This window comes from Perognathus longimembris, chromosome 1 (genome assembly GCF_023159225.1).
Source record: "Perognathus longimembris pacificus isolate PPM17 chromosome 1, ASM2315922v1, whole genome shotgun sequence".
In the NCBI taxonomy this organism is placed as follows: Eukaryota; Metazoa; Chordata; class Mammalia; order Rodentia; family Heteromyidae; genus Perognathus; species Perognathus longimembris.
The window spans coordinates 70,216,723-70,288,333 of record NC_063161.1 but is presented as its reverse complement, the minus strand read 5'-3'; the positions used below and the strand labels follow the sequence as shown (position 1 = coordinate 70,288,333).

Sequence of the window (71,611 nt, the reverse complement as noted above, 5' to 3'; positions counted from 1 at the left end):
GGACCTAAGAAATGACATGGAAATCATCAGGAAAGACCAGTCAGAAGGAAAAGAGATTCGAAATCAAGTAGCTAGCCTACAGTCCCGACTAACTGAAGCAGAGGATCGAATCTCAGGAGCTGAAGATTCCTTAGATTCTATGGAGAAAGATCAAAAATCAATACAAATCCAGTCCAAGCAACAAAACAGATCGCTACAGGAGATTCAAGACACAATCAGGAAGCCCAATTTAAGGATAATAGGTATTGAGGAAAACTTGGAGAAAGAGGTTAATGGGATAGGCAACCTATTTAACAGAATATTAGCTGAGAACTTCCCAAACATCCAGAAGGAAAGGCCTATACAGATACAAGAAGCATTTAGAACCCCAAATCGACCAGACCAGAATAGGACTTCCCACCGACACATTGTGATCAAAACAGCTTCAGCAGAGTGCAAGGAAAAAATACTCAAAGCTGTTAGGGCAAAGAAAACAATCACATATAAAGGAAAAGCAATCAGAATTACCCCAGACTTCTCAGCAGAGACCATGAAAGCAAGGAGAGCCTGGAATGAAGTATACCAAACCCTAAATAAAAATAACTACCAACCAAGAATTCTGTACCCCGCCAAACTCTCCTTCATAGCCGAAGGTCAAATAAAAGTCTTCCACAATAAGGAAAAACTGAAACAATATATCTCCACCAAACCAGCTTTACACAAAATCCTTAAAGATGTACTATACAGGGAAAATAATCAAGATCCCAACACAGACAGAGAAATGAACCCTAATTAGCAAACACTAGATCAAGAAATGGGAAGACACAGCTTTAAACAAGACAGTGATAATGAAAGGAACAAACGATCACCTCTCAATCCTAACTGTCAACATTAATGGACTTAATTCTCCAATCAAACGACATAGGCTCATAACTTGGATCAAAAATCAAGATCCATCTTTCTGCTGCCTCCAAGAGACACATCTATCCAGCAAAAGTAAACATCTTCTAAAAGTGAAAGGCTGGAAACAAATCTATCAAGCAAATGGCCCCCATAAGCAGGCTGGAGTTGCAATCCTAGTATCAGACAAAATTGACTTCAAATTAAAAAAGGTAAGAAGAGACAAAGAAGGTTACTACATACTAGTAAAAGGATCTCTCCAACAGGAAGAAATAACCATCCTAAATATATACACGCCAAATTCAGGAGCACCCAACTTCATCAAACAAACACTACTGGCTCTAAAAACATTCATAGACCCAAACACAATGATAGTGGGGGACTTTAACACTCCACTATCACCTCTGGACAGATCAACACGCCAAAAACTGAACAAAGAAACCACAGAACTAAACAATTGCATTGACCAACTAGACTTAATCGACATCTACAGAATATTCCACCCAGCAAGGACAGAATACACATTCTTTTCGGCAGCACACGGAACATTCTCCAAAATAGATCACATCTTAGGGCACAAAGAAAATCTGTACAAATTCAGAAGTATCAAAATCATTCCCTGCATTCTTTCAGACCACAATGGAATAAAATTAGAGCTCAACTCATTCAGCCACCACAGAAAATCCCACAATTCATGGAGACTAAAGAACACACTGCTGAACCATCAGTGGATCATTGAAGAAATTAAAACAGAAATTCAAATGTTTATGGACTTCAACCAAGTTGAGGGCACAAAGTACCAGCTCCTTTGGGACACAGCAAAGGCAGTACTCAGAGGAAAATTTATATCTCTGAGTACATACATCAACAAACTGGAGAAACAGCAACTCAGTAATTTAAGGAAGCACCTTAATTTTCTGGAGAGAGAACAGCAAGCCAAACCCCAAGTCAATAAACGGAAGCAAATAATTAAAATCAAATCAGAATTAAATCAATTAGAGACGAAAAAAACCATCAAAAGAATCAACAAAACAAAGAGTTGGTTCTTTGAAAAAATCAACAAGATAGACAGACCCCTGGCAAACCTGACCAAAGAACGAAGGCAGCAGACTCAAATAAACAAGATAAGAGATGAAACAGGTAGCATCACCACAGAAATAACCGAAATTCAGAAAATAATAAGGGACTATTTTGCAAACCTTTATGCCAACAAATTCGAGAACTTGGAAGAAATGGATGATTTCCTAGAAAAAATTGATACCCCCAAACTCAACTATGAAGACTTAAACCTTCTAAACAGACCCATATCCAGTATTGAAATAGAAACAGCAATAAATGATCTCCCATCCAAGAAAAGCCCAGGTCCAGATGGATTCACCGCAGAATTCTACAAGGCCTTCAAAACAGAACTCACTCCAATATTTCTCAAACTCTTCAATGAAATTGAAAGAGAACGTTCACTGCCAGACTCATTTTATGAAGCATAACCCTCATCCCAAAACCAGGCAGAGACTCATCACGGAAAGAGGACTACAGACCAATCTCCCTGATGAACATAGATGCAAAAATTCTCAACAAAATTCTGGCCAATCGACTTCAACAGGTCATCAAAAAAATCATACACCACGATCAAACTGGATTCATCCCAGGGATGCAAAGCTGGTTTAATATACGCAAGTCAATTAATGTAATCCACCACATCAACCGGAGCAAGGTAAAGAACCACATGGTTTTATCGCTGGATGCGGAAAAAGCGTTCGATAAAATCCAGCACCCATTTATGCTAAAAGCCCTGGAAAAACTGGGATTCCAGGGAACATTCCTGAATATAATCAAGGCAGTTTATGACAAACCAACAGCAAGCATAACTCTAAATGGTGAAAAACTAAAGCCATTCCCTTTAAAATCAGGAACAAGGCAGGGATGTCCACTCTCTCCCCTGCTCTTCAACATAGTACTAGAATTCCTAGCCAGAGCAATTAGGCAAGAAGAGAATATAAAGGGGATCCAAATAGGAAAAGATGAAGTTAAACTTTCTCTCTTCGCAGATGACATGATCCTATACCTAAAGAATCCCATAGACTCTACCCCCAAGCTACTAGAGCTGATCCAAAACTTTGGCAAAGTTGCAGTATATAAAATAAACCTTCAAAAATCAACGGCCTTTCTCTATGCTAACAACCCGAAGACCGAGGCTGAAATCAGGAAAGCAACTCCTTTTGCAATAGCCCCCCAAAACATAAAATACCTAGGAATAACCTTAACCAAAGAAGTGAAAGACCTCTTTGAAGAGAACTTTAAAAGCTTGAAAAATGAAATTAAGTCAGAACTAAGAAAATGGAAAAACCTCCCATGCTCCTGGATTGGGAGGATTAATATAATCAAAATGGCAATATTGCCAAAGGCTATCTACAAATTCAATGCAATACCCATTAATATCCCAACACCATTTTTTAATGAAATAGAGGAAGCAATCCAGAAATTCATATGGAACAATAAAAGACCTAGAATAGCAAAAACACTCCTAAGCAGAAAGAACAGTGCTGGAGGAATTACAATACCCAACTTCAAGCTGTATTATAAAGCTATAGTAATAAAAACAGCTTGGTATTGGCACCGGAACAGGCCTGAAGACCAGTGGAACAGAATTGAAGACCCAGAATTAAACCCACAGAACTACGCCTACTTAATCTTTGATAAAGGAGCTAAAACAATAGTATGGAAGAAAGATAGCCTCTTTAACAAGTGGTGCTGGCAAAACTGGCTCAACACATGCAACAAACTAAAACTAGATCCTTATATATCACCCTGCACCAAAATCAATTCCAAATGGATTAAAGACCTTGAAATCAAAACAGGCACCCTGAAGATACTAAAGGAAGGAGTAGGAGAAACACTTGGGCTCCTTGGCACAGGACAGAACTTCCTTAACAAAGACCCTGAAAGGCTACAAATCAAAGAAAGGTTGGACAAATGGGACTGCATCAAACTCCAGAGCTTCTGCACGGCAAAGGACATAGCTCTCAAGATAAACAGAAAGCCCACAGACTGGGAGAAGATCTTTACCGGACATTCAACAGACAAAGGCCTCATCTCTAAAATATATGCAGAACTAAAAAAATTACCTTCTTCCAAAACAAAACTGCAAAGAACCAATAGCCCCCTCATCAAGTGGGCTAAAGACTTACAAAGAAACTTCTCTGATGAGGAAATGAGAATGGCCAATAGACATATGAAAAAATGCTCTCCATCACTGGCCATAAAGGAAATGCAAATCAAAACAACATTGAGATTCCATCTCACCCCAGCAAGAATGTCATATATCAAGAAAACTAATAATAACAATTGTTGGAGGGGATGTGGCCAAAAGGGAACCCTACTTCATTGTTGGTGGGAATGTAAACTGGTTCAGCCACTCTGGCAAGCAGTATGGAGATTCCTCAGAAGGCTCAATATAGAACTCCCCTATGACCCAGCAGCCCCACTGTTGGGTATCTATCCAAAAGCCCACAAACAAAATCACAGTAATGCCACCAGCACAACAATGTTCATCGCAGCAAAATTTGTCATAGCGAGAAGCTGGAACCAACCCAGATGCCCCTCCATAGATGAATGGATCAGGAAAATGTGGTACATTTACACAATGGAATTTTATGCCTCTATCAGAAAGAATGACATTGTTCCATTTGTAAGGAAATGGAAGGACTTGGAAAAAGTTATACTAAGTGAAGTGAGCCAGACCCAAAGAAACATGGACTCTATGGCCTCCCTTATTGGGAATAATTAGTACAGGTTTAGGCAAGCCATAGCAGAGCATCACAAGGCCCAATAGCTATACTCTTAGAAACACATAAGATGATGCTAATTGAAATGAACTCCATGTTATGGAAACAAGTGATATATCAGAGTTGTAACTACTTTCAACGTCCTATGTGTATGTGTAGTTTCTATTATTGATAATGTTTTGTATCACCTTCCTATGTTTGTACCTACACTATCTCTGTAATCTTATCTGAGTATATTGGAAACTGTGTTTACTGGTATTGGAAGTAGGAAATTCAAAGGGAATACCAAATGCGAGAGACACAGGGTAAAAAAAGAGAAATAACTACAAAAGCAGTACTTGCAAAACTGTTTGGTGTAAGTGAACTGAACACCTGGGGGGGGGAGGGAAAGGGAGGGAGGGAGGGGGGCATGAGGGGCAAGGCAACAAACAGTACAAGAAATGTATCCAATGCCCAACGTATGATACTGTAACCTTTCTGTACGTCAGTTTGATAATAAAAATTTGAGAAAAAAAATAAAAAAAAATAAAATATATGCTAAATTATAAAAAAAAAAAAGTCTGGTTCAGAGTGACCTTTCAAGTTTTGACAAAAAATAATAATTTAACTTCATTAGGTTTTTACAAAGAAAACAACTTTCCATGTTTCTAACATATGTGTGTTAAAATGTGCTTTAAATTTTAAAAGCTCAGACTATGACTTAAAATTTAAATCTATCAAGAAGATAAAATAACAATATTGTGTCAGGCCATACATACAGAGGGAATGTATTCAAGAAATATTATCTACATGAATAGCTAGAGATACAAGATTCATGTTGCTGTTAGTGGTAGTAGTGTCTGTCCTGGGGCTCAAAATAACTGCCTGAGTACTGTCTGTCCCTGAGGTTATTTTGCTCAAGTCTGATGCTCTATCTCTTGAGCCACAGCTCACTTTTTGGTTTTGGTGGTTCATTAGAGATAAGTCTCATGAACAGCGGAGGTGTGGCTCAAGCCATGGAAAACTTGTCTACCAAGCACAGAGCTCTGAGTTCAAATCCCTATACTGATAAAAAAATTTTTTTTAATCTTTCCTGGGTCGGCTAAAAGCCATGAACCTCAACCTTTTGAGTAGTTAGGATTGCAGGCCTGAGCCTCAGGTGACCAGCTGGAAAAAGGTTTTACTCGTCAATCCTTATAAAGTTAAAGTATAGGTACCAATATCCTTGTCCAAATCTTTCAGGTGCCTTTGGTATTGGCCAAGGAATTGTCTCTTCAGCCAGAAAAAACCCATCGTTCTAAAGGTTGTATCAAGGGATGGAGCCATAAATGGAGCCTGAATTCCCCTCAGGATTTTCCTGCTGTGTAATTTGAGGAGGCCGTTCCCAGGATCCCAGAGAATTCACATTGAGTAAAACCCAGATGAAGATATACTTCATCTATTGAATTTGATGAATCGTTGGAGGTTCGGTACATTCTCTGAGCCAGCTCAGGGTCTGTGCAGAGTGACCTCACTGTGGAATGTAAAGGCAGTCATTAACAAATATATAGATTGATCTGATCTGGTCTGGGCCTATATCCATTACATCTGTTGGGCTGTGATTAGAGTTAACATTTCTGTGTAGTTTTATCAAAAATTTCTCATGAAAACATGATAGCTCATGGTGACTCTAAGAATGACATCTAGATCTAATGTGTTCTTTTTAATGTGCTACAATAAGTATTGTATTAAGAACATAAAACAATTGCTTTCCAAAAGTATATGGTGTGTTTTTGTACATTAATGCAGAAACTGAAAACAGAACCAGGGAGAACCAGAAATTAACGTGGCAAGGAAGAGGGGCTGGTACTGGGCTTCATTCTTGCTCAGCTTGTTTGTTCAGCCAGTGCTCTACCACTTGACCATACCTCTGTTCTGGCATTTGCTAGTTAATTGTAGGTGGAGCCTGGTAGACTTCTTTTTTTTTATTTACCCAGGCTGATTTTGAATCATGATCTCCTAGAACTCACTTCCTGAGTATCTAAGTTGACAGGCACAAGCCACTGCAACCTGGCCAGTAATTAAGAGTTTTGACCACTGTGGTCACTCCTTGCCTGGGCCACTTCAGATCCGCATTTGACTCTTAGGGCAGATTATATTAACCAGCTTTGACTTTGCACAGTGATTGGAAAATGTATCACAATTTTAATTTTTATCACTTAAAGCACATATTTAGCATATTTTATTTCTTATTCTTAGTTTTTTTTTAATCCTTAACTCTGTTTTATATCTTTTTTTTTCTCAAATTTTATTATCAAACTGACGTACAGAGACGTTACACTATCATACGTTGGGCATTGGATACATTTCTTGTACTGTTTGTTGCCTTGTCCCTCATCTTATTCTTAGTTTTAATGTATCATCACCTCTCCTGACATTTCTGAAAGACTGTAAACATATTTTTGCATCTGTTTGTATTCCATCTTGTACCCTAAAGCCTCTTAGGACAGTGGAAATTAGATAATTATGTGAGACAGGCCAGGAGGGCATCTTGGGTTAAAGAGTTCCATTGATTTCTTCTAATATCAGAAACTGAGCAGGGTTCCTCCTTTTCCTCTTCACTTCATTCCTTTCCACTCCTGGGTCCTTTATTCTAAAGGTGTTAGGTGGAGTAAGCAAGGTGTCTCCACATTGGGGTGGAAGTCAAAGCTATGGTGACTCAATAGGAGGAAGTTGGGAGGGGAAGGCATCTTTATAGAGGTAAGTCTGGCCTGAGAGTGGGGGTCCAAGGAAGGTGATGAATGGTGTGAGGAAGGAGTGGGTAGCCTCTCAGAAGCAGCCTCTGCATAAACGGGGTGAGGAGAGGATGTGGCCATGAGAAGGAAGCGGTGGGTGGAAGTTTACTAACACATTGATCAAATCCCTGGGTACCATTGGCTCACACCTCAAATCCTAGTTACTCAGAAGCCTGAGACATGAGGACCATGGTTCAAAGCCAGGCTGAGCAAAAAAAGTCCTGTGAGACTCCTATTGCCAATTATCCAGCAAAAGGACAGAAGTGAAGCTGTGGCTCAAGTGGTAGAGCATTAGTCTTGAGGAAGAAAAGCTCAAGAACAGTGCCAAGGCCCCTATGTTCAAGCTCAAAGACAGACAGGCAGACAGGCACGAACACACACACACACACACACACACACACACACACACACACAGATAATAAAAAAAATGTCATAGATTTATGATGTTTCAAAGAATCAAGGAAGATTATGAAACACAAGATACTTTGAGAAATGCCAAGGTCCAGGGAAGCTCCAGAGGGGAGACACTGAGACGAGGCTTCTGCTCCACAGAACACTACTGAGACACTCGGGCCAGGGAGTGCAGTGAGCGCTAGAGGGCAGTGTTGCACTGGTGTTCCTTTCCTGCTCCTGGTATGTTGCTTAGTGGCTATCTAGCAGGATGGCGACATGGTTTCTAGGAAGATAATGTGTTCTTCCACTCAGGGGAGACAGTGTATTTCTGATTTCTCTTAGGGAAAGTCATTTCTTTGAGCAAAGTATTGTGTGGTTTTGTCATTCTTCTTGCAGGAAACTGGCCCATGGGTCTATTTTACTTATTTTTCAGGTTTATCTCATTAGTTAATTGGTTTGTTGTCTTGAAGTGGTTGGACAGGGGAGGTAGAACTCAACATGTCGGTTTGGGAATGTAAGACATCTTGATCAAGGTCACCCCTTCCATTACTTTCCACCATCTCCCCCAGTCCCAGCCATCCCCTAAATTTTCCTGTGTGCATTCTCATATACATTGGCATTGAATATTCTGAACGGCATTCATCCATCTTCTCTTCACGTATTTCCCCTTCTTCCTGTTCCCTCACCTCTGCTCCCTACAACACATATTCCATTTTATTGGAAATGACTGCTCTATTGTTTAAAGAACTTCTTCTACTGGAATCCTCCCTTGTATCTATACATGCATACGACCCCGTATATGGTTATATATGATTATATTTCAGTTCTCACTTCCACGTTTGAGAGAAAACATGAGTCCATTGTCCCTCAGAAGAGCCTGACTTATTTCATTCTGCATGATTTTTTTCCAGATCTACTCATTCCTCTGGCAATGACAGGCTGTCATTCTTCCTGACAGAGAAGTAAAACGGATATCTTTTCCTTCTCTCTGGCTCCCTGTCTCTCACCTTGGCCTTGCTGGTTCTCTTTAGGCCTCTATGGAAACAGCTGTACCAGCTACTGAAAATCTCATGGGCTTATGGGACAAATGGAATGAGAGAGAAAAGGCCAGTGGTGTTTACAGGAAGAATGGTGCTCTGTTACCAACGTGGACGCAATTAGATTTTCTCCTGTGGATTGTGGGAACCATTGGAACAACATAAACAAAAAAACAGAGTGGTGTGAGCAAAACAGTTGTGTGCTATTTTCAATTATGTTGGGTATAACCTAGAAGCTGTACAAATAAATATTAGTAATATGAATTTGTTGCTTGACAGGTGAGGCAGGTGGTCTGTTGATGATTAGAGCAAGCATGCGTAAGTACTCCTTGCTGTAATCTTAACCTCCTCCATCTTCTTACCCAGTCTGCCACGTTAGACTTTTGGCAAAAACAAAACTGCCTTTCCCCGAAATCCAGTGACATAGGGCTTTCTCTGAAAACAGGTAACACAGGTAGCTGCAATCACAAATGGCAGCTCCCATGCCCAAATGCAATTTCCTCCTCTTGTTTGTGCAGCTACAACTGTAACTGTTAATTCCTTCCACAATGCAGTTCCCCACTCTCCCATCCCACATGAACCCAACCCTATAAAACTGTGCTTATAGCCTGGCCCAGCTGCTACTCTATGCCAAGAGGTAGCCTGCCTCCCCTCCTTGTCCTGCCCTGCATACAAAGGTTTTCTCTGCTATAAGCCTCCCAAGCCATCAATCTCCTCTAAAATCTTTCCTAACCTTGTAGGAATACAATATCCTTCCCCCTCCCACCCCCACCCCTCGAAACTCTGCCTCTCCACCTGGGCCCTTGAGTATTGAGACAGGTGGGGTCCTAAGAACTCCCCCCCGCCCCCCGCACACACACACTAGGTTCCCTCTCAATGTTAGCCCTCCTGACTTAAATTCTCTTAGTAAAAACTGTCTGTCTCTGTCTCCTCGGGTACACCCACTCTCTGTTACTGTGTGACTCTGCCTTTCTGTTTGCTTGCCTCCTGTATTCTTTCTTGCTTGCCTGCTTACTTACTTAATAGAGCTCCATCATGGTCTCATACCACCCGGATTTGTTTTTTGCCATTTTGGCCATGTAATGGGTTTTCAGGTGCCCCCCACACTTATAGCAAATGTTTAAAGGTTCATTTGTATGCTGATGTGTCTTTTTTTTTTTTTTTTTTTGGCCAGTCCTGGGCCTTGGACTCAGGACCTGAGCACTGTCCCTGGCTTCTTCCCGCTCAAGGCTAGCACTCTGCCACTTGAGCCACAGCGCCGCTTCTGGCCGTTTTCTGTATATGTGGTGTTGGGGAATCGAACCTAGGGCCTCGTGTATCTGAGGCAGGCACTCTTGCCACTAGGCTATATCCCCAGCCCGCTGATGTGTCTTTTTACCAACATCAAAATGGAGAGACAAAGGATAAAAGGCAAACTAATGCAACAGCAATACTTAGAAAACTATATGATGTAATCCAAATGCACAATTCAAGGGGGAGGAAAATGGGGAGGGGAGAAGAGTTAACCATTTTGATAAGAAATGTACTCATTGCCTTATGTATGAAACTGTAACCCTGCTGTACATCACTTGGCAATAAGTAAATTAATTTTTTTTAAGTTTTCTGGTAACTGTCCTTCCAGGCCAAAACAATTAAAGCAGTTCATTTTATAAGAGTTTATCAGGCTGGAAATATGGCTTAGTGGCAAGAGTGCTTCCTCCTATACATGAAGCCCTGGGTTCGATTCCCCAGCACCACATATATACAAAAGGCCAGAAGTGGCCCTGTGGCTCAAGTGGCAGAGGGCTAGCCTTGAGCAAAAATAAGCCAGGCCCTGAGTCTAAGCCCCTGGACTGGAAAAAAAAAGATAGAGATTATCAGTAAAGTTAGTAAATTTGGTATGTAACTAAGTTGGCTATGATTTAAATGAGGTCAAAATTAACATACTAATATAAGATTAGAATATCATTGTTTATACCCATCTATAAAAGCAATTGTTTGTGCACTAAAAAGTTTGTCAAGTTTTTAATGTTTCCCAAGTACACCAGCTGCATTGGATACAGATCTGATATTCAGTAGAGCAATTCCTATTTTACAACCTGTATCATGTCCACTGAGTTTTTCTATTAGAGATTTTTACCCTCTTCAGCTTTTGCCAGACCCATAGGAAAATAACTCTAGCAAGTATTTGTTGGTCAAGTTATAACAAGTAACAGATAAACTCTACTTATTATTTTTATTGATCTTCTTGTTGTTTCAATTGGGAACAAAAGTTTCTGTGCCAAAGGCTCACTTTATCTGAGGATTGCAATTCAAAGCCAGCCTGGGCAAATAACAAAATCCCTCTGAAGGGCTGGGAATGTAGTTTAGTGGTAGAGTGCTTGCCTAGCATGCACAAAACCCTGGGATCTGTTCTTCAGCACCACATAAACAGAAAAGGCCAGAAGTGGCACTGTGGCTCAAGAGGTACAGTCCTACCCTTGAGCAAAAAGAAGCCAGGGACAGTGCTCAGGCCCTGAGTTCAAGCCCCAGGACTGGCAAAAAAAAAAATCCCTCTGAAACTCTTAAGTCCCATAAATTACTCAAAAACCAAAAAACCCAAAAGTGTCACTGTGGAACGAAAGAGCTCAGTGACATCCACCAGGCCAATGATCAAAACTGTCAGCCGGAATAAGCCATCCCAGAAACAAACACCTAGACCACTGGCACAAAGCCAGTCTTGATACCAAGGGACCCTGGAGAGAAGAAAGAGGAGGTGGTGTCACATCCTAAATAAAGCCACACGCTGTGCCTGACCTTTCAAAAGTAACCAGAGCTGAGATAACAAGAGAAAATAGTTAATGAGCAGCCTAACTGGGCAGAAACCCAAAGTGAGTCTTGGTTCAGGACAGTTAGTCTTAGCAGCTTCCTGGGTCTCCCATACATATGCTATAATCCCGACATCTACCAAGGCCTCCCATCAGGCTCTTAACCATGTCAATCCACCCCCAGCTTCTGACCGCTTTACCATGCTCTCTCCTACCCAACTGACTGATGCCAGAAGTCTCTAGGGACATTTTCCACCAATTATAGGGTCACCTAAAAGGCAGGGGATAGAAACTAGCCAAGTCATTTAACTTTTAGATTTCTGCCCTGATACCTTCCTTCTGCTATTTGTGTCAACAATGAACAAAAAAGTGAGGAATGTTAGCCTAACCTCCTCTGTCATCTTATCCAGTCTGCCACCTTATACCATCAGGAAAGCCACACTGCCTTTCCTGAAATCAGGTGACACAGGCTTTTCCACTGAAAACAGTTGATGCAGATAGCTGCAATCTCAAATGTCAGCCCCTCATAAAATGCAATTTAATTTCCCTCTCTCTTGTTTGTGAAGCTACAACTGTAAAGGTTAACCCCTTCCACAATGCTTTCACATTCCACATGAACCCAGCCCTATATAACTGTGCTTATAGCCCTGCCCATCTGCTAAACTCTGCCCACAAGGTAGCCTGTGAGGTTACTGACATAATTCTTTTTTTCCTTTGTAAGTGACCATGTGTTCGAGTGACTTTCTTGGGGAACCCTTTCACTTACAATTTCAGAATCTGACTCCATCAAGCCTTTCCCCCATCCTTCAGTTCCTGATCTTTATAGCAAATGTACAAGAATCACAACATTAATTGTCTCACAAACTTGTGGTAAGAATCCATTAAGAAAGATGTGAAAAGCTGGGCATGGGTGGCTCATGCTTATAAGCCAGCTACTCAGAAGGCTGAGATACTAGGATCAAAGTTTAAAGCCAGCCCAGGAAATAATGTCCAAGAGACTCCACCCATGAATGAGTAAAAAGCTAGAAGTGAAGCTTGGATTCAAATGATAAAGTGCTACCTTTGAGTAAGAAAAATGTTCAAGGATAGCACCCAGGACCCGAGATAAAAAAAAAAAAAGGCAGAGAAAAAAGAAAGATGTAAGAGAATTATACAAGTCCCAAATTTCTGCAAAGATACTGAAGGCTCTCTTATCAGAATGGACACTTGGGTGGAACAGAAATGAAGCCAGGAGGAAGATATCCTCTCCCCTCTGTCAGTCATTGGCAGGCACTTTGCAGGGAAATCACACACTTTTCCAGGTTTCAGGGAGAAGCTACTGCTCTCTTAGAGACTCCAGTCCCTTCCAAGTCCTTGTGTGGTTTGGCATCTGTTTATCATGGTTGGAGGCTTTAGCCAGGCTGACTGATCACATTTCTGCCCTGTGGATCCTTGTTTTCTGTGTCTTTGTTGTTCATTTGGACATCTCTGGGAAAATAAAATTTCTAGCCTCCAGCTCAGCCTGGCTGCAGACCTGCTCTGCTCCCTCCCCGTGGCGGCAGTCTAGAGGCAGGGTTTGGGCAGTTGCAAGACTGGTTTTGTCCTTTAGCAATCTGGCTAAAGTCACAAGCCTTAGGCTGCATCCTCTTGTAGTAGCAGCAGCCAGAGGAGGGTTGCAAATGGTTGTGGGCCTGGTTTGGACATCTAAGTAATCCTGGCAGTGTAAAAGTTGTATAGTTCTCTAGTCCAAAACTGGATAAAAAACACAGTCAGTCCAGTTTAGTTTCAGGTGACCTCCACCCAGCCTTCCTCCAACTGAAGGTATTCAAAGGTCAATTGGTATCCTAATGCTTTGGAGAAACAGGCCCAGCTAAAGTTCTTTTTTTTGGCCAGTCCTGGGCCTTGGACTCAGGGCCTGAGCCCTGTCCCTGGCTTCTTCCCGCTCAAGGCTAGCATTCCGCCACTTGAGCCACAGCGCCGCTTCTGGCCGTTTTCTGTATATGTGGTGCTGGGGAATCGAACCTAGGGCCTCGTGTATCCGAGGCAGGCACTCTTGCCACTAGGCTATATCCCCAGCCCGCAGCTAAAGTTCTTAGTAAAGAAATTTGTCTTAAATCTTGGTCATTTGTAAGACTAAGAGATTCTGCTTGTTTATTAAAATCTCTTACTACTAAAATTCTGGAAGATTTTCAGCTGATATTCATTTGTGCATGCTTAAAGATCTTTATGTACATGTATATGATTGTGTGCATGTGTGCTTCAGGATAAAAAAAGACAGCATTTTGTGGGGGAAAAAAATTGAGTGGGTTTAAACATAAACCACAAAGGTAAATGGGTGAATTTAAGCTACATTTGACCTTCCAAAGAAGGTCATCAAGTTTGGGCGTTACCAAATTTCTCAACAGATTACTATATTGTTTTAAACAGGAAGTTTAGTTAAAAGCTTTCCCAAGGGGGAATGAGGGAGGAGGTAACAAACAGTACAAGAAATGTACCCAAGGCCTAATGTATGAAACTGTAACCCCTCTGTACATCACTTTGACAATAATAAAAAATTAAAAAAATGCTTTCCCAAGGATTATTTTAAATGCAAATTAATGGGCTGGGAATGTGGCCTAGTGGTAAAGTGCTTGTCTCATATACATGAAGCCCTGGGTTCGATTTCTCAGCACCACATATATAGAAAAAGCTGGAAGTGGCTCAAGTGGTAGAATGCTAGCCTTGAGCAAAAAGAAGTCAGGGACAGTGCTCAGGCCCTGAATTCAAGCCCCAGGACTGGCAAAAAACCAAAACCGTACATTAACAGGGGAGAGTTGCTTTGGAAAAGAGAATTAAAAAATGGTGTCACTAAAGTTGTTAGCACTGTAATCCATAATTATCTGGCTTGGCAAAATAAAGTCACTTCAGGACATAGTATTTCTTTCCCTCCTCTTTTAAAAATCCCATAGGATGGGTGGGTGGCCTATCTTTGTTTTTTTTTTCCGTGCAGATGGACACTGGAAAGCTGCTGGTAATATGGGTAATGTAATTAGTATTCCTAAAAACTGCCCCCCAACCTCGCCACCCTGGGATGTATTGCATTTTAGAAAAAGCCAAAAGAAGCTCTGAGATTCCTTGATTGTCAAGTTTGAATTTTTGAGTGCAGTTTATATGTTTGTAATTGTTGCATTTAAAAAACTGTCATTTGAGTCCAAAGGCTTTCTAAGAGAATTCAGACTGCAGAACAAAAAACAAAGCAAAGCAAAATAGTGGCTTTAAAATCAGGCCACAGAAAATAAATGGGTATTAATTATCCATTTCAAGGTTTCTAACAGGTCATTTAAATGGAAATGAAAGCTAAAGTGTGAAGTAGAGACAGATGATTCTTGCGAGTTTGTCACATGTAACCTTGGCTCTTGATGGGTTCCTGGTAGAATCATGATTAGGGACAATTTCTATTTGATCTCCTTTTGCTTCAATTGGAGTAAAAGGGCTTTTGGTAAAAGACTCATTGATCTGAGGACTGCAGTCCAAAGCCAGCCTAGACACAAGGGGTTGCTGTGAAACAGTCATCTCTAATTGTCCAGCAGAGTACTGAAAGAAGTATATTTGTGCTGTGGCTCAAAGTGGTAGAGAGCTAGCAGAGAGACAGTGAGCTCAGGGACAGCACTCATGCTATGAGTTCAAGTCCAGTGACTGAATGAGGGAAATGCCAAAATATGGCTTCAAAACAATGGAAGGGCCAAGAAGAACACGGAGCAGGCCGAGGCCTCTATGCCAGGGTCTAAGGATGCATTACAGACCAGGGCGGGCTGCAACTCTGAGGATGGTCCTTTCCTCCTTCCTTTCAATGAATCCTACAGAAGCACTGGCATGGGTTTCGATCATTCTATGGAACTCCATTCATTAATAGATTATTCTAATAACATTTTCTTCTCTCTAAAACACACAGACACAGAGACACATACACATGCATGCACGCACACTGAGGACCAGGTAGACTTTAACTTATTGAACAAAAGTGGAGGTATGGCTCAAGTGGTAGAGAGCCAGTGGGAAAAAAATACAAAGGCCTGAGTTCAAATCCCATTACTGACACCTATGCACACATGCTCTCACACAGAACTCCTTTCCCCCCACATGCACAAAGTTATTGTAAAGGACAACTGGACACATGTACCTTCTTCATGAATGTTTGAGGACACTGCTGAATATTCTTATTTATTCCATCATAAATTATAATTGACAATTGAGGGCTTGCTACATCTAAAGAGCTCTGAGAGAAATGAAGACATTGCATGGCCTCAACAAATGGATATAAAACATTCAAGAAAGAAACGAACACACACACACACACACACACACACACACACAAACAACTAAAATATAGTACAGTAGAAGTTGTGTGGGTAAATTCTATAAGGATTTCCAAGGGCCCCAATTTAAAACCCACCTGAGCGATCAGGGTAGGCTGCCTACAGAAGTCTCTGAGAAGAGACTGAAAAATACACAGGGTTTTGACTATCAGTATCAAGCATGGGGGGAAGAAACTGCTTGAGAGACATATGTATAGAAAAAACAGGCAGGCTAAGCACTGGTAGTTCACACCTGTTAAAATCCTAGCTACTCAGGAGGCTGAGATATGAGGAGCACAATTCAAAGCCAGACCAAGTGGGAAAGCCTATGAGATTCTTACTTCCAATTAACTACCAAAAATCCAGAAGTGGGGCTGTGGCTCAAGTGGTAAAGTGCTAGCTCTGGTGCAAAAAAGCTGAGGAATATTACACCCAGGCCCTGAGTTCAGGCCTGAGAACTGGCACAAAAAGAGAAAGAGAGATGCCTAAGTAAAGAAATGCTGCTGATTTGTTTTAAACCACTAAGTCTTAGGGCAGTTTGTTTGCTGAGCATGAATAAATATCTGGGCCAAGTATGACGCTTGAACCACATGCAATTTACCATCTGAGCTTGACTGCATGTAAACAGAGCTGTCTAGTCAACAGGAGTTGACTGTGCATGCACTTGGCTAAATTGCCACAGAAGTTTCTAAACTTCATTAAATCCTGAACGATCTCGTTGTGGATGGGACCCAGTCTGCAGATATCGCCTTGAAAGGCATTGCCTGTCAAACAACTCTGTACTGGTCTGGTTTTTATTTATTCTTGCCTCCTCCCAAATGCCTACAAGAATTCCTGGAAGTTGCAAGGACTTAGAAATGAATTTCAGATTGAGTAGAAGAGCCAAACAATGTTGCAGCCAGAACGTTAAAGCCACTTATTTTCTACATGCTTAGATGATGGTCTAGAAAAGTGAAAGGAGATAACCAGTATCATGGAATGAGCTAGAAGCAGACACTGCACAGAGAATTCCTAAAATTGTCTAATCTAGGCTTTGAAAACCCAACAGCCTACATGTGAAAGGGGCTAACTAGAGGCTCAAGGTCCCCAACCAAGAGGCTGCTTCTGAGTTCATGACCATTAACACAACAGCTGCTTGCTTGTTTGGTTGCTTTATTTGTTTGTTTATTTATTGGTCCTAGTCTAGGAGACTTGAACTCAGGGCTTATGTGCTGTCCCTGAGACTTTCTTCACTCAAGGATAGCAGGCCACCACTGGAGCCACAGCTCCATTTCGAGCTTTTTGATGGTTAACTGGAATGAGTCTCACAGGCTTTCTGCTCCAGGCTAGGGTGTTTTTGAACCTCAATCCTCAGATCTCAGACTCCTGAGAAGCTAGGATCATAGGGTCAGGCCCTTCTTGTATCTGGATAAGTGAGGACGATGAGGAACACTTCTGGGTGAACATAAGTGGGACAGAAAGCCAGTCCTGAAGGCCAGTGTAGGTAGGAGGACTGCCACAGAGGGGGCACTCTCCCCCCAGTGAGGGAGGGGAAGGGAGAGGTTCATCCTCAATGGAATTCACTTGCCAAGAAATCTCAAATGTCACTCTAGAGGTAATACACATATACACACACACATACACAGCCAGGCAAAGAATAGTTATAAGGTGTATCATTTGGGACATTCAAAGGGAGCTATTACTAGGGCTTGAACTCAGGGCCTGGACACTATCCTTTAGCCTTTTCCATGGAAAATTCTACCCGTTGGGCCACATGCCTAGAATTTGAGATGCACAATCATATACCCACATGACTCCTTGAAAAGATTTTCCTGTGTTCAATTTATTAGTCTCTGGCTTTTTAGGGGGAGGGGGGAAGTCATGGGGCTTGAACTCAGGAACAAGGTGCTGTCCCTGCGCTTTTTTTGCTCAAGGCTAACTACCACTTCGAGCCAAAGCTGCACTACACATTTTCTGGTGATTAACTGAAGATAAGAGTCTCATGGACTTTCCTGCCCAGGCTGGCTCTGAACTGCAATTCTCAGATCTCAATCTCGAGGAGCCAGGATTACAGGCCTGAACAATCAGCACTCAGCCCTCTCTGGCTACTTTTATGAATGCTGGGCACAATACTATGTCCAAACTTGTCTGTGCTATGTTTAGTTTATATATACATATACATACACAGATATGATATATGCATATATAAGATATATGCACGTCTATGTATCCATCTACCTACTTACCTATTGCATTTTCTTTGTAGAACTTCCGGGCTATTTCCATAACTTGGCAGTGGTGAACAGGGCAGCAGTGAACATGGTTGTGCAAGTGTCTTTACTGTGTCCTGACTTATAATATTCCAGATAGATGCCCACGAGTGGCATCACTGGATCATAGGGTAGTTCTGTGTTTAGTTCTTCTGAGGAAACCAAACTGCCCTCCACTGTGGCTGCACTACTTTACACTCCCACCACCAAGTAATTCTTTTAAATGACAAAAGAGAGGTGTTGACATCAAATGGGGCAGGGAAATACGCAAATCAGCAAAGACTGACTTGCTAAAATTCTTGCCAGTTCAAAGTGCACTTTAATTATGAGGTGTGTGGGAAATATGGGACCATCCCATGATTCAGACTGACTGACCCTGGCCATCAAATGAGCTTGAACCCAAGTTCTCTGGCTGCATGTGATCTTCTGTTACGCCTGGACCCTAAGACAGACATCAAAAATAATTTTTTAAAACAATGAAGGAAGTTTGGTGCCAGTGTTTACACTTATAATCCTAACTACTTAGGAGGTTGAGACCTGAAGATGGCAGTTTGAAGCCAGCCCAGGCAGGAAAATCCAAGACACTCTTATCTCTTAATTAACCACTAAAATCTGGAAGTGGAGCTGTGTCTCAAAGTGGTACAAATGCTAGCCTAGAGCAAAAGAACAACCAAAAAACCCCCCAAAACCTAGGGAGAGTGCCCTCGCCCTGAGTTTAAGCCCCAGAATTGGCACACCAGAAAGTGAGAGAGAGAAAGAAAGAAAAGAACAAAAGAGAGACAAGAAAAAGAAAAGGAAGGAGAAGGGAGGGGAGGGGAACTCCAGCTATTCTTTTATTCTCTGACATTTACCCTACAGGACAGGGAACAAACAGGCAAGTCCCCTAGTTCAAGTCCCAAGCCCCTCTGTCCCCCAAATCTCTCCAGAGAAGACAACATGCTCAGAGCAGGCTTATGTGTGAGGCTTCTAATAAAGCCATGGTTCTGTTGTGTTGCTTCAAATATATATCTCAGATGTCACATCTTATTTGTCACTTTGTATTTTGAAGGCTTTTAAATTTAATATAGAAATTACCAGTTTCTTACATCCCCAAATAGTTTCAGGAAACCCTCCAATACTTTCAGAAGATTATCTATCTATCTATCTATCTATCTATCTATCTATCTATATATACCTTGTCTATCTAGCAGGATATATATATAATATATATAATATATATATATATATATATATATATATATATATATACCTTGTCTATCTAGCAGGAATTCACAATGAATGCAGGCATGGATTCAATGCACCCCAACATTAGCAGAAGGCACTTAGATTAACTGTAGACCAAAAGGCCAGTCAGCATGAGAAAAGAGAGAGCAATTACACTTTGGAGCCAGATTTTTCCATAGGAAGGATACATTGTATTCCAAAAAATAAAAATAAAATAAAAATAAAGACCCTATCTTTGGTTTCCATGGCTACAGATCATTTGGAAAAGAGGAAAGGAAAAGGCAAAAAAGTTTCCTACAGCAAACTGGGAGAGAGGTACACAGACTGTCTCTGTGACTCTTACAGTAACATGAAATCTAGAGTAAACTGAAAAAATTAAGGAAATCATCCATAAGCCCATTCCCCATGAATAATTTCATGGTTTTGGTTTTTGTCTTGTTTCACTGCACATTATCTAACTCTAAACACCTATTTGGAGCTTGGGATCAGCTTTCTTTTCCTACCATGTCTCAGGAGAACTTTCCTGTTATTACAAAGTTCCTTAATACATTCATGCCTGTAATTTAACTACTGAGGAGGCAAGGAGCTGATGATCACAGTTCAAAGCCTGGCACAAGCCAGGCACAAGCCAAGCCCAGCAGCACTGCCACCCCCTTGATTGTTCTGTAGCTAATAATGGAATCTGTACCCCATGTTATGTATGTTCAAAGTTTTGCTCTGTGATTCATTTAATGTGCCAAAGATTATTTTCCTTTTACAGATCAAGATACCCAAGCACAGAAGTCAAGTGACTTGTCCCCATCCCACAAGGCCCATGGATCTGAATCAAACAGGGAAGGTCAAAGCTAAGTCCTATACACGCTGTCCCCATGCACACTCAAAGTACAAGGACAAGGAATGGAGAGACATAGGGGCTTCTTCAAGCTCACAGTATCTCCAAGTGACCTCACAGGCAACCAAAAACCATTCAATTCCGTCACAGGATAATGGTCTCTCCTCTGCTCAGACATCTTCACTCCTACAGCAGATCACTGCAGGGGGAGATGGGGGAGGGGGAGACCAAGTGGGTAGATGGCCCGCTGTCTTAGTCAGATGTGGAAAAACCAAGTGATGAAGGGTCTGTATTGGGTCAGAGACTCAACAGGTTCAAACACCAAGTCCACCATAAAAGGCTATGCATCCTGGGTATAGTACCAGCATTTCTGTGTGCTTCATCCCCATCCTCCCTTCCCACTTGCTTATACCTCCAAGTACATAAGAAGAAGAGTGATGGGCTAAGTTCTGCTCAATCAATGGTAGTCGCAGTCATTACTACATATATCCTCCTTCTTATGTTCCTTATTAGTAGTAATTTTAGGATGTGGCTTCCATCATCTAAGAAAGCTGAAGAAGGACAGCATTCAAGGCTCCAACTTCTCTAAAAACAAAACAAAACAAAAAAACAAAGGAAAGAAAAAGATGATACTAAGTGAAATGAACTCCATGTTATGGAAACGACTGTTACATCACTGTTGTAATTACTTTCAACATGCCATGTGAAACCTAGCTTCTATTGTTGATGATCCTCTTGTACCCCCTTCCTGTGGTTGTACCCGCATTATCACTGTATCTCATCTGAGTACATTGGATACCATATATACTAGTATTAGAACTAGGGAATTGAAAGGGAATATCAAAATCGAGAGACAAAGGATAAAAGGCCTAATGACTCCAAAAGCAATACTTGCAAAACCATTTGGTGTAACCCAACTGAACTCTGGGGGAGAGAGGGAAAGGGGGAGGGGGAAATAAGGGAGTAGGTAACAAACAATACAAGAAATGTACACAAGGCCTAACGTATGAAACTGAAACTTCTCTGTACATCACTTTGGCAATAAATAAGCAAACAACAAAAAGAAAAGCAAAAATGGTACTGCTTTATGTCCCTCCCCCATCCCTTCCTTCTCCTACCTCCACTCAGCACAGCCCAGAAAACAGGAAGCCTGAAAAGATAAAGAGTGAGAAGAGATCACATGAAGAGCCAGCTACACACGCATAAATACACTCCCACCCACCACAAGCAGAATTGTTTAGCTTCCTCTAGCTTCCAAAGTATGAACACTCTGCCTCCTCCAGCTAGGAGGGCCAAGCTGAGGAAAGAAGGAAAAAAAAAAAAGTGGAATATGAAAGGACAGAAGTTCTTTTTCAGCTCAAGAGATTTTTTAGTAGCTGTGTATTGTGGAGCAAAGGGCAGCTCTCAGGACATCAGGTCAGGGAGAGGGGAAGGCAGCCACAGAATTGATAGGCTAACTCAATGAGGATCGTTTTCAACTACTCATCTGGAGGCGACAAGGCTGGCAACCCAAGCTCTCTGTTCCCCTCCCCCCCACCACCCATGAGAAACTGAGGCCCCTGCAGTTAGCATTTCAGCCCCAAGGATGTCACAGAGTGCCGATGTACAAGATGCAGGCTCAGTGCTGCACAAAGATTCGTCCAGAGCGGTCCCCACAACATCAGCAGGGCTCTGGTGTGGACATCTGTCCGGCTCTTCTCACAAGTATCTTACCCACTCACACAACCTGGAGCACCCAGATTCTTCTGTGTTGGGGATTCTCACTGCCCTTCAACCAGCCCTGGGGCAGTGTGGGAGGGAGCCCCTCCCACCTTCTGGCCTCAACTGGAAGAGAAGCAAGCCTGGCTTGGCCTCCTGGCTTGGCCTCCCGGCTTGGCCACATGTCTAATGGCGGGGGCCGGCTGTGGGGGGGGGCTGTAGTCCCCGCCCACAGAGGAAGGTTCATGACATCACCTGATGGGCAGCCCAGCTCATCCAATCAGTTCATCACCCCAAGTCCCTCACCTTCCGCCTTTGTCACCGTAATAAATTCTTCTGCCTGCCCCCTGGGCAGGCGAGACCCATTCAACTATCAAGCTGTCTCCCCGGGATTCTCTTCCTGCATCAGACACATGAGGGGGGCTGGTGGGGAAGGGGATTTCGGCATTTCTCCTCAACTCAGCAAAGTCCACAAAGATACGCCTTATTCCTTCTGCTGGGGGAGGGGTAGGGAGGAGTCTCTTTCATAGTTTTGGGGTTCAGGCATTTTCCCCGGGAGGTAAGGGAAAAGGGGTCCTCAGAGGCCCCGACACTTCTGGGTATAAATGTTCTTTCTATAGGATCTGGATGGCCGAATCCCACCCCTAGCTCTAAGGTAGGTTAAGTCACCCAGCACAGCCCACCTTCCTGATGGGTGATTATGAATGAACCTGATCTAATGAACGCATCAGATCCAAACTGGACCAGTAAGATTTAAACAGATCATGCTGAGGTGATAGGAAAAGACATTAATTCTCTTTTCTTTTTTTTTTTTTTTCTTTTTTCCAGTCCTGGGCCTTACACTGAGGGCCTGAGTACTGTCCCTGGCTTCTTTTTGCACAAGGCTAGCACTCTACCACTTGAGCCACTGTGCCACTTCTGGCTGTTTTCTGTACCTGTGGTGCTGGGGAATTGAACCCAGGTCTCATGTACACAAGGCAAGCACGCTTGCCACTAGGCCATATCCCCAGCCACATTAATTCTCTTTTCTATAGAGGCAGCAGACACAGATTCTCTCTTCCAGGATCTGGGTATGTACATAAGGTCGGGAAGAGTTATATTTTACTACCAAGGCGGACATGGAGGGGAAGTGTGGAGTGCTCAGTCTAAGACAGAGAAAGTCAGAACCAAGAGAGCTCAAAGGAGTGCCACAGCCTTCTGGATCATACCATACCTGAAGCCAACTAGAGTCCCAAGAAGCCTGTGTGTCTTCTAACTCATTTAAGCCTGCCTGGCTCAATTTATTCTGTTACTTGCACCTGATAGTGGATAGCAGCCACAGTGCCACATACCACACTTTTAATTTAACTACTTTTCTGGCGAATATCTTAGCTACCATTAGGTTATTAGGCATGGTGATTCAGACCTGTAATCCTAACTAATGTGGAGGTGGGTATTTTTGAGGCAAGCCTGGGCCAAAAAATAAAGGTTGAGAGACTTCACCTCAACCAATGACTTGAAGCAGTGGGGCCTGCTTGATATGCCAGCTATGGTAGACACACAATGACTAGACACAGTAGTAAAGCACCTGTCTGTCCTTCCCAGTGATAAAGGAAGCAGAAGACTTATAGTCCAGACACAAAACCAGATCCTACCTCAAGAATAACTTACACAAAACGAGGCTGGAGGCATGGCGCAAGTGCCCAGTGTCTGCCTAAAAATAAAAAAAAAAAGTAAATCCAAGTACCTATAATCCTAGCAACTCCAGAGACTGAGAAAAAGGTTCATAGTTCAAGGATAGCCAGGGCAGAAACGTTAATGAGTCCCTATCTCAAAAAATTAACCAGCAAGAGAGAGAGAAAGAGAGAGAGCTAGAGGCATGTCTAAAGTGGTAGAGCAAACAAGTGAGCCAAGCAAACAAGTGAGCAAGTGCAAGGCTCTGAATATAAACCTCAGTACCACCAAAAGTAGTATGAAGTAAAAAGGTTAGAAAGAAAATCTACAAAAATGGGTCTGTAAAAAAAAGAGAAGAAAAAAAGGCTACTTGGGAGGCTAAGATCTAAGGATCGAGGTTCAAAGCCAGCCCATGTAGGAAAGTCCATGGGACTCTGATCTCCAATTAAGTACCAAAGCAGAGGGTGGGGGGGAAGGAAAGTGGGGGGGAATGGGGTGAGAAAGTGGGTAACAGAAATGTGGCATTCATAGCTACACTCCTCCTGTGAGAACTCAAGTAAGTGATATACCATTCCCTGTCTCAGTTTCCATCAATGACTTCTGAAGCACATCTTGTGCTATGACAAAGAACACAATATCTCAAGACATGGCCACCTGTTGAGGCCACAGTACACTTCTTGGGCATAGGAACTGCACAGGCCGCCCCCACCCCCATCCCCATTCCAATGCCCATGCTACATAGGCTGCAGAAGCTACCTCCATTCCCCATTCCATTGTAGTTGTCGGATCAACAAGTTTCATGCAAGTCTTTTTCTTTCTGACTCTGATAACATTGTGGTGGTGGGGGGGCAATTAGCTGCTACAGGATATCCTTCCAGCTTGCCAAGTTCACCTCCAGGTATTTTTTTTACACAGGCATGACATTCTGGATGCCATCTCCATATAACAGCTGATGGTGGACAAGGAATAATTAAGTGGTTACCTAATTGTAGCTAGATGGTTATCTTTTCAATAGGCCTTTGCTTTTTCATGATTGATTCTCCTATCTGTTATCTGTCACTGGAGCCAAAAGATTCAAGGCTGAACATCTTTAGACCACAGCCTGAAAGAAGGTATTATAATATGAACAAGCTCGCAAATTAGACCCTCCCCAGAGGTTACATACAGAGGCCTATTGTCCAGATCTTGCCAATATGTGCTTTTAAACTCAGAACCACAGGATCTTAGAAAAGCCTAACAAAATTCCTTTCATTAAAAAAAACGTTGTTGTTGTTAGTATAAAGGTGATGTATAGAGGGGTTAGAGTTACATGAGTCAGGTAAGCAGTACATTTCTTTTTTAACATGTCACCCTCCTCTCGTCCCTAAGTCTCTCCGAGTTTTTCCTTCCCATTCCCATCGACAAATTGTACAGTTGATTTTCACACAGGGTCCAGTGAGTACCATCGCTACTTTGGTTCACTCTTTGTCAGATTACCTACTCCTTACATCACCAGAGTTACTATATCATTAACTTCACCTGAGCAGCAGTACTGAGAACTAGTCTGAGACCAGCTGAGTCCAGGCGTAGTAGGCTTAATTAGTAAGGTCTGCTCTAACCACAGGAGTGCAGAGACTGGTTAGTAATGTCTGTCTTTGGTGTTTTATTTTTTACTGCCCAGGTATTTAATTATTTTCCCTTGGTAATCATCAAGATGACTGACAGTAGACAGTATGTTAGGAAACAACCACTTTCATACCTGGATCCTGTTTGTCTTGGCTGAGCAGTATTAATATGAAAAGGCCGAGTTTCAAGGGCTAGTACCTCTTGTGCTCTCATTTTAGAGGCAAGAATAGTCAGCTAAATTATCAAGCAAGTGTGATTCAAGTTCCAGGCTCCTTTTGTGCCTAGGCTGTGACCAGGAGCAGGTCTACAGGTCTTTATCAGGCTCAGAGTTTACTGACCAAACAAGGTCATCACCTCCCTATTAGGTAATATGTGTTAAAATATTTTGGACTCCTGAGATTAAGGCCAATTGCTACTGGGATTATACTTATTTATAACTAAGCAACCCTAAGCAGATCAGATGCAAGTTATTAATGAAGAGAAAGGCAAATGCTAGCTAAGGGAAAAACTGCATATGATACAATAAAGGTTTCTCCTAATTGTGCAGTGTGAATGCTGCACATACATATGTGCCCCACGAGGAAGAACATGAACACCTCTTCTAGGTTTTCCTATATCATGACATAAAAATCTACTCAGTTGGGGCTGGGAATATGGCCTACTGGCAAGAGTGCTTGACTCAAATACATGAAGCCCTGGGTTCGATTCCTTAGCACCACATATATAGAAAACGGCAAGAAGTGGTGCTGTGGCTCAAGTGGCAGAATGCTAGCCTTGAGCAAAGAGAAGCCAGGGACAGTGCTTAGGCCAAGTCCAAGGCCCAGGACTGGCAAAAAAAAATCTACTCAATTATCGTTGAGATAATTTGATAATTTCAAGACAAATATCTCTAAAGTAAAACCTACTAATGGCGTAGGAGAATGTTTTTAGATCCTTCTAGAAAAGTAATTTGACCTCTTCTCTTTATCTGAAATCCCTAAGACTTTTCAGGATGAAGACACAGAGCACTTTCAAAGAATTTGCTACAGAATTGCTTGAGTCCACATGAGCTGGATGGTTTCCTTTTCTTCTTTCCTTCCCTCCTGGTGTGTGTGTGTGTGTGTGTGTGTGTGTGTGTGTGTGTGTGTGTTCCTTGAACTCAGGGCCTGGGCATGGTCCCTTAGCTTTTCTGGCTCAAGGCTAAGGCTCTACCACTTTGAGACACAGCTCTATTTCTGGCTTTTTTGGTAGTTAACTGGAGATAAGAATCTCATAGACTTTCCTGCCTGGGAGCTGGCTTTGAACCTGGATTCTCAGATCTCAGCCTCCTAAGTAGCTAGGATTACAGATGTGAGCACCAGCACCTGGCTTCTGTTGGTTTTTTGAGACCCAGTCTCACTATCTGTTCCATTCTCCTGCCTTAGCTTCCCAAGTGATGATAATATCGGCTTGAACCATCATATCTGGCGTGGACAGAGGTTTTCTTTGACTGAAAGTATTTTGCTCACTTCTTTATTTTTACAAGTGCTCCAACATTCAAAAAGCAACATGCCCAGAAGTTAGAAAAAGTTAAGAATCTATAGTATTAGATGTCTAAAAACAGGAATAAAGTTGAACATTTAAAAATTCCTCATTTAGATAGGTCCTGAGTTGAATTCATGTTTGAAAAAAAATATCCTGACTTGGATTCAGTGATGAAGGTTTCCAGGCACTCTATGAATGACAAGACACATGCCATTCAGATGGCCAGTTCTGATATGTGTCCTATTTGGTGTGTGACAATTTTGTAAATATCTCTTTGTTCTCTGTAACAGGCTGTTTAATGCTTTCTAAACCAAATAACTACTCCCTGCAATATTACACATTTAAGTATTTGTTGCCTATAGAGAAACCAAGTATGATGGAGTCAGCGGTTTGGCAATGCAGCTGTGGGTCTCTGGGTGGCTCTGGAAGCTGTAAGTTCCTTACTGGCTCTGTACTGGCTGTGCCCAGAGGTAACCATCCAGGCAGCATCACCCTGAAGAGGGTGTGAACCCCAGCAGCTGCTCGATGGGCTTAAACCGCCACTCATCAGCCTCCAGCTCTTCTACCAAACCAGAGAGTTTTTCCATCCGAGCAACTTGCTGATCATGCTTCACCTGTTTAAGCGTGGATGCCACTTGATAACTGAATACTGACTCACAGAGGAATCTCTCAGAGCCCTCTTCTAACATCTCTCCAGCTCCTTTGGGGTAGGTGAAAAGGGCCTTCCATGGCGGGGCAAGGTCTGAGACACTGAAACCAGATCCAGTAAGTGAATTTCCACTGACCCCACCAGCTGAGGAGGAGGATGAAGAGGCAGCCATTTCCTCTAGTAGAATTCTCACTTCACTCAGCAGCTTTAGTCTTTTACAACTCCACCCCAGGACCAGCCAGAGTGGTCCTGGTCTCAAGGACCAGAGAAGCTAAGTGCACATCCCCAGTAATGTCTGTCTTGACCACAGGAGGGGAAGCACCATTCTATTACCTATTTGCCTTCCCTACTTTGGCAATCTAAACTAACTTCACGAAGAAGGAATCAGAGCCCAGAGAAAATAAACTGCTTTCCTAAGGTCACGGAATAAATTTAGGGTAGGAAAGAAGACCAGAAATCAGGCCCTCTCCCCAGACCATTATCAGTGGGGCTCCTTTGTAGAATCAAGTCCAGGAAAACAACAACACAGGGAGATTTGCTTGGCTATAAATCAACAACCCTTCCTCAGTGACATCAGATTTCACCTGAGTAAGCTGACAGTGATTAGCAATCTAACGGCCACCAGCCCCTATGCAGAAAATTCTAGAAATCATCCCAGGCTACATTTCCAAGCACTTAACTTTCTGATGAGCAAGATTCTGCTATGAGGAAAACTGGAAGGAATGGGGGTGGGGAGGGGAGGAAGGTATTAATTCTTGCATGTGCTAAGAATAAAGTTCAGCTCTGACATGAGAAAAACTCCTGAATCTTGAAAATTAAAGTCATTGGTATTCCATTATCCCACCAATTTCCATTCCACAGATGCTATTACCCAACGAAGTCATTTCTCACCAGAGAGTATGGCTCAGAAGTGGGGAGGGACCGCATCAAGTTTCCTAACATGGGCTTTCAATAACCAGTTCACAAGCCTGAAATATGAAACAGATTCTAGAATTAAACCAAGATGTTAGACAGATTGGTAGGGCTGGGGAGGGGGAAGTAATGAGAGCAAGCCCCATATTAAAAGAAAGATGGCATCACGGCTGGCTTTCCTGCTTGGTCTGCAGCTTTCTGAGAAGCCAGCCGTCTGAATAGATGAATGCAAAAACCCTAGAAGCATTCTGTGTCCTTTATAAATCAGATGTCCTGCCCAGCCCGAGGCACACTCAGGATGAACTGGGTGGCATTTCTGTCACTCATATTCTAGCATATGATAGATAAGTGCTCTTTCTAATGTCAGTGGAGGAATCAAGGAGTTCAAGAAGACTGTTCAAATAGTAGGTATGTTGCCCTCAGATAAACCTCTCTCAAATCCACAAGGAACCTCATTTTCTTTTGGACAAAAGTCCTGTCAAGAATTCCCTCCAAAGCCTCCGTGGTGACTTCTCCGAGGAAGATCAACAAGGTACTCTGGGAAGGATCTCAACAAAAACCAGAGTGACAGGCTGAGCTTAGAACCTGTCAACACTTCAATACAGCTCTGAATGCTCCCAGATAGCAGATTTCCTGGACAGCAGTCTGATGCATTCATGCTCTGAGATAGTATGCAATGAGGACTGGAAGAAAGCCCTCAGCTTCTTCCTTCAAGGCCAGCTGCCATTCAAACAAGGAACTGATGGACCAAGAAAGCCAAGCCCAGGTCTCTGAATCTGCAGGAGAGTAGAACACAACAGGACGGTGTGAAAATTTGGCAGGATCTTCCTGAAAGACAGGAGCTGAATGCTGAATCCTGTAAGCACCTAGGAAAGCCTATGGTTGGAAAAGAGCTCCTTTCTGCTGTACCCAGGAAGGAGAATTTTTCTTTAAAGGAACAACAACCAGTTGACAATCCTTGAAACACCAATCCCATTCACCACCTTTATGCTATTCCAGAAAAGGGAATAAACAGGAATCAACCCTGCACCATGAGCCTATCCACACACATTATAGCTAGGAGCTCAGAGGAGCATCCAGCTGTTGCTCTCTTAACTTTCTGCCCCAAAGTCTGCTTTACTCAATCAATACCTTCGTTGTACATGTGAGTAATTTTCTTTGAAATCTCAGGCCCAACTGGCAGTTGACCTTGACCTTCTCCCTACACATCTGGGTCTATAGAAAATGAAAATCAGTACTTCTCCGGCACCTACCACAACTGAAGTGTGAGAGCTTTGTAGGCAGAGGCAGACTGTCAAGAGCTCTTAGAGACCTACCTGCAGCTCTTCCACAGGAGAGATGCACTTGGGCAGGGCACACCCTGTTTGCCTCTGGGCTCTGCCAATACAGAGCTCCTTAACCTAAGGAGGCTGCAAGGAACAATGCCCCAGGAAAAAAAAAGAAACTGCCCTCTATTTACTCACTGATCACATCACAGAATGGTGGAAATGGAGCAACAACCAAACTTTACAAACGGACAAATGGCTCACACATGGAGGGGAACCCAGGAGCTGCTCAGCTCTATGAGGCACGAGTGGCCTGCCTAGCTCTCTTGGGGCCTCTTCCCCTTTTCCCAGAAATCCCGCCCTCTTCTAGCTCCCCATGCTGGTATTCAAGGGGTGGTGGTTCTGGTCCCCACAAGGTGGGTCGGGATCCCCTCTTATGCTCTGCAGTGGGGCGTGGCAATGATGACAACTTGGGGTGGGGCTTTTCGGCCCCCACGCCCACAAGATATCTCATCAGGGCCAGTCGGCCCCCGCCGCGCGGCTTGGCTCCAAGCTCTGAGCCCTTCACCCCTTGTCCACCTGGTGGCGGTGGTGGCGGCGGCGGCGGCGGCGGCGGCCGCTACAGCAGCTCGGAGAGCATTAGCGACCGCGGCGCTGGCTCTGCTCCCACTCCGCGGCACTTCCGCCGCTGGCCGGCCAGGGAGCCCGACGTGACCACCAAGTCGCAGCAGCTGTTGTAGTCGGGCACCGGAGCAACCAACCTCCCCCCCCCCCCCCAGACCCTCTTCTGGACGTGCTAGAGAACTGCAGCCGTCCATCTCCGCCTCCTCGTAGGGCGGCCCAGGATATCCAGCTGCGACCTGGGGAGGGGAGTCTGATATCAGATCACCCTCCTCCCGGGCGGCGATGGTTCGTCCGGCTCCGCCCGCGGCTCCCCCGCCAGGGGAGGCGGTGAGAAAGTGCTCGAGTTGGGTTGTTGGGCGCTAACTGGTGCACGCTGGGCGCTTTGGCGGGGTTCGAGTGACCCCCAGGATCCGATCCCGGCCTCCTCTGGGGGAAGGGGGCGGGGGAGCTGTCCAGCTCCTTGGGCTTTGCCCTCAGTGCTTGAGCTCCACAGATGCCCAACCCCGGGGTCCCGGCTCCCCACTCACCCTGGCCGGCACCCGAGGACCCCAAGACCGGCTTTGACTCGGGGAAGCTCAGCGTCTCCTATGATGAAATTGTGGGGGAGGGATCCATGCTGTGATCCGTGCGCATTGTTCCGCCCACGGGCCATGGGTTTCTTCCTGTGGAAGACCCCAGATGTTGTTGGGTGTGTGCACGCCTCTGTGTAAACCTCAGAGTGCCGTCAGTGCCCGCCGACTCCCCCCTCCCTCACCTGTCTGCAGACCCGACCAAAGTAAGTGGTGTGGAGGTGACCTGAACCTGTCAGGGCAGGGGGGTGGGGTGGGGAGAGGGGGGCAAGGCGGAGGCATTCCTCACCCAGTGCCACCCCGTCCTTGGGACCCTTGGTGCATGCTGTGAGCCCTTCCCAGGTCGGTGTTTGTCTTCATCCAGCCTTTTCTGGGCAAACCATCACCAGACACCCACGTGTGCCAGGCAGCCCCAAGCCCTGGGAGTTGAAATGACTGAGGGCTGAGACACTAAACAAGACACAGTGGCCCCAGATGGGGTAATGTGCACTGCACTGTGGGGAGGGCTCTGAAGAGAGACTGCCTGGACCACACAGAAGCTGAGCCCCCTTCCCCAGGTAGATCTTTGTACCCAGAAAGCCTGCTCTTTCTCATCTGCCCAGGCCACCTCATTCATTCTTCATTCAAAAGTTGAACTATTTTTGCTCAAGGCTCATGTTCCACTGTGGAGACCCAGCTCTACTTCCAGCTTTTTGGTAGTTAACTGGAGGTAAGAGTCTCACAGACGTTTCTGCCTAGGCTGGCTTCAAGCTTCCACCCTCAGTTCTATGGCCTCTGAATACCTTGTATTATAAATATGAGTATTTTTGATACCTCATGTACGTGGAAGCATGTGGGTTTTTTTTATATCTGCCTTATTTCACTTACACTGTTTTAATGATTCATTCACGTTGTAGTATGGGTCCAAATGTCATTCCTTTTAAAGACTGAGTAATATTCTGTTGGAGGGCTGTACCCCATTTTGTTTATCCAACAATGGATATTCTGGTTGTCTCTACCTTCCCATGACTGTGAATAGTGTCATGAATAAACATCACACGTCTTTTATACTGAACACACCGCTGTAACAGAGAACCCAGAGGCATCCTTTCCTAAGAAACCCAGGTGAACTGTGGGGACTCACCTGTGGCTTTCCTTCACATTATCCATGAGAACCTGTACACCCTGTGGGGCCCATATGATGTGATCAACTTACAGCTTTTGCTTTGCTCCTAGGTGCGCTGATGTTGCTGTTTTCAGAAAGAAAGTAAAAGGGAAGAGAAGTTGACAAATCAGGCACAGCCTTTGCAGATTTCCTCTGCTCTTCTCTAGAAACCTCTTCCTCTAAACCTTTGTGTAGACCAGGATGTTCAATGGCGCCTGCCTGCAATCCTAGCTACACAGGACATCAGAAGATCCCTGTGCAAAGCCAGCCTGGCCAGACAAATCTGACAGGCTCTTATCTTCAATAAACTAGCAAAAAAGCTCATTGTGGAGATTTGGCTCAAATAGTAGGATCATCTACCTTGTGGGGAAAAAGCAAGAGCCTGAGACTTTGTGTTCAAGCCTCAGTACTGGTGTACACACACACACACACACACACACACACACACACACCTCTTGCATTATTCTCTCCATCTCAGGAGCTAGACCAGAAGTTCTGCCTCAGCAAGCCCTTCCCTGGCCATCTGATCTAAAAATATGAACTAGCCTTCCTTCCTTTCCAGTTCCTTGATTTTTTTTTTCTTCAGAGCAGATCTCAGTTTGGGCCTTCCCCCATATAGGGTTGTGAGCTCACGTTTTATTCTCTAGCATTCTTCTCTCTAGCAGCACCTCCATTTATTGAGAATCAGAAAACTGGCGCTTCTTCCAAGCAGAGGAGCTTGCAAAAAGGATTCCCTCTCTTCCCTGGGCCAAGCAGCCTAAGTGGAGCTGAGACCTGAGAATTTTAGTTCAGACACCAGGGGAAGGTAAACTGAGGACCTTCCCAGGCTAGGCACACTCTAACTACTGTATTTTGTAACTAATGTTTGTGCAAAGTATATCAATCAAAGTCATAACAGGAAGGAAACTACTTAGAGTCTCTCTCCCTCCCCTTCTCCACTTCTAGCTCCTGAGAGGATTCTGAAGGAAATTGGATTTGAGGTATGCGGGGTTGTTTTTCATATCTTCCTAGAGTCACTTGTTGATCAAAGCGGCCTGCCAGCCCCGTCTTCCCACGATAGAGACTCTGCCCTAAGAACCCAGCTTAAATCTCAAACCTCTTTCATCACTTTTACAAAACAGGACACACTCAACAGGGAGAGGGGCTTCTGGGACTTTATCCTCCTCTCAGACACAAGACTACTTCCAGGAGGAAAACAGAGCTGACCACTGACTGAAACTGAACCAGAACTGGTACTTTCAGACTAAGCCCTCCTATTGGGACCGCCCTGGGCATTGGATGAGATCATACATAAGAAAGGGTTACCTGACCTCAGTGGCTCAAGCCTGGAATCCTAGCTATGTAGGAAATTGAAGTCTGAGGATCACAGTTCACAGCCGGCCTGGGCAGGAAAGTCCATGAGACTCTTTCCTCCAATAAAGTACTTAGAAAAGGCTGGAAGTGGCACTGTGGCTGAAGTAGTAGGGTAGTAGCCTTGAGCACAAAGAGGCTCAAGGACAGCACCCAGGCCCTGAGTTCAAACCCCAGGACCAGCAAAAATATATAATGGGTTTATGGCAGATTGTTAGTGTGGATGAAACAAAAGTAGTGCACTAATAGGCCACTGAGAAGGGATGGACATAATCTCAACATCAGGGTAAAACCCTCTGCTCTGGCCTTTTTCTTTGAGGGTGGGGAGGGCTGGGACTTGAATTCAGGGCCTGGGCACTGTGCCTGAGTTTCTTTTACTGAAGGCTAGCACTCTACCACTTGAGCCACAACTCCCTTTCTGGATTTTTTTTTGCGGGGGCGGGGGGGAATGGTTGTTAATTGGGGATAAGCATCTCCAGATGTTTAGCCAGTCTAGGCTGGCTTCAAACCATAATCCTCAGGGGCTGGGGATATAGCCTAGTGGCAAGAGTTCCTGCCTCGGATACACGAGGCCCTAGGTTCGATTCCCCAGCACCACATATACAGAAAACGGCCAGAAGCGGCGCTGTGGCTCAAGTGGCAGAGTGCTAGCCTTGAGCGGGAAGAAGCCAGGGACAGTGCTCAGGCCCTGAGTCCAAGGCCCAGGACTGGCCAAAAAAAAAAACCATAATCCTCAGATCTCAATCTTTTGAGTGGCTAGGATTATAGGCATGAGCCCCCCTCCCCCTCCCAGCTCTTTCAAGTCTTTTTATCTCAAATTCTGGGGCAGTCTTGCAAAGCAGGATGGGAGTAATGGGGTCAGACCAAGAACACTACTCAAGAGTCTGTATTTAGTGGCATTTTAGATCTTTCTTTGAATAAAAGAGACTTTCAGGATATGTATTTTAAATGACCTTTAGTTTGGGGGGAATTGCCTCTCTCTCTCTCTCTCTCTCTCTCTCTCTCTCTCTCTCTCTCTGTGTGTGTGTGTGTGTGTGTGTGTGTGTGTGTGTCCCTGTCTCTCTCCTGGAGTCTCCTTTGGTCATTTCCACAACAAGATGCCAATTAAATCAACCAATCCTGCCAATTGTAAAGGAAAATTATTCAATCAAGACACTGCAAGGTTCATATCCAACTCATATGCAGGTGCTTTTTCCAGCCCTCTCTCCTATCATGACCATGGGCACAGTTCAAAGATGGGAGAAGAAAGTGGGTGAGAAGCTAAATGAAGGAGACTTATTGGCAGAGATAGAGACCGACAAGGCCGCTATAGGTTTTGAAGTACAGGAAGAAGGTTATCTGGCAAACATCCTGATTCCTGAAGGCACAAGAGATGTTCCTCTAGGAACCCACTTTGTATCATTGTAGAAAAAGAGGCAGCTATAGCAGCATTTGCAGACTATAGACCAACCAGAGTAACTGACTTAAAACCATAAGCACCAACACCTGTCTCACCCCCGGTCACCAGTGTTCCTCCAACTCCTCAGCCTTTAGCCCCTAAACCCTCAGCCTCTCCTGCTGGGCTAGCTGCTCCTGGACCAAAGGGAAGGATATTTGTTATCCCTCTTGCAAAGAAGTTAGCAGCAGAAAAAGGGATTGACCTTTCACAAGTAAAAGGGACGGAACCAGAGGGCAGAATCATCAAGAAGGACATTGACTCTTTTGTGCCTTCTAAAGCTGTTCCTACTGCAGCAGCTGCTATGGCTCCCCCAAGTCCAGAAGTGGCACCAGTCCCTACAGGGGTCTACACCAATATCCCAATCAGCAACATTCGTCGAGTTATTGCACGGAGGTTAATGCAATCGAAGCAAACTATACCTCATAATTACCTTCCTATTGATGTAAATATCGGAGAAGTTTTGATGGTACAAAAAGAACTTAATAAGTTTTTAGAAGGGAAAACGAAAATTTCTGTCAATGACTTCATAAAAGCTTCAGCTTTGGCATGTTTAAAAGTTCCTGAAGCAAATTCTTCATGGATGGACACAGTTATAAGACAAAATCATGTTGTTGATGTCAGTGTTGCAGTCAGTACTCCTGTAGGCTTCATCACACCCACTGTGTTTAATGCACACATAAAAGGACTGGAAACCATCACTAATGATGTTTCTTTAGCAACCAAGGCAAGAGAGGGTAAACTGCAGCCACATGAGTTCCAGGGTGGAACGTTTACAATCTCTAATTTAGGAATGTTTGGAATGAAAAATTTCTCTGCCATTATTAACCCACCTCAAGCATGCATTTTGGCATATTCAGAGGATAAACTCGTTCCAGCAGACAATGAAAAAGGATTTGATGTGTCTAGCAGGATGTATGTTATGGTCAGCTGTGATCATCGAGATGTGGGAGCAGTTGGAGCTCAGTGGCTTGCTGAGTTTAGAAAATACCTGGAAAAACCTGTAACCATGTTGTTATAATTTACTGAAGAACTTCTAGACTCCCAGGTCACTTTGGTTCATTCTTATCAAGATATTTATATGTTATTAAACAGGTGGTTCTTTGAAAGTTTAACTAGTTATTTTTATTATTGAATCTGTCCATATGAGTTATTTGTAATGAGCATTATAGAATTTTTTAAAATGTCAGTTACATCCAAATATTATGTATATTTAATAATATCAGATTTTCAGCTGTGCATTCCTACTCGACACGTGGTCTCATTCTTTGTGTAACCATTACTTGTGTGAGGATACAGAATAGAGAGGATTGTGGCTCACCAGGGATTGGTATATGAAGGTAACCAGATGTAGGGAACCTTGCATCTCAAATTGTGTACAGGTGAGGGTGGGAGGGTAGAAAAATTACTTCTCTTGGGGGGTGGATAGGGTTTGAAAATTTATTTTGGAATTTAACCCTGATTTTTTTATTACATGATTGTGCTTTGTCCCACATAAAAATGGTAGAAACTTTTAAGGTCCACGTTTTCCTAGGCTTCCTCAACCTGTCCTTATTTTTTTAATGAATCTAAATAAATGATTGTTTTCCTTCTTAAGATAAAAGACAAATGAAAAGTGGAGGTGTGGTTCAAGTAGAGTGCCAGCCTTGAGAGAGAACACTAAGGGCTGGAGGCCCTGAATTCAAACCCCAGTATTGGCACCAACAAAAAGAGATAATACAAATTAAGTCCACTTCTTGATACCACAACTTATATGATTATTTAAACATCTTAAGTGTGTGATGCTGAGAGCACTCTACAGTTACTTCCAAATAAAAGAACATGTTGACAGAATATAAGAGAAGTTGTGGGAGTAGAAGTTTGCAAGATTGACTGAACATTAGCTGTAAATGACCTTACCAGAATTTATTACTTATATAACCAGAGAACTCTCTGAAATAGCTGTGGGATATGTATGGAATAAATGTACATAATGTAACATAGGATTACTAGACTAGGATATGTGCCAAAGTCTTATTTAGCACCAAATCCTGTTGGAAGAGGGGAGAAGCGGGGAACATGGGTCAATGGTTTGGAATTCTAACACAGGACCCCCAAGCCAGGCACCAGCACATGTCGTCCTGGCTCCTGAAGAGCTGGCTGGAGTCTGGAGGATCGGGGGCATGGATGCTCGAGGCCGGCCTGGGCAAGATAGCAAAACTCTTTCTCAAAAGCAAAACAAGCAATAAAAACAAAAGATGCCCCAAACAAAATGGCAATTCTTAAAAAGTGAAAAGTATGTAAAAGAAGTGTTCGGTTTCTCTACACAAGCAAGTAAAATGAGATATCCCTCAAATCCTGTTGGAAAGACAAACTTTTTTCCATTTGTTTGCCGTTTAGAGGAATGAAGGAGGTGATATTCAGGATAATAAAATGAACTGGGAACATTATCACAACTCCAGACTTTCTACTGAGCTGATATGTTTTAATGTTTGGGATTATTCATGACTATTTCAAATAAACCCGACCCATGCTTCCTTGTATATGTACTGTGTGGACCTGTCCTCTGAACTTGCTTTAAGTCAAACTTTCTACATGTTCATTCTTCCACGTTCCACTCCTGGCTGCCAACAGCTTGCCGCGTGATGAACAACTCAGAACATCGGTTGGATTTTTTTGGTAGTATTTTCAGCTTGAACTGGAGATTATGCAAAAAGGAATAAGCCATCACGAGGGAGCTGTCCTCACTGTAAGCTATATATGATCCCAGCAAGTCAAACTGAAAATAAAAATCATTACTAATAAAAAAAAGAGACTGCAAGATGCCTCAAATTGGCTAATCTCTGAAAAAATAAAACAAAGAAGGCTACCAATCTCAAATAAATAGACTGTGTCGGTGGGTGGGTACAACAGCCAGTGGAGTCAGAGGCAAACATTAGGTATATAAAGAGAAACAGATTCCGGGCCCTGTCACAGAATTGTCAGAACTTAGGAAGTGAGAGTGTTTCCTGTCAACTTACTTTCTGTTGTTGTTGCACAAAGAGGCACAATGTACTTATTAAAGATAGGTGTGGATGGCCAACCAAAGGGATCCTCCTAGCAACCTGAGTTTCTTTAAGGGTCTCTCCCTTCTATGGGCATCCCTATAAATGAGGAACCTCAGGCTCCTGCATATTCAGAAAGGCCTTTAAAAACCCTGGATGTTAAGCCAGGCATTGGTGGCTCTGCTCATGCCTGTAATCCTAGCTACTCAGGGGGCAGGGAACTGAGGATGGTGGATCTGAGGATGGTGGGGACAGGGAAATTCCTGAGACTCTTACCTCCATGTAACCAGGAAGTAGCCAGAAACGGAGGTGTTGCCCCAATGGTAGAGTGCTAGCATTGAGCACAAAAGCTAATAAGGGACAGTACCTAGGCCCTGAGTTCAAGCTCTAGTACCAGCGCACACAAAACAAAACAAATCCTAGTTGTTTCCTCTCTATCCTAGGATAATAAATAAATAAGGCTGGGATCCAGATATCACCTAATGAGTCGTCTCAATTTCGATTTTTGAGAGATCACTGTCCCATTAATGGTTTTCTGAGCTTTAAAACACCACTAGGCTTTTTCATTTAAGCAGTAGGTCAGCTATGTTCCCTTCCACTAGATGTCACCTTCCAGCAAACTTCAGCAGGTCCAGAAAGATCTTGCTCTAGTTCTAACTCCAAGGAATGAATACATACATACATACATGCATATATATATATATATATGTATGTATATATATATACACTTGTCTAAGGTAAGAGGAAGGAGAAAAGACATTATGGTTCTTAGGAGCAGATCTAATATTAGAACCCAATACTGTTGGAATCTAAGTTCAGAAAAAGTTCCATTATGCTAACTCTCCTAAGCTCTTCACCAAGGGAGACACTGATTTAGCCAATGACCCTCTTGTCCTTTGTTACTGAATTTTCTCTGTCTCTCCCCCCACCTCTCCCTCCCTCTCTGTTTTTCCTACTCCCCCAGCAAAAGTCAGACAGTGCAGTGAGCTGTGCAAATGCCTTCTAGCTTCAGCTTCAAGCAATTTTCTGTGCATTGGGCTACACTTTGTTTTTGTTTTATAAATGATTCTGGGGATCACTTCACATAAATACAGGTTGCCTAATTCTTTTTTTCCAGCTGCAAAATACTCCATGATGTGAGTGAAGTTCAGATAATCCCCTAAAGATAGATTATTTGGAATTGTTTTCAGTCTTGAGCTAATTAAAATAATTTCAGAATCAGTACCTTTGTTTATATCTTGTTCTATAGCATAAGAGTGAATCTTCGTCCTCTGTAGGGCACTCCCACCCCAGGTGCTTTGTATCATTAAGAGGCAGTTCTACCCCTCCCCTTCCGCCGCCCTCCGACCCCCTTAAAAAGAGCAGCTCATTTCTGCCATCAAACGAGTCTTAGCATTGACTTTGCTCCCAGACTTTGTGTCTCCAACGAAAGGGGGGCTGGGGTAGTAGTCTGTCGGCCCTCTTTCCTCTTCTTGGCTTGTCCGGGTGGGGTGTGTTTTCCCGTCTCTCCCGCAGGACAGGAGAGGGCGGGAGGCTAAAACCCCACAACACTCCTTCTTCTCCTCCTCTTCCTCTTCCTCCTGCTCCTCCTCCTCCTCCTTATTTTGTTCTGGTCCTGGGACTTGAACTCAGGGCCTGGGCACTGTCCCTGAGCCTCTTTGTGTTCAAGGCTAGCACTCTACCACTTGAGCTACAGTGCCTCTTCCAGCTTTTTGTGAGTAGTTTATTAGAGATTAGAGTCTCACAGACTTTTCCTGCCCAGGCTAGCTTTGAATCTCCATCATCAGATCTCAGCCTCCTGAGTAGCTAGGATTATAGGTGTGAGCCACTTGCGCCTTACAACACTTCTAACTTCTCTTAAAATTTGCAAGATCTCTGGTGTGCCAGGGACTCACACCTGTAATCCTAGTTACTCAGGAGGCTGAAGATCTGAGGACAGAAGTTTGAAGCCAGCCAAGTCAAGAAATATGGCCTAGTGGCAAGAGTGCTTGCCTCCTATACATGAAGCCCTGGGTTTGATTCCCTAGCACCACATATATAGAAAATGGCCAGAAGTGTTGCTGTGGCTCAAGTGGCAGAGTACTAGCCTTGAGCAAAAAGAGCACCAGCCTTGAGTGAAAAAGCTAACAGACCATGCAAGCTCAGGCCCAGAGTGCAAGCCCCTGTACTGGTGCATATAACACACACACTTAAACTCTACTTACTTAAAAATAAGACAACAGAAGATTTTTGACACTGGTGGAATTAGCAAAGAGATCTCTCTTTGCTAACACACAATGCAAGGTTATATCTGCACTGATGTTCAGAAATTCAGAAAAACTTGGTTTTTAGAAAATATTTATGGATACATGCAAAGTCAGGTTATTAGCATGATCAGAACAGACATTAAATATATCCAAAAGTTGTGAGCAGAGCCAGGTGCCAGTGGCTCACACCCGTAATCCTAACCACTCAGGAGGCTGAGGTATGAGGATTTTGGTTCAAAGCCAGCCTGGGCAGGAGAGTCCATGAGACTCATGTCTAATGAACCACCAGAAAAGGAAGTGGCACTGTAGCTTAAGTAGAAGAGCGCTAGCCTTGAGCTCAAGAGCTCAGGTATAGGGCCTAGGGCCAGAGTTCCAAGCCTCATGTCAGTGGGAGCAGGGGGGGGGGGCAGTAATTATGAAGAGAAAGATCATACTAGGCAGATGGATGTAGCAAGATGCTGTCCCTGAGCCTCTCTGTCTGTCACTTGTGGTTTTGGTGGTTAATTGGAAATAAGAGTCACATCGATTTTCCTGCCCAGGCTGGCTATGAACCATATTTCCACTGGCAAGGGAAATGGCAGAGAATGGAGAGAGGCCCTGAGATCCAGTGACCTCAGTGCAGGGAATCTGCATCAAAGGAGAGGACAGTGCATGCAAGCAATGGAAATGCACAGAAGGCAGAGAAAAGCAGCCTGGGCCCAGTTTCACCTCCTGACTTTCCCCCGTCCATGGTTGAATCCTACTTGACCATAGTTGTCACAATGGATACTCTCTTAGCAATACTTCCTAGGCCTCAGCTAAAGGTGTGAAGGGTCTCTTATTCTCATCCTTTATTTTCTTATACCATTTTAATTGTAAATAAATCACGTCATCAGACTGTGGACCAATAATTTTAGAGTTTTTTTTCTGAATAAAATAGTATGGCTCCACATATGCAGCTGGATGGTGCTCGGGTAGCCTCTCTGCCGCAGACCGGCCAGGCCCCAGCCCCTGCCCACAGGAAGGCCGAGGGCCTGGGACTGCAGCACAGGGACCTGGGCACACGGGACCTGGGATTCCATGGCCCTGGAGCAGGAGGGAGGCGCTGGGACGCTGTCCACCCTGTTCACTAGACAACGCAACGTGGGTGACCCCAGCGTGCACCTCGTGTCCTTGACATTGGTCCTTGTGCCCTGGAGTCCTTGAGGAAGGTCCTCCAGGTCTGGAAGCCAGAACGACATTGGGGTCCACACCTGGCTGTGATTGGTCCATCCCTCACTGATGTCAACGACAGACCGGTGATTGGTCCATCCCTGCAAGATGTCACACGCCCAACTGTGATTGGTTCATTTCCTCACCCTCCATTCTGAGGCCCTGCAGGAGGTACAGAAGGCAGTTAGAAACTTTAGAATGTTTGATTAATCTACTGCGCCCTCTCCTGTGATCCAGACTGATCTCCTGAGGTCAGACAGAAGGCTGCAGGAAAACCAAGCAAGGTTGAAGCTTTCAGTTGGGGGTGGGTGGAGGAAGGGAGGCTTGGTGTTGTGTGGGTTGGGTGGATTTCCATTATTCTGGAGGTTATACTGTACAAATTTCCATTATGCTAAGCTATCGCTGAATTAATTTAGCTAAGTTTAATTAAGATTTGCTACCTGCCCTATGTATTCACCTAAGTATAGTTAAGATTGACTACACACCACATTTTGGTAGCTAAGTTAAGGATGACTCCCCCTGTCCCATCAAGAAAATAGAGTTAAGTGACAGCAAATGCACCACATTTTCCCCCTCAGAAGAGGTGGTCCTTGCCACCCAATATTATCCACAGTACCATTGGCTCTGGCACCTTTGGGCAGGTGAAGAAGGCCTATCACTGCCTCACAGACAAAGAGGTAGCAGTGAAAATACTGGAGACCAAACACTACTCCACACTGGTAAAAAATTAGGTGGGCATTGTTAAGTTCCTGAGTCACCCCCACATGATCAGGGTGTACCACTAATCCAGGGAAAAGTACATGTCTACCTGGTGATGGAAATGGCCAAGGGAAACCTGCAGAGGTGGGTCCAAGCATCACCCTACCTTTTTGGAAATGAAGCCAGGAGGTTTCAGAAGCAGCGAGAAAATGCTGTGAAGTACTTTCATCTGAATAGGATCACACACCTGGACTTAAAGCCTGACAACATCCTTCTGGATGAAAATGGCAATGCCAAAGTCAGTGACTTTGGTTTAAGTGTCAGAGTTGCCCCAGGGCAGTTGCTCACAACAACATGTGGTGCCTATGTATTCCGTGCCCCTGAGATATACTTGAGGCAAGCCTATGATGGCTTCAAGGTGAATGTGTGGGGTCTGGGCACAATCCTGTTTTTTTTTCTGATTATGGGAAACTAACCTTTTAAAGGCAGCACTTCCAGCCAGCTGGCTGCAGAAATTGTACAGGGCAGGTATGAGGTACCATTTACCTGGACCGCAAAAGGACGTGGCCTACTTTCCCAGCTCTTAAGTGTAAACCCCAAAGAGAGGACAGATATACAACATTCCTTGTGCACCCATGGTTTCTACAAGTTAAGGAAGGTTCCCTGTATGCGGATGACCCACTACTCCATCAGCTAGAGCCTACGATTGTCACTAGAATGTGTGATATCGGATACCCCGAGCCTCAGATCCACCAATCATTAATGCAGAGGGCATATGACAAAGTGATGGCGACATACTTTCTTATAAAAAGTGAGTTAAAACCAGAGAGTGCCTTCCCTGTGCAAGCTAAACCAGAGAGTGTCAGCCCTGTGGAAGCTAAAACAGAGTGTCCGCCCAAAGGAAACAAAAACAGAGAGTGTCAGCCCTCTGCAACCCGAACCAGAGAGTGTCAGCCCTCTGCAACCTGAACCAGATAGTGTCAGCCCTGTGCAAGCTGAACCAGAGAGTATCTGCCCTGTGCAAGGTGAACCAGGGAGTTTCAGGCCTGTGTAAGCTGAACTAGAGAGTGCAAGCCCTTCCAAGCTTAACCAGAGAGTGTCAGCCCTGTGCACACAGAACCAGAGTGTGTCAGTCCTGTGCATGGTGAACCACAGAGTATCTATCGGCCCTCTGCAAGCTGAACCAGAGAGTTTCAGCCCTGTACAAACAGAACCTAAGTTTCTGCCGTGTGCAAGCTGGTCCAGAGAGTGTCAGCGTCTGCAAGCTGAAGCAGAGCTTGTCAGCCCTGTCCAAGCTCAACCAGTACACTTGGGTTTTCCACAGTACAAAACAGTCACAAAACTGCTTCCTGCAGAGGGGCTCTAATCCCACCATCCTCTCCCAGGACCAACCTGGGTCTGCTCTCCACTGCTCCTCCACCCACAAGAGCCAGGGGGATATGCAGAGCTGCAAAGCAAAAGCAAAATCCCTGCCCCCTGCATGGCCCAGGTATGAGAACAGACTGTAGGGTTAGCAAGAGTCAGGGCTGCAAGGAGGCTGGAATGGGGTCTAGCAGATTCTCCTGGAATAGAAGTCAAGGGCAGCCAGAGGAGGCCACACAGAAAATGCCCTCTGTTGTTTCCCCAGTGTACCCAGCAAAGTCCCCTGGCTGCTGTTGCTTTGGGCGCAGAGGACAACACATCCAAGGACAATGCCTTTCCCTCTGGGCAGCCTCAGGATGATAACAGAGACTCTAGACCCAGAAGAGAGCAGGCAGGATGGGAGTGGTTGGCAAGATAGTAGCTGCTCTTGGCAGGCTGTGCTGCTGTGTGGGGGCCCAGTAAGGGAGCGGTTCCAGGGATGGCAGTGACTGAATGGCCAAAGCCACTGAGAGCCAGATGCCCTGTCATTGACTTGCACAATCTCAGCCAGGGGATTTGTAACAACAGGGCCATGCAAGGGAACCTGAGCTGGAGGCTCTGAACATTGCTAACCCCATAGAAGACTGCTTTGAAAGTCACCAATTGTCCTTCCTGAAAACACTTGATGATGTTCTTACCTCCCACTCCCAACCCCCCAACTAGTCCCCCCCAGCACAAAGTACAAAAGTGAAAGTCCTGCAAAGACAATCAGGAACATTCATCAGCAGGAAACAATGGAGATCATACTGTCTGTGGTTGCCTGAAAACGCTGTCGGCTCTGTATTCTCCATCCTCAGCACCCTTAAGATGAACACGCATCATGTAGAGGTGTTGATGTCCCACTTTAAATCTAGCTAAATCACTTCATCTCAAGTTTGAAGTCATTGTTTTAATTCTAATTTTTCTTGTAAGGTGTAGACAAATCCCTATTCTCTTCCTTTAGAAATGTACATCGTATAAATGAATTCTTTTTTTTCTTGGTTAATTTTTTTTATTTGTTTATTAATTGAACACAATTTTTTTTTACAAGGTGTTGTGCAAAAAGGGTACAGTTACATAGTAGGGCAGTGTGTACATTTCTTGTGATATCTTACGTCCTGTTTTTCTATCCCTTCTCTAGGTCAGGTAGACATATATACAATATACAATGTATCAAGAACATATACAGTATTCACAGACTTGGTCTCTACTGTCTCTCCGTCTCCCTTTGTTAACAGTCACATATCAGGGAGATCATGCCCCTTTGTTTTCTGTGTTCTAGGCTTGTCTCGCTCAACATTTTTTGTTCGAGTTCTGAACATTTCCCTGCGAATAACAATATTTCACCATTTTTTGCTGAGTAGAGGTTTTGGAAATAGCTCCTTATGATTGTTTGAATATCGTGTGTACTTGTAATTTTTCCTGTGGAGTCCCTGATTTTACGAATATGAGTCTCTTCTCTTCTTTTTTTTGTGAGTCTTGCAAGGGGTCTGTCAATTTTGTTTATTTTCTCAAAGAACCAGCTTTTAGTCTTATTTATTTGTTGAATGGTCTTTCTATTTTCAATCAGATTTATCTCTTCTTTAATCTTTGTGATCTCTCTCCTCCTAGTCGTTTTAGATTCTGTCATTTCTTGTTTCTCCAGTTGTTTTACTTTCATCGTGAGGTTATTCACCTGCTCTGCTTCCATTCTTTTAATGTGAGTGCTGAGGGCAATGATCTTGCCCCTCAGTACTGCCTTAGCTGTGTCCCATAGGTTTCTTTGTGATGTGTTTTCATTGTCATTGTGGCTTATGAATTCGTTGATTTCATCTTTAATTTGGTCTGTGGCCCAAGTGTTGGATAGCAGTGTTGGGTTTAGCCTCCAAGAGTGTGTATAGACTCTGTGGTATCCTTTGTTGTTGAGGGTTACCTTTAATCCACTGTGATCAGATATAATACATGGGATGACGTCAATACTTTTGTATTTGCTGAAGTTCTTTGTGTGGGCTATGACATGGTCTATTTTGGAATATGATCCATGGGCTGCTGAAAAGAAGGTGTATTGGGTCTCTGTAGGGTGGAAGATTCTATATAGGTCTGTCAGATCCATTTGGGAAATGGTGTTACTTAGGTCCTCAGCTCCCTTGCTAATCCTCTGGGTGTTGGATCTGTCTCTTGGACAGAGTGGGGTGTTAAGGTCACCCACTATGATTGTGTTTGCGTCTATCTTGTTCTGTAATTCTGTGAGTATTTGCTTGACATATGTAGGGCCTCTTTTGTTCGGTGAGTATATATTTATCACCGTGATGTCTTGATTCTGGATTTTTCCGTGTATTAATATGTAGTGTCCTTCTTTGTCTTTTTGAGTTGATTTTAATGAAAAGTCCAGCTTGTCTGAGATCAGGATGGCTACACCTGCCGTTTTGGTAAGTGCATTTGCTTGGTAGATCTTGCTCCATCCTTTCATTCGGAGCCTGTTTTTGTCCCTTGTTGTAAGGTGGGTCTCTTGTAGACAGCAGATGTCAACTTTTTGTTTGCGAATCCATTCTGCCAGTCTGCTCCTCTTTATCGGAGAGTTTAAACCATTTATATTTAAAGAGATCAAGGATAAGGGTGTTTTTTCTCCTTCCATTTTCTTGTTGGGCTGTTTTTTCCTCACCTCCTCGCTTCCTCGCCTCCGTTGTGAGGTGGGGGGGGGGAAGTGATCAGGCCCAGATGTCCCTGCTATGCTGGTATTGCCCACCAGCGCCGGTGATTTTAGTTGTAAGAGTCTGCGAGGTCCAGGTGCCTCAGGTGGGGCTTGCACTGCAGGCTGTCCCCCGGCCCCTGTTGGGAAGGGGGTGGGGCTGGTGCGGCCAGTTCAGGAACCTGTGTGGCCTTGGGGCTGCTCCGCCCTTCCCCTGCTAAACTGATTTCCCAGCGCCTGATAGGAGCTTCCCGCCTGATTTGGGGGTTCTTTGTTCCCTCGAGGTGGGGAGGGGGAGGGAGGGAGATCTAGCTTCTTTGTAGGGCTTGGGTCTCTGATAGCTGGTCTCCCGTTGGGTGAGGGGGTAATGGGGGACTCACTGTTCCTGGATTGTGTGTGTGTCCCACGCAGCCGTTGGTCCTTCAGGGGGTGGCAAAGTGTAGTGGTGGCTTCCCTGGTTCCCTCCTTCTGCCGCGCTGGGTTCCCCAGCCGCCGTCTGTCTGAACCAGGTGTGGACCCGAACTTCTCGTCGCTGCCGTAGTGTGTCTTGGTCCGCACCCTCCCTAGTGACCGTGGGGTCTCCCGCTATCTGAGTTCTGCGCTCCCGGCAGCCTGTCTGCCGATTGCCGGGTTCCCCTTTCCCAGCCTGGCCCTGTTTGGGCCAGGGTCGGCTGGTGGGGGGAGGGTGCCCTGGAGATTATCCGGCTCCGTGTAGGTTTTCGGCTCTTCTTTTTTGCTCCTTTTTGTTTTCCTGCATTTCTCCACTGCTTCTGGCTGCTGGTTTTGCTGGGTTCTTGATGGGGTGTTGGGTGTTGGAGTTCCCAGCTCGCTATTCAGATGGGGCGAGTCTGGGTGCCTCCCTACCGTGTCGGTGCCATCTTCCAATCCCATAAATGAATTCTATAAGTAATTTTATAAGTATGATATAACCCTCCCTCCTTTAAAATCTAAATTAAAAAAACCTGAAAAAATAATAAAAAATATTAAAGAACCCAAAGAGAAGCAACCCAGTCTAGATTTTTGAGGTGACAGGGTTGACTTGGGCACAGCCTCTCCTGGGAGCAATCGCCTGAGAGATGACCACAGCCGCTGCCCACAGCCCCCTCCAGGGCAGAGACTAGGCCCAGAGCCCAGGGAATAAGGAAATCAGGTGGAGGCTAGCCTATCAGTTCTCCCAAGGCTGCACAGCCCCAGGGGTCAGAGCACCGAGATCCATCTCCACATAAGCTGAGAATTGTCACTTCTAAACAACCCACCTCTTTGACAGAATGGAAACCCAAGGGGTTTTCTGTTGGGTACTGTACAGTTTTCGCCCGGTCAGCTTGACTTCAACTTTTCTTTGCCTTGTTCTTCTTTCCTCCCTTAAAAGAAATTGATCGTTTTCCTTGTGTCTTATGAAGCACCTCTTTAGTTGTGTGTTTTTGTTTTTATTTTCTCCTGTTGTCCAACTTCTATTTTTCCTTTTAAAATCACTTTTCTTTCTTTTTCTGCTGGTCATAGAGCTTGAAATCAGGTCTTGGGGTCTGTCCCTGAGATTCTCTGCTCAAGGCTGGATCTACCACTTGAATTACAGTTCAAGTGACCACATTTTTGTTTTTTGTTGTTGTTGTAGTGTTAGTGTGTGTGTGTGTGTGTGTGTGTGTGTGTGTGTGTGTGTGTGTGTGTGATTAGTTAGAAGAGTCTCATGGATTTTCCTGAGTGGGGTGAAAATGAAGATTCCAACTCTTAGCCTCCTAAGAATCTGGAATTTCAGGCTTGAGCAAACATCACCCTGCTCACTTTAAGATCTTTTGATGGCTTTGTCTTTTTTCCCTACTTTACATTCAGTTTTAAAATTATTATTATTATTAGATGGATAGGAGGGGGCTGCTGATCCTAGGTCTTGAACTCAGGGCTTGGCCAGTCTTTTTCTTCTTTTTTCTTTTTCAAATCTAACAGGCTGTACAATTAGAGCTAAAGCTCAACTTTTGCCTTTTTGTGTTTATTTGGGTGCTGGTTCTGCCGAGCCTACCATTCCTGAATGTTTAGTTTAGTTTAATTTTTTTATTTTTGGCCAGTCCTGGGCCTTGGACTCAGGGCCCGAGCACTGTCCCTGGCTTCTTCCCGCTCAAGGCTAGCACTCTGCCACTTGAGCCACAGCGCCGCTTCTGGCCATTTTCTGTATATGTGGTGCTGGGGAATCGAACCTAGGGCCTCGTGTATCCGAGGCAGGCACTCTTGCCACTAGGCTATATCCCCAGCCCCTAGTTTAATTTTTTGCTCAGGGTTAATAGGCTTTATACTTTGAGCCACAGCCAAACTTTTAGGTTTCTGTTTTTATTATTTATTTATTTTTGTGCTGGTCCTGGCAGGTGAACTCAGGCCCTAACTACATTTTCTTTTCTTTTTTCTTTTCTTGTTTCCCCTCAAAGCTAGCATACTCTAAAACTTTACCCAGAGGTGAGTTTGTTTCTCTGTGTTTTTTTATTTTAATGCTTGATCTAAGACATAGACTTGAACTCATGGCACGACCATGTGTCTAAGGCTGGTTTTTTTGTTCTATTTGTATTTATTTTTTCCTACTTAGGGCTAGCCGGCTCTACTACTAGGGCAACTTCTGGTTGTTGTTTCTTTTGTTTCTTTATGTTTTCAGTGGTGGTTAATAGGAGTAAGAGTCTCATGTGAAGGGGACACAGAACACAGAAGCTTGAAATCTGAGGGTCACGGTTTGACGCCAGCCTGGGCAGGAAAGCCCATGAGACCCTTGCCTGCAATTAACCACCAAGAGGAAGGAAGTAGTAGAGCTCTAGTCATGAACTAAACACCACAAGTCTCAGGTTGGCTTTGAACAAAGATCATGAGATTTGGGCAACTTGAGGAGTTAGGATTACGAGTGTGAGTCATGATGTCAAAATCTTAAATTGGTTCCTCTCTTCTCTCACCTTCCTTTTCATCTATTGCTCCTTTCCTCCTTCTTTTTAGTTCAGGTCCTCTGGCTTGTGGTCAGGACCTTCTTCCTCATTCCAGTTTGTCTTATTTCCTTGGTGTTGTGTTGTATTTGTGTTTGTGTTTAGCTCAAAGCTAGCAAGCTCTACATCTTGGGCCACAGGTCAACTACCAACTTGTGTTTTTGGTTCTTGTGCTAGAGCTTGAACTCTGGGACCATGAAAAAGGTTTTTGTTGTTGTTTGTTTTTACATAACTCTAGCAGGGTGTACAATTACAGCCAACACTCAACTCCTGGTTTGTTTGTGTTTTCTTTAATATGGGTACTGGTATTTAGTGCTTAAATTCAAGACCTTGTTGATTCTCCCTGTTTTTTTTTAAATTTATTTATTTTTAAATTCTAAGCTAACAGGCCTCCACTTCTGTCTTTTTTTTTTCTTTTTTGGTGGCTAATATGAGATAAGTCTCCTGGAAAGCCAAGGACAGTATATAGAGGCTTGAAATCTGAGGATGATGGTTTGAAGCCAGGCAGGGAAGGAGAGTCCAGGAGACTGTTTTCATGAGTGTGAGGGGAGAAATTGGAAACTTGAGGTGTTTTGTTCAAGGCTAGATCTCTACTCCTTCCTGCTTCTTGGTGCTTAATTGGAGATCTCATGGACTTTCCCGCCCAGGCTGGCTTTCAACCATGATCCTCAGATTTCAGTGACCTGAGCCCTATGATTCAAGGTGTAAGCTATTATTTTAGAATCCTTAATTGGCTCTTCTCTTTTCCAGCTTTCTTTTTGTTTGATTCTTTATTTTTATTTGTATATTTATTTTTATTCAGGCCTGGCAGACTGTACAGCTTTTGCCACAAGTGAATTGTTGCTTTTATTTTTTTGGTGCTGATCCTACACCTTAACCTCGGGGCCTAGCCACTATCCCTGAAGTTTTGTTGCTCAAGGAGGCAGGAGCAGCAATTTCAATGACAGCTCAATTTCTGGCTATTTTATTTTCATGGTGCTGGTTTAGCCTTTTGAACTCAGAGCTTGACAACTCTTTCTTCTTTGTTTTGTTTTGTTTCATATTTTTCTAATTTCTCAAGGTTTGCAGGTAGCACAACATGAGGGGGAGCTCCCCTTTGGTTCCTCCTCTTCCTCCTCCACCTCCTTCTTCTTCTATTTTTTTGGTGGATAATAGGAGATAAGAGTCCAACAGAAAGCCAAAGGCACTGCACAGAGGTTTGAAATCTGAGGATTGTGTTTGGAAGCCAGCCTGGGCATGAATAACTCTTACCTCCAGTTAGCCAACAATAGGCAGAAAGTAGAACAGCTCTAGCCATGAGCAAAACACCACAAGTTCAAGCTCACTGCTGGCACTGAGTAAAACAAGTCTCATAGACTTTCCTGGCCAAACTGGCTTCAAACCTGGATCCTCATATTTCAGAATCCTGAGCAGGTACGATTACAGTGTGAGCCATGAATTAAAAATCTTGAAAAGGTGGGCTGGGGATATAGCCTAGTGGCAAGAGTGCCTGCCTCGGATACATGAGGCCCTAGGTTTGATTCCCCAGCACCACATATACAGAAAACGGCCAGAAGCGGCGCTGTGGCTCAAGTGGCAGAGTGCTAGCCTTGAGCGGGAAGAAGCCAGGGACAGTGCTCAGGCCCTGAGTCCAAGGCCCAGGAATGGCCAAAAAAAAAAAAAAAAAATCTTGAAAAGGCTTCTCTCGCCTTTCTTTCCATTTATTTTGTTGTTCCTTCCTTCCTCTTTCCTTCTTCCCATTTTTCTCTTTTTTTCTCTTTTATTTTTCTCTCTTCTTTCTTACGTTCTCCCTTCCTTCCTTCATCATTTTTTCTTTCTTTCTCATTTGTTCTTTCTTTCTCCATCTCTTTATCTCACCTTCCTTCCTTCTTTCTGTCCTTCCTTACTTCTTCCTTCTTTCCTTTCTCTTTCTGTTCTTTCTTACTTCCTTTTTTCTTTGTCCTTTTCTTGCTCTCTTAATCTCCTTCCTTCCTTCTTTGTTTCTTTCTTCCTTCCTTTATTCTTGTCTGTCTTTTCTTTCTTTCTTTCTTTCTTTCTTTCTTTCTTCCTTTCTTTTGTTTGTTCTCTCTCTCTCTCTCTCTCTCTCTCTCTCTCTCTCTCTCTCTCTCTCTCTCTCTCTCTCTCTCTCTCTCTCTTTCTTCCACTTCAGATCTGCTCCCTTGTAAGGGCCTATGTTCTCATTCCAGGCATTTTGCTGTTATTTGTTATTTTAAGCTCAAACCTAACAGGCTATATAACAGTTAAGCCACTGCTCAACTTCTGACTTTTCTGGTTTTTTTTGTTTGTTTGTTTTGTTTTCTTTTTGGTGGCTAACTAGAGGTAAGAGTCCCATGGAGAGGCAAGGGCTTTACACTGGGTATTGAAATCTTAGGAACGAGGTTCAAGGCCATCCTGGGCAGGAAGTCCATGGGACTCTAACCTCCAGTTAACCACCAATAGGCAGAAAGTAGAACAGCTCTAGCCATGAGCAAAACAACACAAAATCAAGCTCACTAAAACTAGTGTCATGGACTTTCCTGCCCAGGCTGGCTTCGAACTTTGATCCTCAGATTTCTGCATCCTCAGCAGATAGGATGACAGGTGTGCATCATGACTTAAAATCTCGAAGTGGCTTCTCCCTTATCTCACCTCCATTTCCAATTATTTTATTATTCCTTCCTTCTATCCTTCCTTCCTTCTTTCCTTGGTCTTTCTCTTTCTTGTTCTTTCTCTCTTTTCTTTCTCACTCTGTTCTTACTTCTTTGTCTCTTTCTCCCTCTGTTAATCTCTCCTTTCCATCTTTCCCTGTTTCCTTCTTTCTTTTTTGTTTCCTTCCTTCCTTTCTTCCTTCTCCCTTTCTCTCATTCTTTCTTTCCTTCCTTCTTCCTTCTTTCCTTTCTCTCTTTGCTCTATCTCTTTCGGAACTTTGTTATTTTCTTCTGTCTTTTTCCTTTTCTTACTCTCTTATTTTCTCATCCCTCCTTCCTTCCTTCTTTCATTTTTCTTTCAATCTTTCTGTCTCTTTCTTTCTTTAGCTCTCTCTCTCCCTCTCTGTATTTTGCTCCTCTCTCTCTCTTTCTCTCTGTCTGTATGTCTTTCTTTTTTTCCTGTTCAGATCCTCTGCCTTGTAAGTGCCTACCTACTCAATCCAGGTATTTTTTGTTTGTTGTTTGTTTGTTATTTTTAGCTCAAAGCTAGAAGGCTCTACCATTTAAGCCACTTCTCAACTTCTGCCTTTTCTGTATTTTGTTTTCTTTTTGGGTGCTAACTAGAGGTAAGAGTCCCATGGAGAGGCAAGTGCTTAATACTGAGTATTCAAATCTGAGGATCATGGTTTGAAGCCAGCCTGGGCAGGAAAGTCCATGACACTCTTACCTCTGGTTAACCACCAGTAGGCAGAAAGTAGAACAGCTGTATCCATGAGCAAATCACCACAAGTTTAAGCTCACCACTAGCACTGACTAACACAAGTCTCATGGACTTTCTTGCCCAGACTGGCTCCAAACCTGGATCCTCAGATTTCAGCATCCTGACTAGGTAGAATTACAGGTGTGAGACATGACTTAAAAATCTTGAAGTGGCGTCTCTCTTCTCTCACCTTCCTTTTATTGTTCCTTCCGTCTATCCATCCTTCCTTCCTTCCTTCCTTCCTTCCTTCCTTCCTCCTTCCTTCCTCCATTATTCCTTCTTTCCTTTCTCTCTCTTTCTTTCTCACTTTGCTCTTTCTCTTTCTGTTCTTCCCTACTTTATTCTTTCCTTGTGCTTTTGCTGTTCTCTTAATCTCTCCCTCCTTCCTTCATCCTTTCTTTCCTTTTTTTGTTCCAGTTCAGGTCCTCTGCCTTGTAAGTGGCTACCTACTCAATCCAGGTATTTTTCTGTTGTTTTTATGTCTAGCTCCATGCTAGCAGGTTTTACGACTTAAGCCACTGCTCAATTTCGACCTTTTCTGTTTTGGGTTTTCTTTTTGGTGGCTAATAGAGGTAAGAGTGCCATGGAGAGGAGAGGGCTTTACACTGAGATTCAAATCTAAGGATCATGGTTTGAAGCCAGCCTGGGCAGGAAAGTCCAGTTACCTCCAGTTAGCCACCAATAGGCAGAAAGTAGAGCAGCTCTAGCCATGAGCAAAACACCACACGTTCAAGCTCTCCACTGCCACTCACTGAAACAAGTCTCATAGACTTTCCTGCCCAGGCTGGGTTCGAACCTGTATCCTCAGATTTCAGCATCCTGAGCATGTAGGATCACAGGTGTGCATCATGACTTAAAAATCTTGAAGTGGCTTCTCCTTTCCATTTATTTTATTGTTCCTTCCTTCCTTTTTTCCTCTTTCTCTCTTTCTTTCACTATCTTTCTCACTTGTCTCTTTTTCTCTTCTTTCTTACTTTGTCCCTCTCATGTCTTTCTTTCACTCTTTCTCCTGCTTTTTATCTCCTCCTCTCTCTTTCTCTCTTTCTTGCTCTCTCCTCTCCTTTTCTCCCTCCCTCCCTCTTTTTTCTCTGTCTTCCTCTTTGTTTCTCTTTCCTTCACTTCTCTCTTTCTTTCACTCCTTCTCTCTTCTTTCTTTCTTTCACTCTTTCTTTGTCTTTCCTTCCTTCCTGCCTTTGTTTCTCTCACATTCTTTCCCTCCCTCCGTCCCTCCCTCTCTCCCTCCTTCCCTCCCTCTCTCTCTCTTTCTTTCTTTCCTTCTTTCTTTCTTTCCTTTTTCCAGTTAAGATGCTCTGCCTTGTAAGTGCCTATCTACTCAATCTAGGTATTTTTCTGTTGTTGTTTTTATGTCTAGCTCTATGCTAGCAGGCTCTACCACTTGAGCCACTGCTCAACTTCGGTCTTTTCTGTTTTTGGTTTTCTTTTTGGTGGTTAACAGAGGTAAGAGTGTCATGGAGAGAAGAGTGCTTTACACTGAGCATTCAAATCTGAGGATCATGGTTTGAAGCCAGCCTGGGCAGGAAAGTCCATGAGACTCTTACCTCCAGTTAGCCAGCAACAGGCAGAAAGTACAACAGCTCTGGCCATGAGCAAATCACCACAAGTTCAAGCTCACCACTCCCACTCACTAAAACAAGTCTCATGGACTTTCCTGTCCAGGCTGGCTTTGAACCTAGATCTTCATATTTCAGCATCTTGAATAGGTAGGATTACAGGCATAATCCATGAATTAATAATATTGAATTTGCTCCTCTCTTCTTTCACCATGGTTTCCAATTATTTTATTCATCCTTCTTTCCTTCCTTCTTCCCTTCCTTCCTTTCTTTCTCCCTCCGTTCTTCCTTCATTCTTTTCTTTTTACCTCTTTCTCTCTATTCTTTGTTCTTTTTTTACTTTCTTTTTTCTTTGTCCTTCTCTTGATCTCTTTACATCTCCTTCCTTCCTTCTTTCTGTCCTTCCTTCCTTGCTTTTCTTCCTCTCTCTCTCTCTCTCTCTTTCTTTTTTCCACTTCATATCCTCTCCTTTGTAAGAGCCTATCTACTCATTCTACTTAATTTGCTGCTGTTGTCTGGTATTTTTAGCTCAAAGCTAGCAGGTTCTACCATGTTAGCCATGGCACAACTTTTGCCTTTTCTGTTTTTGGTTTTCTTTTTGGTGGCTAACTAAAGGTAAGAGTCCCATGGAGAGGCAAAAGTTTTACACTGAGCATTCAAATCTGAGGATCTGAGGATCTTACCTCCAGTTAGCCACCAGTAGGCAGAAAGTAGGACAGCTCTAGCTATGAGCAAATCACCACAAGTTCAAGCTCACCACTGGCTCTCACTAAAACAAGTCTTATGGACTTTGCTGCCCAGGCTGGCTTCAAAACTAGATCCTCAGATTTCAGCATCTTGAGTAGGTAGGATTACAGGTATAAGTGATGAATTATATTGAATTGGCTCCTTCTTTCATCATACATTCCAATTATTTTATTCTTCCTTCCTTCTTCCTCCCTTTCTCTTTCCTTCTTCCCATTTTCTCTCCTTATTTCTCTTTTTTACTCTCATTCTCTTCTTCCTTACTTTATCCCTTCCTTCCTGTCTTTCTTCCTCCCCTTTTCCTTCTATCTCTTTTTTATTTTTTTCTCTATTTTCTCTCTCTGTACTTTTTTACTTTCTTCTTTCTTTGTCCTTGGTCCTTTACCTCTCCTTCCTTCTTTCGTTCATTCCTTCCTTTTTTCTTTCTTTCTACCTTTCTTTATTTCTTTTCTTTCTCTCTCTCTGTCTTTCTCTTTCTTTCCTTTTTCCAGTTCATATCTTCTGCCTTGTAAGTGCCTACCTACTCAATCCATGTATTTTTCTGTTGTTGTTTTTATTTTTAGCTCGATAGTAGCAGGCTCTACCATTTAAACCACTGCTCACCTTCTGCCTTTTCTGTTTTTGGTTTTCTTTTTGGTGGCTAACTAGAGGTAAGAGTGCCATGGACAGGTGAGGGCTTTACATTGAGCATTCATATCTGAGGATCATGGTTTGAAGCCAGCCTGGGCAGGAAAGTCCACGAGACTCTTACCTCAAGTTAGCCAGCAATACACAGGAAGAAAAGGTATAGCCATGAGCAAATCACCACAAGTTCAAGCTCACTACTGCAACTCAATGAAACAAGTCTCATGGACTTTCCTGCCCAGGCGGGCTTCGTACCTGTATCCTCAGATTTCTGTATCCTGAGCAGGTAGGATCACAGGTGTGAATCATTGACTTAAAAATCTTGAGTGTCTTCGCCCTTATCACACCTCCCTTTCCAATTATTTTATTATTCCTTCCTACCATCCTTCCTTCTTTCCATTCTCTTTCCCTCTTTCTTGTTCTTTCTCTCTTTTCTTTCTCTTTCTGTTCTGTCTTACTTCTTTCTTTCTGGCTTTGTTCCTTTGTTAATCTCTCCTTCCTTACTTCCTTCCCTGTTTCCTTCTTTCTTTCTCATTTCTTTCTGACTTTCCTTCCTTCCTTCCTTCATACATTCCCCCTTTAGTTCTCTCTCTCCCTCTTTCTTTCTCTCCTTCTCTGTCTTTCACTCTTTCTTTCTGTCTGTCTGCTGTCTGTCAGTCTTTCTATCTTTCTTTCTTTTTTTCCTGTTCAGATCCTTTGTCTTGTAAGGTAAGGGTCCATCTAAGCAATCCAGGTATTTTGCCATTGTTGTTTGTTATTTTTAGCTCAAAGCTAATACTACCATTTGAGACACTGCGCAACTCCTGCCTTTTCTGTTTTTGGTTTTCTTTTTTGGTGGCTAACAAAGGTAAGAATCCCATGGAGAGAAGAGAGCTTTACACTGAGCATTCAAATCTGAGGATCACTGTTTGAAGCCAGCCTGGGCAGGAAAGTCTGTGAGACTCTTACTTCCAGTTAGCCACAAATACGCAGAAATTAGAGCAGCTCTATCCATGAGCAAAACACCACAAGTTCTAGCTCACCACTGACTAAAACAAGTCTCATGGACTTTCCTGACCAGGCTGCCTGTAAACCCGGATCCTCATACTTCAGCATCCTGAGCATGTAGGATCACAGGTGTGCATCATGACTGAAAAATCTTGAAGTGGCTTCTCTCTTCTCTCACCTTCCTTTCCATTTATTTTTTTCTGTCCTTCCACCCTTCTTTCCTTTCTTTCTCTTTCCTTCCTTCCTTTCTATCTTCCTCCCTCATGTACAATATAGGTCCGCACACTGGATATGAGTTGTGTTATTTTTGTTTTTCTTAGTTTTCTTTTTGTTTTAGTTTTCTCAAAGCAAGCAAGGTGTACAATTAGAGACATAACTCAACTTCTCAGATGGAGGTTATTTTTTTTTAATATTCAAGGCTAGCAGACTGTATTACTTGATTCAAAGCTCAACTTCTGCCATTTTTGTTTTCTTGAGGTTTTTTGGTGGTTAATAGGAGATAAGAGATTTATGGGAAGCCAAAGGAATTACACAGTAAGGCTAAATTCTGAGGATCATGGTTCGAAATCAGCCTAGGCTGGAAAGTCCATGAGAATCTTATCTCCAGTTAACCACCAATAGGCAGAAAGTAGCAGAACTCTAGCCATCAACAAAACACGCAAGTTCAAGCCTACTCCTGGCACTTAGTAAAACAAGTCTCATGGACTTTCATGCCCAGGCTGACTTTGAACCATGATCCTCAGATTTCACCTGAGCTGGTAGGATTACAGGTGTGAGCCATGATTCAAAAATCTTGAATTGGCTCTTCTTTTTTTTTTTTCACCTTTCTTTTCATTTATTTTATTATTCCCTGTCTTCCTTTCTTTCATTCTTCCTTTCTTTCCTTTTTTTTGTTTTTTTTTTGTTAGGGCCACACCATTCACCCTCACTTTTTTTTTTTAACTTGAAAGTAGCAGGTTCTGCAACTTTGTTCTTGTGCTACAGCTTGAAATCAGAGCCTGGTCACTGCTCATTGCTGGGTGAATTTTTTTTTCCTTTAATTGCTTGTTTTGTTTTTGCTCATAGCAATCAGGATGTACAATTAGAGCCAAAAATGCACTTCTGAATTTTGGTTGTTATGGTTTGATTCAAGGCTAGCAGGCTCTATTAAGGAACCACATAAAAATGTCTGCTTTCTTTCTTTTTTAATTTTTGGTTGTTAATAGGAGATAAGAGTGCCATTAGAAGCCAAGAGCATTACACAAAGACTGAAAATCTGTGGATCGTGGTTCAAGCCAGCCCGGGAAGAAAAGTCTATGGGACTCTTATCTCCAATTGACCACCAGTAAGCAGAAAGTAATAGAGCTATAGCCATTAGTAAAACACCTCAAGTTCAAGCCTATGACCAGAACTAATGAAAACAAACTTCATGGACTTTCCTGAACAGGGTGGCTTTGAATGATTTAGGTGTGTGTGTGTGTGTGTGTGTGTGTGTGTGTGTGTGTGTGTGTGTGTGTGTGTGTGTCTGTGGGCAAGCACATGCACAGGCACTGGTTTTAGGAATGAAATCTCGTTCTGACTACTCTCCCTTTTGATTTTTTTTTTTTTTTTGGCCAGTCCTGGGCCTTGGACTCAGGGCCTGAGCACTGTCCCTGGCTTCTTCCCGCTCAAGGCTAGCACTCTGCCACTTGAGCCACAGCGCCGCTTCTGGCCGTTTTCTGTATATGTGGTGCTGGGGAATCGAACCTAGGGCCTCGTGTATCCGAGGCAGGCACTCTTGCCACTAGGCTATATCCCCAGCCCCCTTTTTTCTTTTTTTTTAAATCAAGTCTAGCAGGTTTTATAGCTGAGGTCCAGCACAAATTCTAGATTTTGTGCAGTTTTTTCTTTTTTTGATGGTCCTAGAGCCTGAACTCAAGCTTAGCCACAATTAAGTTTACTCGTTCAGCTATGTATTTATTTTATTTTATTTTTATTATTATTATTTTTTTGGCCAGTCCTGGGCCTTGGACTCAGGGCCTGAGCACCGTCCCTGGCTTCTTCCTGCTCAAGGCTAGCACTCTGCCACTTGAGCCACAGCGCCGCTTCTGGCCGTTTTCTGTATATGTGGTGCTGGGGAATCGAACCTAGGGCCTCGTGTATCCGAGGCAGGCACTCTTGCCACTAGGTTATATCCCCAGCCCTATGTATTTATTTTTTGGTGCTGTTCATAGGCCTTGAACGCAGGGTGTAGTCCCTGTAAGAACTTGTTTTTGTTGTTCTTCTTCTCTTCCTCCTTCTCCCCCTCCCCGTCCTCCTCTTTCTCTTCATCCTCCTCCTCTCCTCTTCTTGTTCTTTTTGTGTTGGTCCTTAGGCTTGAACTTAGAACCTGGTCAATGTCCCCAAGTTTTAGTTGCAGGCTCCATTCTTTGAGGCACAGCTCAGCTTCTGGGATTCTTTGCTTGTTTTGGGTTTATTGGTGGCTCATCTCCTGCAAAGGTAAGGTCACTACATCGGTGCCTGAAATTGGAGGACTGGGATTCAAAAACAGCTCAGGCAGGTAAGTCCATGAGACTCATCTCCTTTTAACCTCCAAAAGAGAGCAAGTAGTCGAGTACTACCTGTAAGCAAAGTAGTTCTGTGTCAAGGCCTGAGTTCAAGACCTAGGACTGACACATACACACACTAAGTAATTCCTAGTGGACCTTTCTCTGTCTGTTGGCTTAGAATTCAGAGCTTCAATTTCTGTCTCTTGGTGGCTTGAGCTGCAAGGATAAGCCACCAGCTCTCTGCTCATTTTAACATCTGTTATTGGCTAATGCTCTACCATTTGAGCCACAGCACCACTTCTAGATTTTTCTGTTTATGTGGTGCTGAGGAATCAAACCCAGTGCTTTATGCATGCTGGGCAAGCACTCTATCACTGAACCACATTCCCACCCCACTCCTGATTATGTTGTTGTTGTTATAATGACAAAGGTGATGTACAGTAGAGTTACAATTCCATTAGCAGGTAATGAGGATATTTCTTTCTGCACAATTGCCTCCCAAACTACTCTGCATCCTGACTAGTGGCCATCCATTGGGCTGTGAAAGCTGTCTTCCCTATGACCTTATCACCCACCTTGGTAACTGCCTGTTTACAAAGATGTGATCCTATTCCTTAGCAACCAGGAGAAGGGACACATGGTTCCTGGGCTGGGATGAAACAAAGTGGACCCCTCCACTCAGTGTGGTGCCTAGCTGGGAGGTGGAGGTAGGCAATGAGGAAAGTGCTTTGAATGATTCCTCACCATGTTTCTATTCATTTCTGACAGGTGACGGTTTTGGGACTTGTCCAGGGAGGCTTGGTGTTGTGTGGGAGGGGGAATTTCCATTATTCCAGGGGTTATACTGTGCAAATTTCTGTTAAGCTAAGCAATCACTGAATTGATTTAGCTGAGTTTAAATAAGATTTCATACCCACCACATTGATTTAGCTAAGTTTCATTAAGATTTGCTACCTGCCCTATTCATTCACCAAAGTTTAATTAAGATTTGCTACCTGCCCTATTTACTCAGGTATGTATAGTTAAGATTGACTACCCACCACATTTTGGTAGCTAAGTTAAGGATGACTCCCACTGTCCCATCAAGAAAATGGAGTCAAGTGACAGCAAATGCCCCACATGATCCCCCTCGGATGAGGTGGTCCTTGACACCCAATACGGTCTATAGTACAGCATTGGCTCTAGCAACTTTGGGCAGGTGAAGAAGGCCTATCACTGCCTCACAGACAAAGAGGTAGCAGTGAAAATACTGGAGACCAAACACTATAGCACACTGGTAAAAATGAGGTGGACATTGTTAAGTCACTGAGTCACCCCCACATGATCAGGGTGTACCAAGTGATCCAGGGAAAAGAACAGGTCACCTGGTAATGGAAATGGCCACCAAGGGAAACTGGCAGACGTGGGTCCAAGCATCGCGCTACCTGTTTGAGAATGAAGCCAGGAAGTTTCTGAAGCAGAGAGCAAGTAATGTACAATACTTTCATCTGAATAGGATCTCATGCCTCAACCTAAAGTCTGACAACATCCTACTGGATCAAAATGGCAATGCCAAAGTCAGTGACTTTAGGTTAAGTGTCAGAGTTGCCCCAGGCCAGTTGCTCACAACAACCTGTGGTGCCTATGTATTCTGTGCCCCTGAGATATACTTGAAGCAAGCCTATGATGGCTTCAAGGTGGATGTGTGGGGTGTGGGCACAATCCTGTTGTTTATGATTGCAGGAAAATACCCTTTTAAAAAGAGCACTTCCAGCCAGCTGGGTGCAGAAATTGTACAGGGCAGGTATGAGGTACCATTTATTCTGACCACAAAAGGATGTGGCCTCCTTGCCTAGCTCTTAAATGTAAACCTGAAAGAGAAGCCAGATGTACAACAACTACTAGTTCACCCATGGTTTCTACAAGTTAAGGAAGGTTACCTATATGTGGATTAGCCACTACCCAATCAGTTAGACCCTAAGATTACCACTAGAATGTGTGACATGGGATACACCAAGCCTCAGATCCACCAATCAGTAATGCAGAGGGCATATGACGATGTGATGGCGACTTACTTTGTTATAAAAAGTGACTTAAAGCCACAGAGTGTCAGGTCTGTGCAATCTGAACTAGATAGTGTCAGCCCTGTGAAAGCTAAACAAGACAGTGTTAGCCCTGTGCACGTTGAACCAAAGAGTGTCAGTCCTGTGCAAGCTGAGAAAAAGATTGTTAGACCTGTGCAGGCTTAACCAGGGAGTGTCAGCCCTGTGTAGGATGAACCAGAGAGTGTCAACCCTGTGCAAGCTGAACTAGAGAGTGTCAGCCCTGTGCCAACCGAACCAGAGAGTGTCAGCTCGGTGGAATCTGAACCAGAGAGTTTCAGCCCTGTGCCAGCTAACTAGACAGTGTCAGCCTTGTGCAACCTGAACAAGAGAGCGTCAGACCTATCCAGGCAGAACCTGAGACTGTCAGCCCTGTGCAAACTGAACCAGAGAGTGTCAGCCCTATGCAAACTGAACCAGAGAGTTCCAGCACTGTGCAAGTTGAACCTGAGTGTCATCCATGTGCAAACAGAATCACAGAGTCTGGTCCCGTGGAAACTGAACCAGAGAATGTCAGCCCTGTGTACGCTAAACCAAAGCATGTCAGCCCTGTGCAGGTTAAACCACAGAGTGTCAATCATGTGCAAGCTGAACCAGAGAGTGTCAGCCCTGTGCAAACTGAACCAGTGGGTCAACACTGTGCCAGTTGAAGCAGAGAGTATCCGTCCTGTGCAATCTAAACGAGAGAGTGTCCACCCTGTGCTAGCTGAACCAGAGAGTGTCAGCTCTGTGCAAGGTGAACCAGAGTGTGTTTGTCCTGTCTTGGCTGAACCTGAGAGTGTCAGTTTTGTGCAAGCTGAGCCAGAGAGTGTCAGCCCTATGCAAACTGAATCAGAGTGTCAGAACTGTGTAAGTTGAACCAGAGAGTATCCACCCTGTGCAAGGTGAACCAGAGTATGTCATTCCTGTCCTGGCTGAACCAGAGAGTGTCCACCCTGTGCTAGCTGAACCAGTGAGTGTCAGCCCTTTCCAAGCTGAACCAGAGTGTGTCAGTCCTGTCCTGTCTGAACCAGACAGTGTCAGACCTTTGCAGGCTAAACTACCAACTGGCAGCCCTCTGCAAACTGAACTAGAGAGTGCCAGCTCTGTGCAATCTGAACCAGAGAGTTGCAGCCCTGTGCAAGCAGAACCAGAGAGTGTCAGCCCTGGGCAAAATGAACCAGAGAGTGGCAGCTTTGTGAAAGCTGAACCACAGATTGTCAGTCATGTGTAAGATGAACCAAAGAGTACAAGCCCTATGAGAACTGAACCAGAGAGCATCAGCTCTGTGCAAGCTGAACCAGAGTGGTCTGTCCTGTTCAGACTAAACCAGAGATTGTCAGCTCTATGCAAGGTGAACCAGAGTGTTTCAGTTCTGTGAAAGCTGAACCAGAGAGTATCAGCTATGTGGAGCTGAAACAGGGAGGTTCAGCCCTGTTCAAGCTGAATCTGAGAGCGTCTGCCCTTTGGAAACTGAACCAGAGAGTGTCAGCCCATTGCAGGTTAAACCTCAGAGTGTCAGTCATGTGCAAGCTGAACCAGAGAGTGTCAGCCCTGTGCAAACTGAACTAGTGGGTCAGCGCTGTGACAGCTGAAGCAGAGAGTCCGCTCTGTGTAAGCTAAACTAGAGTGTGTCTGACTTGTGCAAGCTTAACCAGAGAGTGTCAGCCCTGTGCAAGGTGAACCAGAGTGTGTCAGTCTTGTCCTCACTGAACCAGACAGTGTCAGACATATGCAGGTAAACCACCGACTGGCAGCCCTCAGTAACACAGAACTAGAGAGTGTCAGTCATGAGCAAGCTCAACCTGAGAATGTCAGCCCTGTGCAAATTGAAACAGAGATCTGGTCCATTGCAAAATGAACCAGAGTGTCATCCCTGTGCAAGCTGAACCAGAACATGTCAGCCCTGTGCAGATTAAACCACAGAATGTCAATCATGTGCAAGCTGAACCAGAGAGTGTCAGCCCTGGGCAAACTGAACCGGAGTGTCAGAACTGTGTAAACTGAACCAGAGAGTATCCGCCCTGTGCAAACTGAACCAGAGTGTGTCTGCCCTGTGCAAGCTTAGAGATTGTCATCCCTGTGCATCTGAACCAGAGAGTGTCAGCCCTGTGCAAACTGAACCAGAGATTGTCAGTCATGTGTATGATGAACCAGAGAGTGCCAGCCCTATGTAAAGTAAACCAGAGAGCTCCAGCTCTGTGAAAGCTGAACCAGAGAGGTCTGTCCTGTTCAGGCTGAACCAGAAACTGTCAGCCCTAGGCAAGGTGAACCAGAATTTTTCAGTCCTGTGAAAGGTGAACCGAAGAGTATCAGCTGTGTGGAGCTGAACCAGAGAGTTTCAGCACTGTTCAAGCTGAATCAGAGAGTGTCTGCCCTTGGCAAGGTGAACCTAAGATTGTAAGCCCTGTGCATATTGAAACAGAGAGTCTGGTCCCATGCAAACTGAACTAGAGAGCGTCAGCTCTGTGCAAGCTGAACCAGAGAGGTCTGTCCTGTTCAAGCTGAACCAGAGATTGTCAGCCCTAGGCAAGGTGAAACAGAGTGTGTCAGTTCTGTGAAAGCTAAACCCGAGAGTATCAGCCATGTGGAGCTGGACCACAGAGTTTCAGCCCTGTGCAAGCTGAATCAGAGAGTGTCCGCCCTTTGCAAGTTGAATTTCAGTGTCTGCCTTGTGCAAATTGAACTAGAGAGTCTGGTCCCATGCAAACTGAACTAGAGAGCATCAGCTCTGTGCAAGCTGAACCAGAGTGGTCTGTCCTGTTCAGGCTGAACTAGTTTGTCAGCCCTGTGCAGGGTGAACGAGAGTGTTTCAGTCCTGTGAAAGCTGAACAGAGAATTTCAGCCATGTGGAGCTGCACCAGAGAGGTGAGTCCCATGCAAACTGAACCAGAGAGTGTCAGCCCTGTGCATGTTGAACCAGAGCGTTTCAGCCCTGTGCAGGCTAAAGCACAGACTGTCAGTCATGCCCAATCTGAACCAGAGAGTTTCAGACTTGTGCAAACTGAATTAGAGTGTCCTCCCTGTGCAAGCTGAACCAGAGATTGTGAGCCTTTTGCAAGCTGAACGAGGGAATGTCAGCCCTGTGCAAGCTGAAGTAGAGAGTGACAGCCTGCTGCAAGTTGAACCATAGAGTGTCAGGCCCGTGTAAGCTAACCCAGAGAGTGTCTGCCCTGTGAAGGCTGAACCAGAGATTGTCAGCCTTGTGCAAACAAGCAAGTGCCAGCACTTTGCAAGCTGACGCAGAGAATATAACCCCTATGCAAGCTAAATATGATAGTGTCTGTCAAGTTCCAGCTGAACCACAGAGAATCAGCCCTGTGCAAACTGAACCAGAGAGTGCCAGCCCTGTGCAGGCTGAACTAGAGAATGTCAGTCCTGTGCTAGCTGAATCAGAGATTGTCAGACATATGCAAGTTGAACAAGAGAGTCTGCCCTGTGCAAGCTAAACCAGAGAGTGTTTACCTTGTGCAAGATGAACAAACAGTGTTAGTCCTGTGCAATTTGAATCACAGAGTGGCAGCCCTCTGCGAACTCAACCAGAGAATGTCAGCCCTGTGCAGGCTGAACCAGAGACTGTCAGCCCTCTGCACGCTGAACCAGAGTGTCAGCACTGTGCAAGATGAACAAGAGCTTGTCAGCCCTGTGCAGGCTAAGCCACAGAGTGTCAGTCATGTGCAAGCTAAACCAGAGAGTGTCAGCGCTGTGGAAACTAAACCAGAGAGTGTCAGCCATTGAAAGCTGAACCAAAGAGTGTCAGCCCTGTTCAAGCTGAACCAGGGAGTGTCATCCCTGTGCAAGCTGAACCAGAGAGTGTCAGTCCCGTGCAAGCTAAACCAGAGAGTGTCTGCCCTGTGAAGGCTGAACCAGAGATGGTCAGCCCTGTCCAGGCTGAAAAAGAGAGTGCCAGACCTGTGCAGGTTAAAGCAAAGAGTGTAATCTCTGTGCCAAGTGAACCAGAGACTCTTAGTCATGTGAAAGCTGAACCAGAGAGTGTCACCCAGAGGAAAATGAACCACCGTGTGTCACAGAGTGTCAGTCATGTGCAAGCTAAACCAGAGAGTGTCAGCACTGTGGAAACTAAACCAGAGAGTGTCAGCCATTGAAAGCTGAACCAAAGAGTGTCAACCCTGTGCAAACTGATCCAGAGAGTGTCAGCGTGTGCAAGCTGAACAGGAGTGTCAGCCCTGTGCAAAATGAACCAGAGAGTCTGCCTTGTGCATGGTGAACCCAGCTTGAGCATGCTTAACCCGAGATTGTCACCCTGTGCAAACTGAACCAGGGAGTGTCATCCCTGTCCAAACGGAAGCAGAGAGAGTCAGCTCTGTGCAAGCTGAAACAGAGAGTGTCAGCCCGGTGCAAGCTAAAACAAAGTGTCCACACTAAGGAAGCTGAACTAGACAGTATCATCCCTGTGCAAACTGAACCAGAGAGTGTCAGTCCCGTGCAAGCTAAACCAGAGAGTGTCTGCCCTGTGAAGGCTGAACCAGAGATTCTCAGCCCAGTCCAGGCTGAAAAAGAGTGCCAGACCTGTGCAGGTTAAAGCACAGAGTGTCATCTCTGTGCCAAGTGAACCAGAGACTCTCAGTCATGTGAAAGCTGAACCAGAGAGTGTCACCCAGAGGAAAATGAACCACCGTGTCAGCCCTGTACAAACGGAACCAGAGAGTGTCAGTGATGTTAAGATGATCCACAGAGTGTCAACCCTGTGCAAACTGATCCACAGAGTGTCAGCCCTGTGCAAGCTGAACAGGAGTGACAGGCCTGTGCAAAATGAACCAGAGAGTCTGCCTTGTGCATGGTGAACCCAGTTTGAGCATGCTTAACCTGAGATTGTCACCCTGTGCAAACTGAACCAGGGAGTTTCATCTCTGTCCAAATGGAAGCAGAGAGAGTCAGCTCTGTGCAAGCTGAAGCAGAGAGTGTCAGCCTGGTGCAAGCTAAAACAGAGAGTGTCCACCCTAAGGAAGCTGAACCAGAGAGTATCATCCCTGTGCAAACTGAACCAGAGAGTGCCAGCCCTGTGCAGGTTGAACTAGAAAATGTCAGTCCTGTGCTAGCTGAATCAGAGATTGTCAGACCTATGCAAGCTGAACAAGACAGTCCGCCCTGTGCAAGCTAAACCAGAATGTCCACCTTGTACAAGATGAACAAACAGTGTCAGTCCTGTGCAAGTTGAATCAGAGTGGCAGCCCTCTGCAAACTCAACCAGAGACTGTCAGCCCTGTGCAGGCGGAACCAGAGACTGTCAGCCCTCTGCAAGTTGAACCAGAGAGTGTCAGTCGCGTGCAAGCTAAACCAGAGAGTGTCTGCCCTGTGAAGGCTGAACCAGAGATTGGCAGCCCTGTCCAGGCTGAAAAAGAGAGTACCAGACCTGTGCCGGCTAAAGCACAGAGTGTCAGCCCTGTGCAAAGTGAACCAGAGAGTCTCAGTCATGTGAAAGCTGAACCAGACAGTGTCACCCGGGCCAAACTGAACCACCATGTGTCAGCCCTGTAAAAACGGAACCAGAGAGTGTCAGTGATTTCTGAGATGATCCACAGAGTGTCAACCCTGTGCAAACTGATCCAGAGAGTGTCAGCCCTGTGCAAGCTGAACAGGAGTGCCAGCCCTGTGAAAACTGAACCGGAGAGTCTCAGTCTTGTGCACGCTGAACCCGAGCTTGAGCATGCTTACCCCGAGATTGTCACCCTGTGCAAACTGAACCAGACAGTGTCATCTCTTGCAAGCTGAACCAGAGAGTATCAGACCTGTGACAGCTGAACCATGGACTTTCAGCCCTTTGCAAGCTGAACCAGAGAGTGTCAGCCCAGTGCAAACTGAACCAGCACGTGTCAGCCCTGTGCAAGCTGAACCAGAGAGTATCATCCCTGTGCAGGCTAAACCGCAGAGTGGCAGCCCTGTGAAAACTGAATCAGAGAGTGTCAGCCTTATGCAAGCTGAATCAGAGTGTGTGAGTCCTGTGTAAGCTAAACCAGAGACTGTTAGCCTTATGCAATGTGAGCCTGAGAGTGTCAGACCTGTGCAAGCTGAGTCAGAGAGTGTCGGACTTGTGCAAGCTGAACCAGTCAATGTCACACCTATGCAGACTGAGGAAAAGAGTGTCAGCCCTGTGGAAGCTGAACCAGAGAGTGTCAGACCTGTGCAGCCTGAAGCACAGAGGGGCAGCCCTGTGAAAACTGAACCAGAGACTGTTAGCCCTGTGCAATGTGAACCAGAGTGTGTAGGCCCTTTGCAAGCTGAACCAGAGAGTGACAGCACAATCCTGTTGTTTATGAATATGGGAAAATACTCTTTTAAAGGGAGAACTTCCAGCCAGCTATGTGCAGGAATTTTACAGGGCAGGTATGAGTTACCATTTGCCTTGACTGCTAAAGGACGTGGCCTCCTTTCCCCACTCTTAAGTGTAAACCCAAAAGAGAGGACAGATGTACAAGTCCTGGTGCATCCATGGTTTCTATGAGTTAAGGAAAGTTCCCTGTATCCAGATGAGCCACAACACAATCAGCTAGACCATAGATCATTACTAGAATGTGTAACATGGGATACACTGAGCATGAGATCAGTCACTCAGTAATGCAGAGGGCATATGACCAAGTGACAGCGACAGACTTTCTTATACAAAGTGACTTAAAGCCAGAGAGTGCCTGCCCTGTGTGAGCTAAACCAGACACTGCCCACCCTAAGCAAGGTAAACGGGAGAGTATCCCGCAGTTCAAACTAAACCAAGAGTGATAGCCGTGAGAAAGCTGAACGAGTATATAAGCCCTGTGCAAGCTGAAATAGACAGTGTCAGCCCTGTGCAAGCTTAACCAGAGAGTGTCATCCCTGTGCAAACTGAACCAGAGTGTGTCACCCATGTGCAAGCTGAACCAGAGTGTGTCACCCCTGTGCAAGCTGAACCAGAATGTGTCAGCTCTGCACAAGCTAAACCAGAGAGTGTCATCCATGTGTTACATGCACCAGAGAGGGTCACCCCTGTGCCCTTTTCATAAACCAAAGTTTAATTAAGATTTGCTACCTGCCCTATTTATTCAGCAAAGTAAAGTTAAGATTGACTACCCACCACCTTTTGGTGGCTAAGTTAAGGTGGACTCCCACTGTCCCATCAAAAAAAGGAAGTCAAGGGACAGCAAATGCCCCACATTTTTCCCATCGGACAAGGTGGTCCTTGCCACGCAATACTGTCTACAGTACAGCATTGGCTCTGGCACCTTTGGGCAGGTGAAGAAGGCTTATCACTGCCTCACAGACAAAGAGGTAGCAGTGAAAATACTGGAGACCAAACACTACTGAACACTGGTAAAAAAATTAAGTGGACATTGTTAAGTCCCTGAGTCACCCCCACATGATCAGGGTGTACCACTAATCCAGGGAAAAGAACATGTCTACCTGGCAATGAAAATGGCCACCAAGGCAAACCTGCAGACGTGGGCCCAAGCATCGTGCTACCATGTTTAGAATGAAGCCAGGAAGTTTCTGAAGCAGAGAGCAAGTGCTGTGAAGTACTTTCATCTGAATAGGATCGCATACCTGGACTTAAAGCTGGACAACATCCTTCTGAATGAAAACGGCAATGCCAAAGTCAGTGACTTTAGGTTAAGTGTCAGAGTTGCCCCAGGGCAGTTGCTCACAACAACCTGTGGTGCCTATGTATTGCGTGCCCCTGAGATATACTTGAAGCAAGCCTATGATGGCTTCAAGGTGGATGTCTAGGAAGTGGGCACAATCCTGTTGTTTATGATTATGGGAAAATAACCTTTTAAAGGGAGCACTTCCAGCCAGCTACGTGCAGAAATTGTACAGGGCAGGTATGAGGGACCATTTACCTTGACCGCAAAAGGACGTGGCCTCCTTTCCCAGCTCTTAAGTGTAAACCCGAAAGAGAGGACAGATAAACAACAAGTCCTGGTTCACCCATGGTTTCCACAAGTTAAGGAAGATTCCCGATGTGAGGATGAGCCTATACCCAATCAGGTAGACCCTAGGATTGTCACTAGAACATGTGACATGGGATACACAAAACCTCAGAGCCACCAATCAGTAATGCAAAGGGCATATGACGATGTGATGGTCACTTACTTTCTTATAGAAAGTGACTTAAAGCCAGACAGTGCCTGCCCTGTGCAAGCAAAAGCAGAGTCTCAGCCCTGTGCAAGGTAAAACAGAGAGTGTCCACACTAAGGAAGCTGAACCAGATAGTATCATCCCTGTGCAAACTGAACCAGAGAGTGTCAGTCCCGTGCAAGCTAAACCAGAGAGTGTCTGCCCTGTGAAGGCTGAACCAGAGATTCTCAGCCCAGTCCAGGCTGAAAAAGAGAGTGCCAGACCTGTGCAGGTTAAAGCACAGAGTGTCATCTCTGTGCCAAGTGAACCAGAGACTCTCAGTCATGTGAAAGCTGAACCAGAGAGTGTCACCCAGAGGAAAATGAACCACCGTGTGTCAGCCCTGTACAAACGGAACCAGAGAGTGTCAGTGATGTTAAGATGATCCACAGAGTGTCAACCCTGTGCAAACTGATCCAGAGTGTCAGCCCTGTGCAAGCTGAACAGGAGTGACAGGCCTGCGCAAAATGAAGCAGAGAGTCTGCCTTGTGCATGGTGAACCCAGCTTGAGCATGCTTAACCTGAGATTGTCACCCTGTGCAAACTGAACCAGGGAGTTTCATCTCTGTCCAAACGGAAGCAGAGAGAGTCAGCTCTGTGCAACCTGAAGCAGAGAGTGTCAGCCTGGTGCAAGCTAAAACAGAGAGTGTCCACCCTAAGGAAGCTGAACCAGAGAGTATCATCCCTGTGCAAACTGAACCAGAGAGTGCCAGCCCTGTGCAGGTTGAACTAGAAAATGTCAGTCCTGTGCTAGCTGAATCAGAGATTGTCAGACCTTTGCAAGATGAACAAGAGAGTCTGCTCTATGCAATCTAAACCAGAGAGTGCCCACCTTGTGCAAGATGAACACACACTGTCAGTCCTGTGCAAGTTGAACCAGAGAGTGGCAGCCCTCTGCAAACTCAACCAGAGAGTGTCAGCACTGTGCAGGCTGAACCAGCGACTATCAGCCATCTGCACGCTGAACCAGAGAGTGTCAGCACTGTGCAAGATGAACGAGAGCTTGTCAGCCCTGTGCAGGCTAAGCCACAGAGTGTCAGTCAGGTGCAAGCTGAACCAGAGATGTGTCAAAGCTACTGAATCTAAACCAGAGAGTGTAAGCCTTTGCCAGCTTAACCAGAGAGTTGTCAGCACTGTTCAAGCTGAACCAGGTAGTGTCATCCCTGTGCAAGCTGAACCAGAGAGTGTCAGTCGCGTGCAAGCTAAACCAGAGAGTGTCTGCCCTGTGAAGGCTGAACCAGAGATTGGCAGCCCTGTCCAGGCTGAAAAAGAGAGTACCAGACCTGTGCCGGCTAAAGCACAGAGTGTCAGCCCTGTGCAAAGTGTACCAGAGAGTCTCAGTCATGTGAAAGCTGAACCAGACAGTGTCACCCGGGCCAAACTGAACCACCATGTGTCAGCCCTGTAAAAACGGAACCAGAGAGTGTCAGTGATTTCTGAGATGATCCACAGAGTGTCAACCCTGTGCAAACTGATCCAGAGAGTGTCAGCCCTGTGCAAGCTGAACAGGAGTGCCAGCCCTGTGAAAACTGAACCGGAGAGTCTCAGTCTTGTGCACGCTGAACCCGAGCTTGAGCATGCTTACCCCGAGATTGTCACCCTGTACAAACTGAACCAGTGTCATCTCTTGCAAGCTGAACCAGAGAGTATCAGACCTGTGACAGCTGAACCATGGACTTTCAGCCCTTTGCAAGCTGAACCAGAGAGTGTCAGCCCAGTGCAAATTGAACCAGCACATGTCAGCCCTGTGCAAGCTGAACCAGAGAGTGCCAGCCCTGTGCGGGCTAAACCGCAGAGTGGCAGCCCTGTGAAAACTGAATCAGAGAGTGTCAGCCTTATGCAAGCTGAATCAGAGTGTGTGAGTCCTGTGTAAGCTAAACCAGATAGTGTTAGCCTTATGCAATATGACCCTGAGTGTGTCAGACCTGTGCAAGGTGAGTCAGAGAATGTTGTACTTGTGCAAGCTGAACAAGAGAATGTCAGACCTATGCAGGCTGAAGAAAAGAGTGTCAGCCCTGTGGAAGCTGAACCAGAGAGTGTCAGACCTGTGCAGCCTAAAGCACAGAGTGGCAGCGCTGTGGAAACTGAACCAGAGATTGTTAGCCCTGTGCAGTGTGAACCAGAGATTGTCATCCCAGTGCAAACTTAATGAGAGTGTCACCCTGTGCAAGCTGAATCAGAGAGTATCCGCCCTGTGCAAGCTAAACTAGAGAGTGTCAGCACAATCATGTTGTTTATGATTACGGGAAAATACCCTTTTAAAGGGAGAACTTCCAGCCAGCTACGTGCAGAAATTTTACATGGCAGGTATGAGTTACCATTTACCTTGACCGCAAAAGGACGTGGCCTGCTTTCCCAGCTCTTAAGTGTAAACCCAAAAGAGAGGACAGATGTACAAGTCCTGGTGTATCCATGCTTTCTATGTGTTAAAGAAAGTTCCTTGTATCCGGGTGAGCCACAACACAATCAGCTAAACCGTAGGAATGTCACTAGAATGTGTAACAAGGGATACATCAAGCCTCAGATCCACCAATCAGTAATGCAGAGGGACTAGGACGAAGTGATGGCGACATATTTTCTTTATTATTATTATTATTAATTGAACACAATTTTTTTGACAAGGTGTTGTGCAAAAAGGGTACAGTTACATAGTAGGGCAGTGTGTACATTTCTTGTGATATCTTACGCCTTGTTTTTATATCTCTTCTCTAGGTCAGGTAGACATATATACAATATACAATGTATCAAGAACATATACAGTAGCCACGTGGCCAAGCCCAAGAAAGTTCGCCTAGGCCTTTAAATGTAATGT

General features: G+C 44.5%; 1 protein-coding gene, 1 long non-coding RNA gene and 1 pseudogene across 2 annotated transcripts; 2 read left to right on the top strand and 1 right to left on the bottom strand.

The window, feature by feature from the left end:
* Positions 1–26,979: 26,979 nt before the first annotated feature.
* Positions 26,980–27,632, bottom strand: LOC125367467 (anaphase-promoting complex subunit 16-like). The gene has a single exon (XM_048368143.1). It carries the CDS (start codon positions 27,529–27,531, stop codon positions 27,199–27,201), a length of 333 nt encoding a protein of 110 aa, XP_048224100.1. The 5' UTR covers positions 27,532–27,632; the 3' UTR covers positions 26,980–27,198.
* A 6,770-nt stretch (positions 27,633–34,402) lies between these two features.
* LOC125350564 lies at positions 34,403–35,773 on the top strand (annotated as a pseudogene).
* Positions 35,774–36,486: 713 nt separating this feature from the next.
* On the top strand, positions 36,487–49,281 carry LOC125367490. Its single transcript, XR_007214096.1, has 3 exons — positions 36,487–36,926; positions 37,702–37,707; positions 49,271–49,281. It is a non-coding gene; the product is annotated as an uncharacterized LOC125367490 (long non-coding RNA).
* The last annotated feature ends 22,330 nt before the right edge of the window (positions 49,282–71,611 follow it).

What these genes read in the sequence shown, in the direction of transcription:
- LOC125367467 (XM_048368143.1), bottom strand. Translation starts at nt 27,531, where the DNA reads ATGGCTGCCTCTTCATCCTCCTCCTCAGCTGGTGGGGTCAGTGGAAAT.